This window comes from Chelonia mydas, chromosome 5 (genome assembly GCF_015237465.2).
Source record: "Chelonia mydas isolate rCheMyd1 chromosome 5, rCheMyd1.pri.v2, whole genome shotgun sequence".
Lineage (NCBI taxonomy): Eukaryota > Metazoa > Chordata > Testudines > Cheloniidae > Chelonia > Chelonia mydas.
Genome location: NC_051245.2, coordinates 117,943,657 through 118,015,745, shown reverse-complemented (window position 1 = coordinate 118,015,745; position 72,089 = coordinate 117,943,657). Strand labels below are relative to the sequence as shown.

The 72,089-nt window shown below is 43.8% G+C and overlaps 1 protein-coding gene across 2 annotated transcripts; it reads right to left on the bottom strand.

Annotated features, from left to right (window-relative positions):
* Nucleotides 1-36,482: 36,482 nt before the first annotated feature.
* Nucleotides 36,483-70,999, bottom strand: UGCG (UDP-glucose ceramide glucosyltransferase). 2 transcript variants are annotated; one of them, XM_037902129.2, is made up of 9 exons: nucleotides 70,709-70,999; nucleotides 53,444-53,585; nucleotides 51,854-51,956; nucleotides 50,546-50,647; nucleotides 49,299-49,411; nucleotides 44,885-45,063; nucleotides 43,816-43,902; nucleotides 41,634-41,823; nucleotides 36,483-38,977 (listed from the first exon to the last, which is right to left on the bottom strand). In XM_037902129.2, the coding sequence occupies exons 1-9, from the start codon at nucleotides 70,804-70,806 to the stop codon at nucleotides 38,807-38,809; spliced, it is 1,185 nt and encodes a 394-aa protein (XP_037758057.1). In that variant the 5' UTR covers nucleotides 70,807-70,999; the 3' UTR covers nucleotides 36,483-38,806. The 2 variants fall into 2 exon arrangements, with proteins under 2 accessions (XP_037758057.1, XP_043403059.1); XM_043547124.1 differs by lacking the exons at nucleotides 36,483-38,977; nucleotides 41,634-41,823 and adding an exon at nucleotides 42,735-42,961.
* Between the last annotated feature and the right edge of the window lie 1,090 nt (nucleotides 71,000-72,089).

Below are 72,089 nucleotides of genomic sequence, written 5' to 3'. Positions count from 1 at the left end.
GAGACATGGCATTCTCAGTGATTCACCCAGGTACTGAACAACTCAGAACAACTGCAAGGCAGATTGATGTGTGGTCTGAGCCACTTCTTCTGTGCCCCCCAGGGGCATTTTAACAGGACTGTTCCGCCCCGTCGGCGCGTCAGCCTGATTCCAGCCAACAGCTGCGCTGGCAGCTGGATGAAACGTGTTTTATTGACAAGTCATAATTTATTTCTGGCTCATTTGATGAGGCGTTAGCATGATCCTTGTTTGATACCGGCTTTCTCCAATTGGCTTCTATAATAGCAGGATAGATCCAAAGTCAGAAAGGGAATCCAGATCACCTGAGTCAAGGTCCAGTGCCTTAACCCCAAGACCCTCCTTCTGCTTCCTATCATTAGGGCAACCATGTTGTAAGCAGATGGCTGTAACCACTGGGTTTGTCTACAAGGGGACACTCAGGAAAGTTAATTCAAATTAACTAAAGGATGGGCTTTTAAAATGGATTCATTAAACCACATTGAACCCATATGGATACTTATTCAGAATTAAAGTGGCCTAAATTTGGTTTAGCTTAATTCACAAGGCCAGTTTATGAATTTTGAACAAGAGTGTGCACACATGCATCTGAAGAAGTGGGTTTTTTTACCCACAAAAGCTTATGCCCAAATAAATCTGTTAGTCTTTAAGGTGCCACTGGACTCCTCATTGTTTTTGTGGCTACAGACTAACATGGCTACCCCTCTGATAACGGTCTTAATGCAGTTTAACTAATCCACTTGGAAAGTTAATTCAGTTTAATTTTCCTGACTGTCCCCATGTAGACAAGCCCTGTATTTGTAGCACAGATAGAGGGTTAAGAGAAGCAGGGAGGAGACTGGGGGTGCAATTCTCCATTGCATCAGTGCAAAGAGAATCTAAAATGCTATCCAATCAGAATGACAGAGTTTGACACACACCTTACATTGGAGTAAATGACAACACGAAGTGCAGGGCACCAGAGAATTAGGCTCTGTAGCTGTTTATTTAGATCAGCCAATGGATGCTTCAGTTTAGCCACCAAAACCAACAGCTCTGGATGACACAGTCTGCATTTCCCAGAGATCAGATGTGGTTCACTTCAGGGGAGGCCCCTGTTTGAGTCAAACCAAAATGCTCTTTACTGCTGCTGTAAATCAGTTCTGTGCTTGCAAGTAAGTTTTGCCTCTCCACTTTCAGGTGTCATCTTCTCTGCCACCACTGCTTCTGACAACCAGCCAGCTCATGGTTTCCGGCTTCCTGGATCAAAATCCACCTCACCTTAAGTAGTCATTGTTCACACTTCCCATATTAACACCGTTATGTGCACTGCAGTTACCGTAAGCTAGTGGTACGTAAATACCAGATGGGATTTATACAACCCTATGGGATTTATACAACCCTCGCAGGTGGGCGGGATTCCTGCTGCTTAAGGGCTTGCCTACACCGGGAGTTATTCCTGATTATCTCCATGTGTGGATGCTCTTTTCCGGAACAAGAGTGAGCACGCAGAGTTAATCAGGAATACTTAATCCGCTTTAAATTCATACCCTACTTAATTGTGGATTTACTTTCATTTGTAGACAAACTCTTAATTCATTTCTGAAACTATTTGTGTTATGGTAGCATCTACTGAGCCTGGGAGCCCACTGTGCCAGGCACTGTTCCTACACCTAGGAGAAGGCAGTCTCTACCGGTCTAACCCTCTTGCCAGGGCGTTAACGACAGCCAATGGTGACCCGTGAGGGGGGAGGGTCACATGACCCTCCTCAAAATGCCAAGGGGTGGGGGAGCAAAGCTGGCAACCGGGGAGATGAAGGAGCAGGGCCACAGCTGGAAAGGAAGAGGGGGGCCAGAGTCTCTCCTTTTCCGGCCTCCTCTTCTGGCCACGCTGCCTGCCTGGGACAGTCCACAGAGAGCAGCCGCTGCGTGCTGCACCACGGGCAGTGTCCCCTGTGGCCACGTGGCTGGAGGCTCCCTGGGAGAATGCATTAGTGGCTCCACACATGCCAGGGGGACTGGAGCAGAGCCCCCACCCCCACCCTGCCAGGTAACGTGGGATAGGGAGGGGACAAGTCACGCGGGGGGATCACGTGGGGTGTGGGGGGTGTCACATGATGAGGCCATGTGGGGGGTGGGGACGAGTCACATGGGGAGATCACATGCCCCCCTTTAGCTGGTGCCCCCTTTGTGTCCCTCCCACTAGTCTCCTCAGCCGGGTTCAATATATCTAGGGTCCCACTTGACAAAGAACAAAACCGGCTCAAGCCCTGACCCAGAGACCTGGGAGAGCTAATGCACCCTCCCTGGGTGCCCTTAGCAGTCAGGACTCCCCCACTCACAAGCACTCCAAGTCTGTGAACAAACTAGGGAATCTTTGCTAAGGGAAAGGGAACACGGCCATAAATGTGGGAAAACCCAGAAATGGTACAGATATGCAAATAAAGAATAAAATATCCCAAACACCCCCAGTAACTTTAGCAGCAGTCCCTCTAACTCCCTTCCCACCCACCAGTGACAATGTCCCTTGGCCTCACCCTTCCCCAAACCCCACCCTCAGTTCATAGCAGCAGTCCAAGAGTCCCAAGGGAGCTCCTTGCCTGGTCCAACCTAGAGACACCATCACATAGCCCCAGTTAGCAATTCAGCTTCATTAAGGTGCTGGGCAGGTAGAGCATCACTGGAGCCCACTCAGCTCTGCTTCTGTCCTCTATGGCTGCTGTCTCACCACAAAATTCTTATAGAAAGGGAACCAAGAGTCCTTCAGACCCTTGAACAGAATCCTGACAATGTGGAAATGAGCTCTTTACCAACAGACAGGGTTTCTCCCCTGCTTCAAGCCTCTCTTGGAGCCCACTATCACCCAAAATCCAAGTTCATGTATAGATCCGGTGACCTCCAAGGGTCACAAGTGGAATTGTGGGTAGGTGGCTTATGCAAATGACCATCTCTGTGGCATCACTTTTACGCTTTTCAGCAACGGAAAGAGTAGAGAGTTCTTTCCTCTCAGCTAAAGGGCTTACTACTATGGATCGGATTGGATTATCCCCATTTTATAGGTGGAAAACTGAGGCACAGAGAGGTTCAGGGCCAAATTTTCAAAGCTATTTTCAAAGCTATTTAGACTCCTAAAGATGCAGAGAGCGGCCCACTGAAATCAATGGGAGTTAGGCACTTAACCGGCATAGGTGCTTTTAAAAAACCCACGAGGCACCTGTGAAGCATCTTTAGGCACCTAAATAGTTTTGAAAATCTGGCTCTATATGACAAACACAAGGCAATATAAGAAATCTGGCCCACCCATGAAACAAACCCAGATCTCCTAAATCCCAGTGCCGTGCACTAAACACATAACCATCCTTCTTTTGAATAGGAAATGTGATAGAAGGGGGAAATTGTGTTCTCCCCAGATGCCACGTGGGGAATTAATTACACACAGCTCCCATTAAGAAGAGAGAACCTAATAGCATTTGCCACAGTTCAGTTGCCTAGATAATCATGATGCATTGCCGTTACAGAGCAATCTGAAAGATCGAGGTGGCGGCATGTTGACTTGACACAAGTAATGGAACAGACTGAGCCCGAGTTCCACCTTTCACATCTCCTGTTAATCCCCTGCTGAAATACAGGCATGTGAGCTGCTGCAGTGCAGCTAATCACAGGAAGCGGAGATGAACCTGTAAATAGATCATGGCTGGAGAGTGGCTCCAAAACACAGGAAGCATGAGACGCATGGTTCTGTGAATGCTGAAACCATGGCCAATGGTTTAATGTGCAGGGTGCTGCAGACAGAGACAGAAAGAGACCTTTATCTTCACAAACCGTGGGGAGGTGGGAAGGACAGAGACAAATCCTGCCTGCTTCTCCACCTCCAGAGAGGGCAGCACAACTGGAGTTCAATCCAATTGCCCCTGATGTCACTTAAAGAGTCCCGATAACTTTAAAGACCACAGAATGAGGTACCTAGCCCTAGCCAGAAAGGATATTCAAGTAGTTAGGACACTAATCAAATATGTGGGTTTAATTCCCTACTCTGCCATAGATGTCCAGCGGGAGCCTGGGCAAGTCACCTTGCCACCACGGGTGTGGTGAGGGTAAACATATTAGAAGAGATTGTGAGGTGCTCAGCTACTACAGCATCATAAGCATCTTTGATAGATGGGGGAGTTATTCTCCCCATATTGTCACACATTTTAGGAGGGAGGCAGTGCAGATCTAGCAGCTATGTTGATTCACCCGCCACTGCCCCCTGGAGATAGGGGTAGCAGAATTAACAGGGGCTATAACAGTCTTAAGGGTCAGTAGCAGCCATGCATTGCCCTGCTATTTTTCTAGGGGGTCAGGTTGTTCTGTGGGCAGCATCGAATTATAGAAATGTAGGGCTAGAAGGCACCTTAAGAGGGCACCTAGTCCAACTCTCTGCAATGAGGCAGGACCAAGTGTACCTAGACCATCCCTGACAGGTGTCTGTCCAACCTGTTCTTAAAAACTTCCAGTGATGGGGATTCCACAACCTCCCTTACCCTTAGAAGCCTGTGCCTGCATGTAACTATCCTTATAGTTGGGAAGTTTTTCCTGTTATCTCACCTAAATCTCCCTGGCTGCAGATTAATCCAGTTGCTTCTTTTCCTAAATTCAGCTGCCATGGAGAACAGCTGATCACCATCCTTTTTATAACAGACCTCGACATATTGGAAGACTGTTATCAGGTCCCCCCTCAGTCTTCTCTTCTCAAGACTAAACATGCCCACTTTTTTTAACCTTTCCTCATCGGTCAGGTTTTCTAAACTTAGCATTTTTGTTGCTCTCCTTTGGACTCTCTCCAGTTTGTCTACATCTTTCCTGAAGTGTGGCACCAAAACCTGGACTCACTACTCCAGCTGAGGCCTCACCAGTGCAGTTACTTCCCATGTCTTAGATATGACTCTCGTTTAATATCCTAGAATACACACTTTTTTCCAACTGCATCACTTTGTCACCTCAGATTCAATTTGCTATCCACTGTAACCTCCAGATCATATCAGCAGTATTACCACCTACTCAGTTATTCCCCATTGGTTAGTTATGTACTTGATTTTTCCTTCCTATGTGTAGTACTTTGCACTTGTCTTTACTGAATTTCATCGATTTCAGTGCAATTCTCTAATTTACCATGATTTTTTGAATTCTAATTCTGTCCTCCAAAGTGCTAGCAATCCCTCTGCAGATCTCATAATCATACTCTCCACCTCATTATCCAAGTCATTAATGGAACTGTTGAACTGTACCAGACCCATCACTGACCCCTGCGGGACCCCACTAGATATGTCCTCTCAGTTTGACAGCAAACCATTGATAACTATTCTTTGGGTGTGGTTTTTCAACCAGTTTTGCACTCACTTTACAGTAGTTTCATCCAGACCACATTTCCCAAGTTTGCCCATGTGAATATCCTGTGGGACAGTGTCAAAAGTCTTACTAAAATGAAGGTAAATCACATCTACTGCTTTCCCCATTGATTAGGCCAGTAACCCTGTCAAAGAACCAACTTAGGTTGGTTTGGCATGATTTGTTCTTGATAAATCCATATATTCCTTATATATTCTATATTCCTTATAACCCCATGGTCATCTAGGTGCTTAGAAATTGATTGTTTAATTATATGTTCCAGTTCTTTTCAGATTTTGAAGTTGGGCTGACTGGTCTATACTTCCCTGTGTCCTCTTTGTTTCCCTTTTTACAGATAGGTACCATTTGTCCTTCTCCAGTTCTCTGGAACCTCATCTATCCTCCATGAGTTCTCACAGATAATCAGTAGCAGTTCCAGGATTGCTTCAACTAGTTCCTCAAGTACCCAAGGATGAATTTCATCAGGCCCTGTCAACTTGAATACAGCTGACTTATCTAAATGTTCTTCAACCTGTTCTTTCCCTATTTTGGCTTGTATTCCTTCCCCCTTGTTGTTAATATTTATTGTGCACAGCTCTCACTGAAGTCCATGGGAGTTGCATGGTCACAATTTAAGGGAGTGATTGATCATCTTGGAGAGCATTCATTCATGGATAGGACCCTAGGTCAGGACTCAAGAGACCTGGGGTTTACCCTGACTCTGCCACTACCTGCTGTGTGACGCTGAGCCAGTCACCTCATCTCGCTGTGCTTCTGATTCCTCTCCTTTCGTGTGGCTTCTCTACTTAGAGTGTGACTCTTCTGGGTAGGGGCTGTCTCCTACTATGTGTATGTACAGCCCCTAGCACAATGGGGCCCTGAACTCAGTTAGGGCCTGTGTGCTCTACTGTAATAGAAATCATAATAAAGGCAAGCCCTTGCTCCAAGCTCAGCTATTTGGACTTGATGCAGTGAGAGAAAGATAGAGCTGGGGGGAGGGGAGGCATGCATTCTATCTTAACTGTCCGGGCCTTTATACTCTGGTAGGTAATTTGCCATCTTTCTGTGTAGATGACATCTAGTGGAGGTGGCCGTGAGGGCCTGCGCTAACCAGCAGGATTTCACAAAGAAGCTCCTCTCTGCTTCAGCCTGATCTGGAATCTGAGGGGCAGCGCTTTGAAGCAGGCAAACAGAACGCTTCCTTGAGAGCAGAGGTTGACAAAAATGAACGGGAAAGAGAACAAACAGGGAACAAAGGGACAAGAAAGGCATCAGAAAGAAGTGAGTGTGTGTGAGAGAGAGAGAAAAAAGAGAGTATGTGGGGGTGAGTGGGTGAAAGAGAGCAAGTGAGGATGTGATGGTGAGTGAAAGAGAGAGCAAGTGTGGGCGATGTGAGCGTGAGTGAATGGGGGCATGAACTTGTTTTTCCTAGCTACGTTCAGAGATGGTGGCCCCGATACTGTAGCTCCTCCCCCATGGGCACAACTCTGGGCCTATGCAGAGCTCAGCTGAAGTCCATCAGGAGTTTGGCTCTCAGACCTCACTACCTGATGCCCAAAAGCTGCATCCCCGGCAATTTTAAGGAGCCATCTCTGCCATATGGAAGATTTACATTTAAAACCCCATTTCACAGCCTGTTGGAAAAAAATGCACCGTGCAGTGTGCCCTGAAGGCCACCAAACTGGATCTAAAGCACCAAGAGGGGCAAGTGGCGTAAATGCTCTGCCACCCGGTTTTAGGGCCTAATTTTAGAAGTGCTAAACCCTTGCAACTCTCAGTGACTCTGGTGGGAATTGCACATGCTTAGCATCTCTCAGGACTTGGCCTTTGGGGAAGGGGGGAGAATATAGGGTGACAGGCAATGAATGGGATCAGGACCATTCAGGAATGCCTGGCTTGTAACCCTGGATTGCACCCACAACAACTAAAGGGATAGACAGTGCAGAACACTGGTGTTAAGGAGCTTGCAGTCAGACTCCTCAGCCAGGAAGTGGGTAGCAGAATTCTGCAGCAGCTGAAACAGAGCACATAGCTCCAGGCTGAGCTGACACTAAGGCTCACCTTGAAGGAAGGCCACCTTTTGGCAAACCACGCTTGGAAAAATGCACTAGGAGCCACTGATGCAGCTTAAGCACTTAGTCCTTCGAGGTGCTGAATGTCCTCAACTCTCATTGAAGGAGATGCTCAGCCCCCTCCAGGATTGGGCCCTTAGGAATCTAGGAGTGGGGGTGGCTCTACAAGCCTGGAACGGCAAATGATTTTGGCCAAGGGTGGGTGTGCCGGCTTAGTCAAGAGGGTAAATAAATATAGTCTCCTCTCATTCCGTCAGAGGCTAGGTGGCCCCTGCGTGAGCTGAATCACAGCCTTTCATCCAGCTTCTAGTCTTGATCTACCTTAGGCACTTATCTGTGACTTAGATGACTTGCTGAAAGTCACACAGGAGGTATGTGGCAAAATCAAGAATGGAAACCCTGTTTCCCAATGCCAAAGCTAGTGCCTAAACCACTAGACCCACCTTCCTTCCCACTGTACTATCCTTCCACTGGTCTGTGAAGCAGAGAGAGCCTATGAGAGCACAATGGCAATTACCACTGAATGTTTTCTACCTTCTCTGGCTGAGATTCTTTTATAAAGAGGCTGCCTATAAGTAGGCTTCTGCACCCATACTCCGGCACCTAAATAAGGGGCTTGAAAGTGGGAGGCGGTGGCTGACAGTGGATTATTCATTGTTATTTTATCATTAATAATGTAATATCTTGTTTATTTATTATTTTTGAGTCTGTAACGCATTTTGCAATACATGTTACGTAAGGCAATTTATGGAATTAAATTTAGTGTGACCATTTGTTATTTTATATTTATTATGTTTTTATGGTCTTTGGCATTGTAAAGTTTATGGCCACAGAAGAAGATGATAAACAGACTCTGTATTCTGCCTCAGTATTGTAAGCGGGCAGCACCTATCAAGAGAAATATATAATCTATGCATTCCTGTAGCTTTCATGGGAAAAGAAGCTGTTCCACCAAGTGCAAAGGGGAGAAAAAAGGAAGGCATTTGAAAGCCAAAAGAATTACTCAAAAGACTCCACCAGCCAGGAATGTAACAGTAGTTGTGTGAGCTGCTGTATGTGAGCTAGGCTCAGCTATGGACTTTGATTTTTTCCCCTTCTGTTTATTACAACTAAAACAGTTTGTGCCCAAGAAGTGAAAGGAATCACTGGATTCTGCAATGATTAGTGGGACCTCACATAACCACCCATTTTCAAAAAAAGTCATGCACTATTGCATACATACCTTTGAGCAATTTATATACACAAAACTGCTGTGGACAAGAACAAATCAGAAAGCCAATCGCAGACTCTTCTCTGCTGACGTGAGAGTGTCTAAGGGCTGCAGACTTTGGTCGCAGGTTTTTGTGCAGGGAGAACATGGCCAGCTAGGTGTCCTTGCACTCGTACACCAGATATTTTCATGCCCAGTCATTTAGATTCATGCACACATTACACATGTGCAAAGATATGCTAGCCATTGTTTGAAGGTTACCTACTTTTGTGATAAATTCTATATTCAACTGCTGAGCTGCTACCTAAACCGTTTAAATTGAGTGCTGTTTTGTATGGGGAGTATATATGTGTGTATATATATGTATACCTAAAGAATAATGCTTTATTGCCGTAATATTATATACAGAATTACATAAGGACATAAAATATATCCTTATCCAGCCTTGCAGTTTGCATTTTAAATTGTTAGTAGGTCGGTTCTCTCTTAAAAACTAGAATAAACATTATAACCCAAGAAGGAAAACAAAAGATAAGGAAAGAAAAATAACAGATTGGAAGAGAGTGATAAAAATAAAGGATAGGTGGGAGTGTCCAGCCGGAGACTGGAATTTTCTAAATTTCTCAAGTGATCAGCAGGTCAAATTCTCAGACACAGGAACGATTTATTAGTGTTCTAAACAAATCCCATGGAATTCTAGTTTGACTTGCAATGTACGAATCAATACTTCACAGAAGGTCATATCGGACATGCACATGAACCAGTTTATCAGTGTTATGCCATGCCATCCAGGCAGCAGGTTACTGGCTCACATTATTACAATTGCCAGCTATTTCCCCCCCCCAAGTCTTGCTATTTTGTGTAACACTGTGTGACCGGAGTCCTAGTGGAGAGCCAGCTATGGTCACTCAATTAGGGTGAACTGCAAAGATTGGGGTGGGCAATCCCCACAAAATTGGTGGATATTTCAATACTTAGATTTACCAAGCCAGCATAAAACAGCTTCTTTATTACCTTACTGGTTACTCAGAAGTCCAAACAACACTGTTCCCTTAAAGTGATTCAGCCTCAGGCATCCCTCCAGGTACCCACATCAAATATGATGAAAATTGCTGTAAATATTATTTCATTATATAAAAGAAAAGTTTCTACCAATCCCAAAGGATCGCACACATGACCTCTCAGGTTATTGAATATTCCAGATCTTACCCAAATACATGCTACAGCCAATTCTAATTAACTAAACTAAAATTTATTAAAAAACAACAGAGAGAGAGAATATGGTTAAAAGATCAATATACATCCAGACATGAGTTCAATTCATTGAGGTTCAGATTCATAGCATAGATGGCGAGCTTTGTAGCTGCAAAGAGTTCTTTCAGAAATAGTTCATAGGTCATAGTCCAATGTCCAAGTCTCATATTCAAGGTGTACCAGCATAACTGGGACCTCAGTCTTGCCACTCAAACTTCCCCTGATGAAGCCTAAGCAGATCTGAGATGACAGAATCAGACCCAAGGATCTTTTATACAATTTCAGGTCTTTTGACAAGCTGGGAGTTCAAAAGGTAATTAGCATGACTTTGAAGGAGGTCCATCACCGGTACTTAGCTAAAGAATAAACATAAGGCAATTTGCTTGTTCCTCCACCATTCACAGATTATTTGCTATACATTTCAAAGAGAGATGAATATAGAGATATCCCATGTTTACAATTCATTTAAATGATAGGATGTTCTTCTGACCTCTGAATTATCAGAATACAGCATAGACAGGGACTGTTGATTATATCCTTGACCCTACTCATACATATGTAAATACACTAAAACACAAACATTATCTCCCCACATGTCTTTTGAGAGTTATTTATTTTGCAGGATGTTTAACCCTTTCTAGCCATGCATCACACATGGAAATAACATAAATCTTGAGAGCTCCTTGCACTGCTACATACCCAGTATATCTTCTTCAGTAGCTGTATAATAGGAGTTCTACAAGATCAGTTCAGAATGGCAAATATACATCTAATATCACAATTCCATCCTCTAGCACCTCCAACACACATCACTGTTTGCTAGGCCACTCTGCTTAACACAGTGGCAGGCTGGTCCAAGGTCCTGCAGACGCTGGGAGTATCCAAGCCTCTATAGCATAGAGCTTGTATATTTGGTGGCGGGGTGCAATGCACGTGGGAGCAAATCCATGCCTACACACACACACAACTGGGAGATCAATGCTTTTTCATTAGCAGAGCTCCAGTCGTCTGCTCCATACCCTAACAGCTCATGCTCTACAGTCACTGCCAGCAAGGCAGGGGTTCTCCGGTTACAAGATGATGGCCTTAAAGGGGCGCCTAAATACACAGGGCACAATTAAAAAATGTGCCCAGCCAGTCAAAAGTATAGGTACCATTTACAAGACAGATGAAGAGCATGCATCCCAACAGTCCAGGGTTTCACAGGACGGTCCCGCTTTGCCCCGCCAATCTTCTCCCCCGTCCTGGTTGAAGTACTTATTTTTTGCAATCAGGGCCATCCAGGGTGGGTGTGAGGGGAAAAAGGGCCCCATCTGAGCAGGCCTCCAAACTGAGTGGCTTTGTGACCTGGCACACTGGGTCGCCAGTGCCACTCAGGTTTGGCCTGCCACACCTCCATGTCTGGCTAAAGAGGGGCGGACAGGCCAAATTTGAGCGGCATTGTTGCAATCTGGTGCACAGGGTCTCACACTAATCAAATTTGTCCTGTCCGCCCCTCTGCTTCCACCTATGGAGGGGTGGATGGGCCCAACCTGAATGGCGCTGCATCCTACTTTAGCCACTTGAAATTTTGGGGTGTGTGGAAGCGGTCAGCTGGGTACCAGCAGTAGGGAGGAAGCCGGTTGAGGACTGGAAGGGCAGGATCTGCACTAAGGAGAAGGCATTGTCTATTGGGGCTGTGCTTATAGAATGCAGATCTGGCCTGTGGTCCTGTCAGTCTACGTCTGGCCTCATGCAAACAGGGGAACAACCATTAAAATAAAGTCCCATCATCCCACATCATGAGGTGTCTATCATGCTGATCCCACCATCCTTGGCTTTCCACATCCCACCAGAGCAATCCCAGGCTATCATCAGCATTACTGAAGTGTCTCTAGGGCTTTCCTTGGCAACTGTGCCAGACTTGCCACATAAGCTTTTGAAAAAGCACAAAGGAAAAAAAGAGTCTGTGGAGTGAGATGCTTTTTCTCTTCTACCTTGTGCAGTTTAATTATCAATAGAATAGAATAAGGGTTCCCAGGAATGGAATTTTTAACACAAATGAACATTGGAACCATTTGAAGTCTGGCTATAGACATGTAAGAGCATTTCATTTCTGTATCATAAGCGCTCAGCTCAAAAGTCTGACTCTATAACCTGTCTCCTGTTGAATCCTTAAATTTATTTCCTGTCTTTTATCAGACAATGCTCAAACTCGTTGCTCTTCCCTTGAGACCCTTTTAATCTCTTTCACATACAGCTCTGCTCTCATTTTCACGTTCCTTCCTTTCTCTCTTCCCTCTTCAAATACTTTTGACTTATTTTGCCTTCATCTCCTCCCATTCTAACTTTCTTACTTCCTATGCTGCTCTCAACACTTGGAGCAGTTTGTGCTTATCTGCCAGCTATTATCTTCACCTTCCTATCCCTTTTTATAATCTTCACCTTCCTATCCCTTTTTACATTCTTCCAGCAATGGCTTCTCATTTTCTTCTCCCCATTCCACCCATCCTCAACTAATCTCTTCTCTAATCACCTCATGTTAAGGTGGACCTGGGCGACAGGCACTTGATGTTAATCTGGTCCTGCAAAAGCCATAACTGGAGCCCATGACACTAGAACTCTCACTCTTAAGTCAAAAGAAACCAAAGGTCTCAGAATACAAGAAATCAATTGCATCATCCCAATTCAGTCTGATTCACAAGCGAGTGCCACTGAGGCTTATCTAAGAAATACACACTTAGCTAGGTTTCAGAGTAGCGGCCGTGTTAGTCTGTATTCGCAAAAAGAAAAGGAGTACTTGTGGCATCTTAGAGACTAACAAATGTATTTGAGCATAAGCTTTTGTGAGATACAGCTTACTTCATCGGATGCATTCCGTGGAAAATACAGAGGGGAGATTTATATACATAGAGAACACGAAACAATGGGTGGAAATCCAGATAAACATTCCCCTAATCAAGCTTCAACATACGGATTCCCATAGATACAAAGATAGGTGAGATTTAACGAGCAAGGTAAATGGCAGAGTTCTAACACATCAGACCAAAGCCCAAAGATCCAAATTGCTGTGTGCAAACTGCGTATTGTTCCTCTTGCTGATTATTTATACAGAGCGCTAGGCACTTAATGAAGTGTACTTATCTAGGGCTTTATAATAGCTTCTGCTAATGGATGGACGTTCCCCCCCCCACCCCCCCACCCCGTCAGACAGGAGCAGCTCCAGACAGCTCTTCCCCACTTTTAACCTTCAAAGGGAGTGAAGGTTTGCTCTTTGTTTCAGGCCAAAAGAACAGAATATTAAGGCTGGTCTGTGTTGTGTAATTTTAAAAAATGGGCAGGGGAAGGGCGTGCTGTTTGCCCATTTAATTTGTAACATCGGCTTATATATGTTCTAGACATTTATAGACTTATTAAGCAAATTGCATTTAAAATCAGTAACTAACAGAAAAAGCCTCAAATTGTAGAACTAGTGCAAAGGAGGTTTAATGGGAAAAATCACTTGGCAGCACCCCAAAACAAACTCCCACAGCCAACTGCCAATCATTCTGTTCTAGGTAGGTTCTGACACTGCCCATCACCGTGGTATCTGAGCACCTTTAGTAGCTGGGAGCAAAATCTGTGTTTCCAGGCCAGAATAGGCCCTTAATGCAGCACTTCAGGCTTTCCAGCCACCTCGACCGCCAGCCTTCTGTTTCATGCAGAAGGATGCTGCAAATTAACTCTATTACAGACCCTTGACAGAAGCTTTTGCCTTTCATTCTTCAGATAGCATCTTGGAGAATGGTTGACAACCCTGCAGCAGCTGGTAGAGCAGCAGATGGCCCCTCAAATAGAGAAGTCCTATATTCAGCTTTATCAAATTGAACCTAGCAAATGCACTTGCTGAATTACAGACTAACCAGTGCAATGCATGAAGCACGGGCATCACTAGCTCTCACAGTTGCAAACTTTTGGCAAGTCACTTCTGCTATGGTCTACACTCAGGGTTTCAAAGGTAGTCGTAGATAAAAACTACACTGTTGTAATCTGGTCTAAGTGTTATTCCCTTTGGACTTGAGCAGTTGGCCATTTTTCTGTTGGGAGAAATTGATGAAAGAGTCAGGTATTTCTTTGATGCAATCCTGTGTATTTTCTGAAGTCCTATTTTCTGAACACAGTAGGAATCAAACAGTGGGGGACGGTTTTTGCTCACAGTTCCAAGGCTCTTTCTAACCAATGCTCTGTGTTAGAATATAGATATGCAGGCCTGCCTGTAAAGGCCTATATTTTAAGAACTTAGGTGTATTTTTATCACTTAGCTAGTTATAGAGGTATAAAACAAAGAATCAAAATCACAAGTCTGCCTGTGTATGGGCCTTCTCTCACTAGGATAGTCTGAGGCCTTGTTCTTAGGCTAAGGCCTTTGGCTAAGCAGCAGGGGAAGCCATAAACTGGGAAGCCTACGGTCACATCCTCACATTCCAAATCAGTCACACTGAAATAAGGTGTTATTGGGCTGTTTGGAAGACGATCCTGTCCTGATAGTGCCCATCACCACCAGATAAAGAAACAGATCTTAAGATGGTTAAAGAAAACTTAGTTTGATAGAAACCTGTCTGGGAAGAAATCACCTATCAATAGTTGTGGTTGTGAAACCTTCATTTCTGTATAGTTTTATCTTTATGGCCCCCACTTTTCTATTGTTAATCTGTCGGGTTCTCTAATTGTTTCTGTCTGCTGTATAATTAATTTTGCTAGGTGTAAGTTATTTAGGGTAGTGTGATATAATTGGTTAGAGAATTATGTTACGTTAGGATTGGTTAGATAGATTTCAGTAAAATGATTGATCAAGGGATAGATGAGAATATTACTATATAAAATGGGGTCAAACAGGAAGTAGGTAGGAAAATTGGAATCATGCTTGCTTGAAATTAACCCCAATAAACATTGCATTGTCTGCACTTTGGACTTCTGGTCTTTTTCTGCTTGCTGTCTGCTTGACAAGAACCAGGGATGTGGGAGGGTGGAGGGAAAGCCCTCTAACACTCTGCACAAAAGCTTGCTCAACTTTTCTCAGAGTCACACCATAACTGTGGCTCTGGCTGTGTCTTGGCTTTGTTGCTGTTTTCTCTGTGTGCTTCTGTGGTGTTTCTGTAACTTCTTTTCTCTCCCCCAGCTGAAATCAAATCAGTCTCCCACCCTAGCACTTGCTATCAGAGCACTGGTCTGCTCCAGCGTTTTTGCCACCCTAAGTGGCAAAAAAAAAAAAACTTGCAGGAGGCGGAGTGATGGTGATGGAGTGCAGCCAAAGAACAGTCACGTTCCCACCGCTGAATTGCCACCGAGCGCGAAACACGCTGTGACGGAGCGGCTGCCGAATTCCCACTGCAGAGGGCTAATTGCCGCCCCTTTGCACTTGCCGCCCCCAGGCACCTGCTTGGTTCGCTGGTGCCTGGAGCCAGCCCTTGCACTGGTAAACCCCTTGGACAACATGGCTCAGCCACTGCCCAGCTTTGTGTGTTGTCTCGTCCTTGGGCAGTGGTTTTCCATCGTTTCAACTATCACTAAATAAAGAGGGATTTAATTGTTGCCTCATTTAGCCTGAGTGAAAGGTGGCAATCATGGCCAACAGCTTGAGCAACCCGGTGTGATTAAAGGTCACCTCACTATGGATCACCATAATGAGATCGGCCTACAAAAAGAGAGGTTGCAACTTACAAAAACATTGGTAAAAAGCTACTCCTGGAACATGGGCCAGTTTAGGGTCAAAATACAGCAAGCTGCTTATTAGAGCTATATGGAAGTGGAAAAATTGTAGCAAACAACATCTGACTAACTTACCCTCCAAATGGTAATTTCCTTTATTGTATGCATTCTTTAATTTTATGTCTTTTTATTGTTAATTGTTAATTGTGATTGGTCAGAAGTCGATGTTTCAGTTTACTTGGATGAGCATGTAGCTGCTTCTGGTGAGAACACAAAGCTTGGTTATTCACCTGCCATAACCAATTGTGCCAATAAAGTGGAAGATTTGAATTTTTGTAGAAAACCAACCTAAAAGGGGTGAAAACCTGGAAGCAAAAAATTCAAACATTTGTGGGACTTTTTGGGGGGAGAAGGGGCAAATTTTTAACAGCTAGACTAGTTGTCTGTTGAAACAACTGACCAAGGGTTGTGCTGGATTCTCCATCACTGGTGATTTTAAAATCAAGATTGGCTATTTTTATAAAAGATATGCTCAAAAAGGAATTAATTCAGACAAATCCTATGCCTGTTATACAAGAGTCATACTAAATTTTCACAATTATATCACAATAATTAAATTATTATCACAATTATAATCTATGAATATATATCTATTTCCCTTTCAAAAACCTAATACAGTGGAAAGTTAAAAGGGAAACAAAAATGTCTTGTCAGGATCTGTTCTGGAAAAGTTATCACACCTTTTAAAGATGGCAGAGAAATGTTGAGCTCATACATAGTTTCAATGAGGCATAATTTATTCCTCTATCTTGTCTGGAGGACTCTGACCCGGAGGACACATGCTCTTCACAAAGCCTTCCTTTTCTTTTTCAGTGAACGGCCTCCTGTACTATGAAAGCCCATATTTGGGAGAGCTGCGGTCTTTGAAAGCGCTCACAGAATGTGCCCTTGTAGAGAGACTAGAGGGAGCTGAATCTGTAGCTCCAGTAGAACTTAATCTTATAACTACACCATTTATTGGAGCAGCAGCTAAGTTTAAACATTGCACCGAAGCATCTGGACCCAACAGACAGATGAAGAGAAGGGTCTCTAACCCGGCTGATTCCAGAGTGTCGTGCTGAACTCAAATAACCTTAGGAAAGCAGGCAATGGACTTCAGGAAGCTTCTCTAGAACTGTGCCAGTGGACTGAGAAATATTCTAAACTGGAAACCAAATTCTGAAACATGCCCAGAGAACTAGCAATTGGTTTTTTTTCTGACTCTCCTCCCTTCAGCTGACAGGCCAGAAAAGCCTTAGCTAAACCCATGTGCCAGCTGGAATTAATGGGTTTTTCTGTGGCCATTTTATATCCAGCCAGCTTGTGGGTGAATGACAGAGGACAAGCCTACATTTTTATGGTCCTGCAGGAAACCAGATAAGCTTGTTGTAGGAACTGTGAGAAGAAATGTTTTTCTCCATGAAACGAGATACTGTTCTTGACTTGGGTTTTATGTCCTTTGGACTGAGTTAAACTTAGGATTGCTAATGAGACTTAAGTGACCTTGGAAGAAATATTAAACCTTTGCTGGTTTTCTTCTTTTTACAGAATGACTGGCAAGCAGCCTTGCCCTCTGTTTTATGTCTCTCTGCTGTTTGGAAGCCGTTCTTTCTTTTACATATATTCAGCACTGATTGCTTTCAATGGCAGTGGCTTATCTTTTTCCCTCATGGAGCTAGAATGCTGGCAACTGCCCAAAGAGTAGAAGCCTTTAAAGATTTCATGTCTAGAGTGAAACATAGTATAAATAAATAAATGCATTATGCAGAGCTCCCTTTAACTTAAAAAGAGGGAAGAGCTAAAGATTCAATAGATTTACCTGGGTAAGTCAATGTAACTAATGTGGAGGAGTTTACATTGTAAAGAGGCACCAATATAAAACCGGGAGAAATGTTGTGAAGGAGACAAGAGAGCCCTATACTATACCAGGAACTTAGGAGGTAGGTGGTGCTGGTGTTTATCTAGGAACAAGATTTATTAAAACAACCATTCTGTTGGGTTAGGTGCTTTGTACCTTATAAGTATTACATGCAATTACCTCCACTGTCTTAAGCTATTGAGGTTGGATATTCATATTGCATGTATTAAGAAGTTTATTTTCCCCACTCCCTTCTTCCAGCAGATTAACAGTGGAGAGCTTACCTATAGAGAATCATTGTTAGTGTAACTTTTTCTTGATTTTCGTAAGTAACTTGCCTAGAGAAAGGATGTAAGTTTCATGTGGTTAATAATTATATAACATATTTTGGCCTTGATAACTAGACTGTATTGCTGAGCTAATTGTGTCCCTTTTATTTAGCACAGCGTCCTCTTATAACTATAGATAAAGAGTTAATACACAGTCAACACTTGATCATTTCAGCCTTTTGGCTAAGATCTATTCTGGCAATCTCCCACCATGGAAGAATCTAGAGGCTCCACTTCCTTATCCAGCAGCCCACTGAGATCTGTGGGAGACAATGAGCATCTGTGTGACTGTCACTTGTCTTCCAACCCTATACAGTCTGTGTTCCTCTGGGTTGGCTTGACAGGCTGCCTGGGTGGATTCCCTTCTACGTGGGTTTTCCAAAATGCAAAGGTGAGGGTGGGAGGAGGAAAATCAAAGTCCTTACAGCTTCAGGTCCCCCTGTGTTTTATACCATTGGTGTCTGGCTGGATGAAGAATCTGACAGAGCCCGGCTAATTCCTGTGACTCCACAATCTCCAACTCCATGCAGTTCCAATGGAGGGGCTTTTTTAGGGAAGGCAGAAGCATGCCCCAGAGGCAGAACTTCTGCCTTTTTGCAGCAGTAGGTTCCCCTCCATACATGATGGAAAACACATCCATATAGAGTAGAGTTTGGGTTGTTTCCAGTCTACTGATTCCATCCACGAAGCAGGAGAGGTTCGCTCCAGTGCCCATAGTTGGGGATTTATTGTGCACGTTTGTCATTTTCTAAAACAGACTTGCTAAAATATATTTGTCTAAACAGCAGCTACAAAAGGGAGCTCTGAGAAGTATGTAAGGCTTATTCTTTAGAGTGGGGAGGGGAGACTATTTATATTTTAAAGAAGTCTCTAGAAATGTTTGAAAAGCTCCAGAAATTTGGGTCACACCCCAAACTTTCAGATAGCACCCCCTTTTCCCCAGAATACAGGTCTGAGCTGCAGCTTGGGTCTGGATTCCGTTCTGACTTTTCCCAAAGTTTGGGAGTGTTTGAATTTGTGGGTTTGGTTTGGATAATAACATTACCTCAGAGCAAAATATTAGCAGTTCTAGTCTTGTAGCTTTCTGTGAAGAGTGACGTTAGTAATCCTTTCATTTGTTACTAATACAAGTATTTTTAATAGAGCAGATATTGTTTTCACCAGCCAAAGGACACTAAAGCCAAAACTTTCCTCTAAAATCCTTATTCGCAATTTTTTAACTCTGATAGCCTACTTTCTATGCGCAGAGATTCCATGAACTCGACACCTGTAGAGTGTACATAAAGTTGTGTGGGGAGGGAAGATCCACTGTGTGCATGTGAGTGAGAATTTTGTCCTAAAAGCAGACTCTATCTAATCCTGTTTGTGTGGAGTATAAAGTTTATTACGTCCTGATACTAGAAGGGAAAGTTTCTCGTTATCATCCAGAAATGTTAAGGTTATCCTAGGCACCACCCACACTGCAGTTATGATCATGGCTGAACAAATAGCATGGCAGTGGCCAGACCATAGCTGGAGTGTGTATGTGCCTAGGTAAATAGATATCTCATTGCCTGTGTGGACAGAAGAAAATGTTACAGCTGGTGAGAATGAGGTTTTAACTCTGACAGAAGTGGACAGCCATATGTTACACCCAGCATTTGTTTAGTATCTGGCTCTTATGTGATTACAGTTAGGAGGATTTATTGGCCAAGCAAAGGGAGGGCCTACACGCATCTTCATGGCATTTCTCTGTATGTCATGTGATAGTTTTTTAACACCTCCTCCAATAGCTGAGAGGTTCGTTGATTTCCCTACTTTGAGTAAGTGTCAGAACTGGAATTAGGACTCTGGGTGACATGGCTCCCAGTTCCATGCCCAGACCAGTGGATTTGGCATTAGTGTGACTGCTGCTGGAATGTTGTGCCCATTTCTGGGGCCCACAGTTCAAGACGGATGTTGGTAAATTTGAGAGGGTTCAGAAAAGCGTTACAATAAATGACTGAAGGATTAGAAAACTTTCCTTGTGATGATAGACTCAAGGAACTCGATTTATTTAGCTTATAAAAGAGAAGGTTCAGGGATGTATGATGGGATGTCCCTCCCCCACAGGATTGGAAGGGGTTAAGATGGCCAGGCAGGCCAATTACCTCCCCAGGCTGCACCTAGAGGAGGACCTAGGAGCAGGGGTTGACTAAATGAGGCCCAGCAGGTAGGGTCGGCCTGGAGCCTCCCGGAATCGGCATCGATCTCCCAATCACTATTGAACGCAATCCGGGAGATTTTAATAGGATATTTTAAGAAAATGACATTGTCATGTTGGGAAAAAAGTCTCCTGGAATAGCTTGAGTCAGAGCTGGCAACCCTACCAGGTGGGGCCTGTGTAAAGCTGAGGAGCTGAGAGCAGAAGGGGGCTGCAGGGAGGTAGTCTGCAGTCACTCCCTGTGAGGAGGGCGGTGCGTTAGGGGCTCGAGGGTAGTCCACAGTTACTCCCTGAGAGGAGGGAGTTAGGATGCTGGTGAACCCAGAGAGGGGGGAAGCCAGGAAGGTGGGAAAAGCAGCGAGGTCTGGGCTGCTGTTGAGAGGGCCCTGAGCCAGGACCCAGAGTAGAGGCATGGGCGGCAGGTATAAGGGGCTTGGGGCAAGAAATGCCGGATGCCGTGCACCGCCTTTTGGAGGTGTGCCAGCCTGCCGCCTTTGGAGTGCTGCCGTCAGCAGCTCCCGAGAAGTGGGGGGGCCACCGGCACCTGGACCATGGCCCTGCCCATGCGGCCACTTGGCCTCTTCCCCCGTGTCCCCACCCGCGCTTCGCCCCGAGGCCCCGCTCCCGGTCAGTCTCTCCCCCCAAGGCCCTGCCCTCACTTCGCCTCTTCCCTCCCTAGCTCCGCCTTTTCCCTCAAGGCCCCACCACTTGTTGTTCTCCACCCCCCACCCCCCGTCGCTCGCCCTTAAGGGGGGGGGAAGCGAGCAGCAGCTGGGGGGTTCGGGGGAGGAGCGAGCGGCAGCCGGGGGGCTCAAGGGAGTGGGCAGGCAGAGAGGAGTGAGTGGTGGGTGGGGGGACTCGGGGGAGGGGCGAGCAGCAGCCGGGGGGCTCAAGGGAGTGGGCAGGCAGAAAGGAGCAAGCGGCGGGTGGGGGGACTCGGGGGACGGGGCGACCAGAGAGGAGTGAGCGGCAGGCAGCTAAGGCGCTGCTCCCGGAAGTGGCCGCCAGGTCCCTGTGGCCCCTAGGTGCTGGGGCGGCCAGGCAGGGACTGAGAGGCTCCACGCGCTGCCCCTGCCCCAGTGCCGGTTCCACAGCTCCCATTGGCCAGGAACTGTCATGTGGGGATGAAGGCAGCACGCACCGCGCAGAGCCACCTGGCTGCCTATGCACTTAGAGGCCTCAGGGACCTGACGGCCGCTTCCTCAGAGCCGTAGTAAGCGCCGCCGGGACCCCACACTCCCTCCCACACTCCAACCCCCTGCCCCAGCCCGGAGTCCCCTCCTACGCTCCAAATCTCTCATGCCCAGCCCTACCCCAAAGCCTGCACCCCCATCCCAGAGCCCATACCTCCTCCCGCACTCCAACCCCCTGCCCGGTGAAAGTGAGTGAGGGTGGGGAAGAGTGAATGATGGAGGGAGGTGGGATGGAGCAAGCAGGGGAGGGGCCTCAGAGAAGGAGTGGGGCATGTGTGGGGCCTCTGAGAAGGGGGTGTGGGGAGGGGGTGAGGCAGGGGTGTTCCGTTTTGTGTGATTAGAAAGTTGGAGCTGGAATGGGGGTAACGCCTCGGGGGGAAGAGGCCAAGCTGGGGCGGGGCCTCTGGGTGGAGCCGGGGGAGCCCACTGTCCAGGCACCTGTGGGGGGACCCCCCCTCACTTTGAGGGAGCTTCCGGTGCTCGTGCCCAGCCTCCACAAACACAAGAGTCACAGCCACCTATGATTAGAGGGCAGGCCCAGGTCCCCCTACCAGCCACTGGCGAAGTGACACCAGCAGTGAGCAGGAAAACTGCCTGAGCCCATTTGCCAAAAGGGACTTTGATACCCTGGAAGAGAGGACCACGTACGGTGACTTGGCCAGAGGGGTGAGTCATGGAAAGGAGGCTGTGGTTCCTGGAGTGAGATGGACCACAGGGCAAGACAGAACAGGTGAAAACACCTCCAGAGGAGAGTGCAAAGCCTGGCAGAGCTAATCCCCAGGATGGCAAGGGGGAGACGCCACCAATGGTGAGTGGACCCTGTGACAGGGTGACTTGATCACAGTCTAAGTACCAACATGGCAGGGAACAGATATTTAATAATGAGGTTTTCAGCCGAGCTAACAAAGGTCTAACATATCCAATGGCTGGAAGCTGAAGCTAGACAAATTCAGACTGGAAATGAGGCATACATTTTAAATGGTGAGTGTAATTATTTAATCATTGATACAATTTACCAAGGGTCAAGGTGGATTTTCCATTACTGGCAATTTTTAAATCAAGATTTGGATGTATTTCTAAAAGATCTGCTCTAGGAATTATTTGGGCGAAATTCTATGGCACAATACAGGTCAGACTCGCTGATCACAATGGTCCCTTCTGGCCTCAGAATCTAAAAATCTAAGAATCTGTGCTTTTCTGTCTTGAGGTTGTCTATCAGTGTCGAACAGCATGCTAGTTCTTTGACAGGAAAAGGAATTTGTGTCTTGAAGCACAAGGTGCCTATCACATATGCAAGATCCGTTTGAGGCTGACTTTACTGGAATTTGAAACCAAGCTCTGGCAGGCAATCCCCCAGGCAGCCTTCCAGTGCTGAGTCTTGATAGTGAGTGCTCAGATCAAAAATGCTGCAGCTGCCATGAGGAAACAAATTGTTTTCGACATAACAGGCCCATATGTTTATAGGAGCGCCTGCCGAGCCATACCAAAGCAGCTTGCTTCTCCAGAAAATTAGGCAGTCTTACTCCATGTGAACGCAATTTCCTGGGTATGCTGATGTCCTGCACATACACTGATTAAATCTTAAGACAAAATATTTTATAACCAAAAAAATGTACTGTGGTTTTATATAAGAGGCAGTTCCTGAACTGTTAGTTCAATGCCTCAGGCAGCTGACCTTTCGTTTTCTCCCAGTCATTTAAATATGTGTCATGCCAGGAAGTTGAAGTTCTCACAGGAAATGTGTTGGATTCATTTTTCCTTGGTTTGTCATACTGCTAGGAAATTCAGGCTTCCTGCATCACGGGGTTAAACCTCTATGGGCCAAAGGTTTTGAATTCATTACTGTGCAGTGCCATGGCTTCACTGCCACGTGCTGATCCCTGAGAGCCTTCGCGTGCTTTCGCCTGAGCTGTACGCTGCAGCCACTTGTAACTTCTGTGTAGCACCCATGTCAATAGTTTTTAATACTATAACTTGTGGGTAAATGAATGAGTTTGTCAGTCTCTAATATAAGGGAAGGACATGGGTGGTACAGAGTCCAATCAGCATTTCTAAGGAACACTTATGGACTGGCCCAGATTGAGGTTGGTATATGTTATCCCTCTGTAGCACGTGAAGTAGGTATTGTGTCTTGGACACAGCAAATGTGCGGCATGCTCTTGCTGGCCCCTGGTCTTGCTGAAGAAAATATGCTCCAGATGTTATGAAATGGAGAATCTCAGAAGGCATTTTAAAAAAAAAGTGAGCACGGAGCAGTTTGCAGGAATCTATAGGCTGGGTGGAAACGCTCACCACTGCAGCGAACATGGTATTCCAGTATCCCAAAGTGAAACAGCCTTTCATTCCCTCTAGACGTACGGTCTAGAGAGAGGTGTTTAGATCTTAGGCTCAATTTTGTACTCTCAGCTGGAACCTGTTTATTTTAAATAGAGTAGGGGCTTTTCCCATTTGAATTGGTTGACTAAATGGAAATGGATAATCTTCCTTTAAAATACACAAAGTATATTTATTACAAAAAGTATCATGGGGTGGAATAGCTCACTCTCGATATTACTAGCTACTTTGCCTCCCAGTCCAGTATATGGCCAGTAGCAGGCTTCATAATCCCCATGGTACAGGAAAAGGAAAGTGATATCCTGAGAACAGCAGAGGCCAGCCTCATCAGGGAGCCAGAAGCTGCATGTGTAAGAGCAGCAGCCCAGGATTTGGGCAGAGACCCATCCTGTTATCATCAGGGAGGCAGCGACAGCTGTGATAGGGAGGTGGCTGCCGGCAGGAGGATGGTGCAGAGAAGTTATAAGACTTGGGGGCTGAGAGTTATTGTTTTAATCTCTTGTACCCGTTAATGCCATTGTGCCTATTGCATTTCCACCTGTCACTTCTGCCAACCCTGGTAAAAGAATCCTCGGTTGCTGCCTCTGAATGGGAGTGTTTATGGGAACCCACCAAGGGCTAGAGCCTGAAGAGTCTAGTGCTTGGAGCCCCTCCAGCGTTTGCCTGTGAGTGTGTGTTACTCCCACCATGCTAGCAGCCATCAGAGGAGAGCAGGGTGCTGCACCACTGTGGGGATGGTTACTATGCATAAGGAGCAGGTGCAATGTCCTGAGCAGGAAGGTGTTTTCACCTGCCCTGCTCTCTCTTTGAATGACAGCTTTAATAGCAAGTAGAGGCACAACGGATCTTTTGTGCACTGAATTGTCCCTTTCTGTTTTGTCTTTCTTGTGTACCCAACGGGGATCTTAGGTAATTGCGAACGCCTAGTGCAGCACAGACCTTATCAGAGGAGACTGGTTTGTAATGGAGAATTGCATAAAGATTTCCTTGACTATAGGGACTGGCTTGCACTGAGGAGAGGAGAGTGACCCTGGTTTTCTCTGTCGACTGTGCATTAGTTATAACTGTTAGCTGAAACACGCTGAAGAAAGAGGCGCTAGATAAAGCATGCCTGTTACAGCAGGTACTCCAGACACACTGATCTCCATTGTTTCATCTACTGGCATTTTGTTAGAGCCAAGGCATATCTAGTTTGAACAAAAGGTCCTGACAGTGCAGTTTAGGGCAGGAAAGAAAATATGTTTCTTTGCATAGGAGCCACAGACTCAAACACAACAACCAAGAGAAAATTCAAGGTACCTATAGCTGACAAGCTATTTGCACTCAAATGGTTTGGTTTGGTTAGGCCGCCAAAATCTCAAACACTCTTTAGGAGAGTCCCTCCCTGCAGTCCTCATATTGGGCTGTCATCTTTTGTGACATCTGTCCCATAGTTAAGTTCTGGAACAGGTTACTCAAGGAGGTTATAGAATCCCCCTCATTGGGGGTTTTTAAGAATGAGTTAGACATAAATCTGTCAGGGATGGTCTGAGAGCAAGGTGGGTGAGGCACTTTTATTAGACCAACTTCTACTGGTGAGGGAGACAGACTTTTGAGCCACACACAGCTATTCTCAGCATAGTAGGGGTAAACTAGATGACCTCTTGAGGTCTCTTCCAGCCCTACACTGCTGTGATTAGAAAATGTATTTTAGCTGTAATAACTTAAGCTGTTGAATTTGGGTTATATATTCAACTAAATTTTAGCTTTAAGTTAAGCAAAGTTCACAATGAGAAGCCTATTATGTTCATATGGACAGTAGTTACTATTAATTTTCAAATGCTCCATTTTTTCCTTAATAGCAGAAGTTTATTTTAGGTGCTTTTCATTTTAAATAAAAGTAAAGGAGTGTGTGTGTGTGTGTGTGTACACACATGAAACAGAAAATGTTCACCTTCTATAAACCTGAAACTTGTGTTGGTGTTTGAGTGCCTACATCTTATTCACCCTATTCAGAATAAAGACCTTTTGTTCAAACACAATATTCCTTCAGCAGTGTGCTAGATATTTTAGAACTTCAGGTGAACGGAGATCTTATTCTGGGATGTGTTCAAAGAAACAAAAAGTGGCTTGTCCCACTCCAAGTTGAGTAGGGTCATTATTCTTCTAGAAGTCATAGGGCTGGATTCCCCATTGCCTCAATTTATTCTAGCACAAAGTGGGTGCAAAATGCTAACATTTTGATCTGCTTGCATTTTATATCTACTTTGCACTGGTGTAGATGGCTTCGTGAGATGCAGGGCAATGGATAATTGAGCCCATTATGTCGAGTTTTAAAGATAATACTAAAATTAGTCACGTAATGTTTTAATTGCTGTTTCCTAACTAATGGCTCCATTAAGATCAAAATTCAATTTCCTCGGGGCTTTATGTTTTTCCAGAGTCTTCTCTGGATTTAGCTCTGCTTATGTGTACCTCGCACTCACCAATTTTGCCATAGTGTCAGCCCAGTAGAGAGAGCAAAATTTCATGCCTCTTCCTCTGTATAGTCTCAGGCTCTGGGCACAGAGGTGGTTCATGCTTAAGAGCTTGGATGGAACCTTCTGGATATTGTCACAGGAAAGAATGAATACCTGGCTTAAGGAAGGCCCTTGGAAGCACATGTGGCGGTATATATTCAGAGATGAACTAAGTTGCGCCCCGGTGGTAGGGTGGCCAACTTTCTACTCACACAAAACCGAACAGTCATGCCCCACCCCCTGCCCCGCTCCTTCTCCGAGGCCTTGCCCCCCGCTCACTCGGTCCCCCCTCCCTCTGTTGTGTTCTCTCCCCACCCTCACTCACTCTGGGGTTGGGCTGGGGATGAAGGGTTTGGGGTGCAGGAAGGTGCTCGAGGCTGGGACTGAGGGGTTCGGAGGGTGGGAGAGGGATCAGGGTTGGGGCAGGGGGTTGGGGCCTAGGAGGAGGTCAAGGGTGTAGGCTCCGCGCAGTACTTACCTGAAGCAGCTCCTGGGAGCAGCCAGCATGTCCCCCCTCTGTCTCCTACACAAATATGTGGCCAGGTAGCTTGGCACGCTGCCCTGTCCACAGGTTCCCGGCCAATGGGAGCTGCGCGGTTGGCACTGGGGCAGGGGCAGCATGCGGAGCCCCCTGGCTGCCCCTCTGCATAGGAACCCGAGGGGGGGACATGCCAGCTGTTTCCCTGGAGCCGCGCCACACGGAGGCTAGAAGGGAACCTGCCAGTTCTGCTGCGCGGCACTGCCAGCTGGATAGTCAACGGCGCTGTCAGCGGTGCTGACTGGACCAGGATCCCTTTTTGACCGGGTGTTCCGGTCGAAAACCAGACACCTGGTCACTGTACCAAGTGGCGTGGGGGGATAGAACTCAGGACATGTTGCTGGTAATGACTGAGTACCTGACTGGACTTCATGATTTGGCAAAGGAAAGAAAACTCAGGCCCTTTTGTTCCACAAACACACAAGGACCTGTAGGGGCTGTGACACATTACTTCAGAGTCACTGCTGCATAATACTGTGGTTCACACTCCATAACTATGATCTAATGTGCCTCATAGGACTCAAGGCCTTGACTGTAGCAGAGACAGACTGAAACTGGGAAGCTCATATCTGGATTGAAACTCTGAGTATTGTTCCTACCCAAGATACTGGTTTGGTTCCGTCTTTAGAGTATAGTTTGGGTCCCTTTCTGATTATCCCATACAAAAACTTACCCACTCATTTTAATTAAATGTATGAATAACTTTGTTGTTCTTCTTTTTACCCTCACTTGGTGTTGTCTATTTAGAAATCTAAGAAACATTAAGGGAAGGGGTCCTACCTGACTACCTGAAAAAATGTTACTAAAACATATTTGAGGGACCAGGAAGACAACCCCCTAATTAAGGGTTATTTTGGTAGAAGTGTATTTTATGCCTTCTAATCCTTAATCATCAAATTCCCTTGTTATAGTCAGCTCTTTGTTTGGCAAATATCAGGTCGGGTAGCTCCATCCAACGAGTGGGTTTTGCCATGAGAATTCTTGACTTCTTCTGCCCCACGTGGAAGGACTTGGTTGCCATTAAAAAGCATTTACCAGAAAAATACCACCACAGAATGGTCTAGATGATCCCCTCCCACACAAACCGCCTATTTGCATTGAGGTGGTGCCTGAGGCCCCATTGTGCTAGGCGCTATAGAATGAAAAGATGATTTCCTGCCCCAAGAAGCCTACAATCTACACATATGATGAGAGAGACAAGAGGAGGGTACAACAGAGATAGGAGAAGCAGAAAGGAACATGGAGAGATGAGTTTAGATTTCTAAGGGGATAAATAATTTGGCCAGAATTTGCACCAGATGAGGCTATTTTAGCTCCATTGTCTTCAATGAAGCTATCACAAATTTATGCCAGCTGAGGATCTGCTGCAGGCAAATGTGTGTGTTAGTGAGTTAGTCCTCTGCCATTCCCCAGCCTTGGCACCAGAAACAAGCCGACAACAACAAAAATGCTGTTTCTGTGTATGTAATATAAATTTAAATCATAATTGGAATTCAGCTATAAGATATTGGTGTCACCGCCCTTTACCGTTCAGCTGCCGTACCAGAGAATGTAGCCGCACTGTTGATCATTTCGTTTGTATTACTAAATAGGGAATTTAATTCAATTTGGCAAAGGCCAAATCAGATTAGCACTGCCCATCTGAAGCGTGCTGATGCCCTCCAAGCTGATAGCGATCCAGAGTTCTGCTGAACAAATGGCACAATGGACCGTTTTAGCGAATTCTCAGTGGAAGGTTGAAGTGAAATGTTCTGAGCAATTTTTGTGCAAGACTGTTTCAACCATGGTGTAAGATTAGAATTGCACATGGGATTACAAATCATAGAAGCCAGTTGGCAAAGTCGCCTGGCAATGTGCATAGAGTGGACGTGTGACACAGGTTGTTTTAATAAGTTATTAATCTTCTGTCACTTGAGAAAGAGAGAATCTTAGGGCCTGATCCATCTCCCATTGATGTCAATGGAAAGACTTGACCTGGAGTTGGGATCAAACCTCCCTGTTTAGGAAAATAAATTCTTCACTTGCTGGCATTGCAAATATTCAGACCCTTTTTGTGTGTGTGCCACCCAGGCCACCAATTCTCTATATGCCTCAAACTATAAGTGCCCTATTAACTCAGGGAAGTACCATCCACAGCCATCAGTGTTGTGCTAGTGAGGTGGCTGCGGCAGGGTTTTATGGAGAAGTCAGACAGGGGCACTGGGGAGAGAGAGGGAGCATTCCTGATTATCTTTATGTCCATAAATGAACTGGTGCCATTTCCCAGCCCACGATAAAAATGAAAGTGAAAATAGTTGGGCTGTTGATTAATCGCAGTTAACTCACACCCTTAACTCAGCAAAATTAATCACAATAAAAAGAATTACGATTAATCGCACTATTAAACAGTAGAATACCGATTGAAATGTATTAAATATTTGTTGATGTTTTTCTACAATTTCAAATGAATTGATTTTGATTACAGCACAGAATACAAAGTGATTACAAATATTTGCACTTTAAAAATGATAAACAAAAGAAATAGTATTTTTCAATTCACCTCATACAAGTACTATAGTACAATCTCTTTATCATGAAAGTGCAACTTACAAGTTTAGATTTTTTTGTATCATAACTGCACTCAAAAACAAAACAATGTAAAACTTTAGAGCCTACAAGTCACTCAGTCCTACTTCTTGTTCAGCCAATCGCTAAGAGAAACAAGTTTGTTTACATTTACGGGCTGCTTCTTATTTACAATGTCACCTGAAAGTTAGAACAGACATTTTCATGGCACTGTTGTAGCCAGTGTTGCAAGATATTTACGTGCCGGATCCGCTGAAGATTCATATGTCCCTTGATGCTTCAACCACCATTCCAGAGAACATGCGTCCATGCTGATGACAGGTTCTGCTCAATAATGATCCAAAGCAGAGCCGACCGATGCATGTTCATTTTCATCATCTGAGTCAGAAGGTTGATTTTCTTTTTTGGTGATTCGGGTTCTGTAGTTTCTGCATCAGAGTGTTGCTCTTTTAAGACTTCTGAAAGCGTGCTCCACACCTCGTCCCTCTCGGATTTTGGACGGCACTTCAGATTTTTAAACTTTAGGTCGAATGATATAGCTATTTTTAGAAATCTCACATTGGTACCTTCTTTGTGTGTTGTCAAATCTGCTGTGAAAGTGTTCTTAAAACGAACATGTGCTGGGTCATCATCTGAGGCTGCTATAACATGAAATATATGGCAGAATGCAGGTAAAACAGAACAGGAGACATACAATTCTCCCCCAAATTGTTCAGTTGCAAATTTAATTAACGTGTTATTTTTTAATGCGTATCATCAGCATGGAAGCATGTCCTCTGGAATGGTGGCCGAAGCATGAAGGGACATACGAATGTTTAGCGTATCTGACACGTAAATACCTTGCAATGCCTGCTACAAAAGTGCCATGAGAACGCCTGTTCTCGCTTTCAGGTGACATTGTAAACAAGAAGCGGGCAGCATTATCTCCTGCAAATTGTAACCAGACTTGTTAGTCTGAGCAACTGGCTGAAGTAGGACTGAGTTTTTTGTAGGTTTTACATTGTTTTATTTTGAATGCAGTTATTTTCTGTACACAATTCTACATTTGTAAGTTCAACTTCCATGATAGAGATTTCACTACAATACTTGTATTAGGTGAACTGAAAAATACTATTTCATTGTTATTTACAGTGCAAATATTTGTAATAAAAAATAAATATAAAGTGAGCCCTGTACACTTTGTATTCTGTGTTGTAATTGAAATCAATATGTTTGAAAATGTAGAAAACATAAAAAATATTTAAATAAATGGTATTCTATTAACAGCACGATTAATCACGATTAATTTTTTTGATTGCTTGACAGCTCTAGAAAATGGCCCTGCTAAGCTGAGCTCTTCTGAGGCAGAAGGACACAGTTATACAGAAGTGAAGAGCACCTGCTGGAGTTGTTCTATGTGGAAGTTTGTTCTTCTTTCCCATCCATTATTATGTTTCTTCCCAGTGTGGGGTTTTAAGGGGAAGAGATTTATATCTAAGGTCTTTATGTTGTAACTATTTAATCCTCACCACATCCTTGTGAGGTAGGCAAGGGTTATCCCACATGGAGAAAGGGAGAAGTTAAGCCACATGGTGGCTACATCTACCCTTGGAGCTGGAGTGTGATTCCAAGCTTGTCATCATACTTGTGCTCACTCTCATTGAGCTAACACACAACAAATAGTAGTGATGAGTGGCAGCATGGACTAGCTACCCTGATTACCTACCTATGGGGTCCAGTGGGAAAGGGGGAAAGTTGGACTCGGGGCAGCTAGCCCGCATAAGCTAGTGGATGTGCTAGATCATTTTTTGTTTATGTATAACAGAGTAATGAGGACCATTCACTGCAGGTTGCAAATATTCCACTGCTTGAGGTCATATCTGTGTTCACTGATGCAACTTGAGCAGAGGAAACAACCTCAAAAAGATACAGGTACTGGAATGAATCCAATCTGGGTCAAATTCTTCCATTTTTTGCTGTGCCCAGGATGAGTTGCGACCCAGATTTATGGAAACTGAAAATTGAGTAGGTGGCTAAATTCCACTGTGCAGAGCAGAATAGATTCCTAAACACCTCTAGTCACTGATGCAACTTGTAATGGTGTGTGTGGGAATCCATGTGTACAGTTATCATCTACTGTTATGGGATGTCAGTGTTACTATAAGTCTTAATACTGGCATACCTAAAAGTGAGCGTCTTAACTCAAGTGGTTGGATCCTGTGTTTTTTGGAGCCAAAGAACCTGAGTTCTATCCCTTCTTTGCAGACTGCTAACAAATCTAAGGGCCAAATCTTCAAATCATTATAGCACTATTGACTTCAAAGGAACTATGCTGATCACACCACCTGAGAATCTTTAAGCTGTTAAGTGGATGGTAGTTTACTACAAACATAAGAACAGCTATATTGGGTCAGCCCAATGGTCCACCTAGCCCAGTATCCTGTCTTCCGACAGTGGCCAATGCCAGGTGCTTCAGCGAAAATGAACAGAACAGGTTATCATCAAGTGATCCATCCCTGTCGCCCATTCCCAGCTTCTGGCAAACAGAGACTAGGGACACTTCAGAGACAGATGGGCAGTCTTCTTACAGAGAAAGATAAATACACAGAAAAAGAATCAGAGCTATACATAGCAGGCAAAGATAGGGAGTATTTGCAAAATTTTGACCTGGGTTCAGATTTTCACCTGGGACAGGATATTCCAGATTTGAGGCAATCTCACAAGGAAGTTGCTTAAAGATATATCTACTAGAAGGGCATTTGAATGTGCAGAATTTTGAAACTTCGGTATCACATCAGACCTGACCGCATTTTTCATTGCATCACAATGGGAAACACTCTTGCATTCTGAAGTCTAAATATGACCTCCTCAACTGTTCTCATGGAGCAACTCTATAATATGATGGTCAATGCTCTCATCTGGCAGCTGGTGGTTTTGTTTTTGTTTTTTAAAGAAAATGTGGTATTCCTGACTAAAATTCTGGCTTGGCTCAGGATTATCATTGAATGTGGATGATGCTGTCCTTGGTGGTTTTTCAGTACTGCTTACTTCCAGGAAAATTTGGAAGCAACCACCTCCAGCAGTTTTCTGCTAGGATCACGGCCAGACTGAGAGATTCAGGCAGATTCGTTTGCTCCACTGTCCCAGTGATTCAGTTTTCCTCCAACACCACCTAATAAAGCTGTTGAACACAGGAAGTGCTAGTAAAAAAACTGGCCTTCATTTCCTTCTGGCCCCAGTCACATGACACAAGTCAACACTACGAACTACCAATAGTCAATGGCTCTGGTGGCTGCTGTTATGTCTACCCATAATCCTTGTGGAACACGGGCAAGGCTCCCATTGTTGCTTCTCTGCAGACATAAGGACACTAGTGGAAAGTAGCCAAGCTCAAAGGCAGGTTACAGTGGCCACAGAGGGTGCTGTAGCCCATGGATTGCCGCAGTGACACTGGAACAGTTTTTATAGTGGGGGTGCAGAAAGCCATTGAACAAAACTATAAACCCTGCATTTGATGGAAACCACTGCAAGCTGGGGGTTCTGCCGCATCCCTAGTTTCAGCACCCCTGGGTTGCAGTAATGGCCATGGAGAAGCTCCAACGCTGTTCATGAGCCTGGGGACAGAGTGTCTGTCTGTCTGTCTCTCTCTCCCCCCTTCTCATGTGCAACGCCTGTTTACTGGACCTTTGAGCAGCTGGAAGGATTTGTGTCACAGTGAGCACACAACAATATAGGAGGTGGTTGTAATTTCCTCCCCCTTCACCCGCCCATATTGTGACACTTTACCCTGTGGTCATGAGGCTGACAACCTGTATCATCTTCTCAGAAGACACAATTTCCCACAAACACAAAACCAACCCTTAAATTGTGGTAATGTATTTTGCAGGCAAATTGCAGTATTCATGCCACTGCTAAAACTGGCCATCTCCTGGTTGTGAGGGGCTGGCTGAATCCTTTAAAAGCTCCTAACAGTATTAAACTGTCAGAGATAGGTGTTTTAAAACACCTAACTGGCTTAAAAGTGTAACATCGCTGCTTTTATCCATGTGCTGCAATACAGTAGCAGATGGGTGGGCATTCCTTCCGCGTCTGAAATGAAGGAAACACTTTACCTCCTTACTTCCAGGGTCTGATCCTGTGAGGCGATGAATGTGCCTGAAGGGACTAAATAGGTTTAGTTGAAAATGAAAAAGAAAATATATATTTAAAAATAAGGGACACTTTTTTTTTTTTGGCAGGAAGTTTAATGCGAAATGTTCCCATTATTCGATCAGTGGATAATTCCCTCCACTCCTGCCGAAGAGCCATTGAAGTCCGGGTGCACGAAGCTCTCAGCAGCCTGAAGGGACCATCAGGCCTAAGCAGAGTATACAATATATATCCAGAATGATCTATTTGCTCACAGCCAAAATTAAATGAAACCAGACTAAACAGAGTGAATCACAAACTCTCTGGATATAGGGTGGAACACAAAACATCTGGGCCCCGTACAATGTAACTAACTCCTAGGATGTATTTCTCTATCACTAATACTTTGCAGCCTTTGTGCAGTTGTTTAACAGACTTGATTTAGAAGTGTACTAACTGCATAAAAAGCATATTTCTCTACATATGCATGAACTTTATGTATTAACACCTCTTTATTTCATTGTAATTCAAAACAAAAAAATTTCTAAATGAAGTTATTAAGGGTATGTCTATACTGCCCGCTGGATTGGCAGGCAGCAATCGATTCAGCGTGGGGGGGGGGGGGGGGTCGATTTATTGCGTCTAGACTAGATGTGATAAATCAACCCCCAAGCACTCTCCCATCGACTCCTGTACTCCAGCACCACGAGAGGCAAAGGTGGAGTCGACAGGGGCGCGGCAGCAGTCGACTCACCACAGTGGAGATACCGTGGTGAGTCGATCTAAGTACATCAACTTCCGCTACATTATTCACATAGCTGAAGTTGCGTAACTTAGATCGATCCCCCCCCCTTAGTGTAGACCAGGCCTAAATAACTGTACAAATTGCACAAATCCCTCTAAAATTAGGAAGAGGTGTGACATTTATAGTCATTTATTTGTATTGTATCCACTTAAATAGTTTAAATACCCTAAAAACAATGTTTTTTCAAAATGGCAGACTGCACCAAAAATGCACACGTCCAAACATCATAATTAGGGCTCCCAGAAAGGATAGGAGGGACTTCCAACTATAAAGCCAACTCCATGGACAAAAAGGAGGGTTGAGGGGAAAAAGAAAACAAAAGTTGGCAGGGGGCCTGGGGAAGCCTGCCTCAAAATACGTGACGACAAAAGAGCTATTTATACTTACAGTAGTGGGCAATAGCTAGCTCCACTCTATTTACACATAGGCCCTTGACCACATTTGCACAATATTATAGAGTTATGTCTACACTGCAGCAGAGAGTGAGCCTCCCAGCCCTGGCAGACAGAGTTCTGCTAACAGGTCTTGCGCTCACTAAAATAGCCGTGTGCACCAGCAGATGCTTGGGATAGTGTCTAGCTCAAGCCTACCCTACCCCCAAGACTGAGCTTGGGTGGTTAGCCTGAGCCTCTGCCAGTGCCACAATCTTCACAGCTATTTTTAGCGCGCTAGCACCCGCCCCACCAACACAACTCTGCCTCCCTGGGATAGAAGGCTCACTCCCAACTGCAGAGTAGACATACTTGTGTGTTAAAATACTAATGGGGGGGGGGAGGGAGAAGCATTTTTCTGCTTGGATTTCCACGTGTTCTATTGGGATGATACCCACCTTGGTACAATACAGTAACTCCTCACTTAACATCCTCCCACTTAACGTTGTTTCAAAGTTACGTCACTGCTCAATTAGGGAACATGCTCGTTTAAAGTTGTGCAGTGCTCCCTTATAACGTCTTTTGGCTGCCTGCTCTGTACACTGCATGTAAGAGTTTGTGGAAGAGCAGCGACTTTACAAGGGAGCATTGCACAAGTTCCTCTTCTCCGCCTCCTCCCCCTCCCTCCCAGCACTTCCCCCACTGCCAAACAGCTGTTTGGCAGCGCTTAGGACTTTCTGGGAGGGAGGAGGAGGAGTAGGGAAGCGCTGCATCTCCACTCCTCCCTGAAAGTCCTAAGCACCACCAAACAGCTGTTTGGCGGCGCTTAGGGCTTTCTCAGGGCGGGGAAGGAGCGGGGATGCGGCGTGCTCCGGAGAGGAGCGGGAGTGGGGGTGGAAAGAGGTGTGCCTGGAGTGGAGTGGGGACAGGAAGAGGTGGGCCTGGAGCATCGCCCAGCAAAGTTGGTGCCTGTTCTTCTCCGGGTAAGCTGCCACGGCTACTGCAAAGGAGCTTCCTAGCATCCTTGCCTGCAGAGGGCTGTGCCTGTGTGAGGTAAGCCTGGGGCACTTCCCAGCTCCCAGTACTGTACAGTATATAATGCCTTTTGTCTGCCCCCCCCAAAAAATTTCCTTGGAACCTAACCCCCCGCAATTTTCTTATGGGAAAATTGGATTCGTTTAACATCGTTTCACTTAAAGTTGCATTTTTCAGGAACATAACTACAACGTTAAGTGAGGAGTTACTGTACAGTAATCAGACTACAGCAAGTTCAATTACATGTATGAAAATGGCAGGACTAATCACAAAACTACTCCAGGAACCAACACAGACGTTCACATGGAGTTATGGGACAAATAATGGGTATTATTCAGTCCCATAACTTGTGACCTTTGTCCTAAACCCCCTAGAGGAAGACAATGATGTTTTAAGAAGTGTATTAAAACGATCACGTTCAAATAAACAAGCACTTTAATTAAATGTGTCATCATAAACAGACCCCACAGGTATGTAAGCTTCAAAATGTCCAACAGCACAAAATCACAGGTCCGTATCTCTGAAGTCAACATCTAATTTTAGCAATTGAAGGCGTGCTTATTTTAATGAATGATCATATTAAATCTCTGTTTACCTTCTGGCTGGGAAGTAAACACTTTGCAACCCTGTACCTTTTTCACACCATGTTGAAGAACTGAGTTGCTTGTAAGAAACCTACCACGTTTCTGCAGCAGACCCTCCACAAATGAACTGTTAGGTTGAAATGTGTTCAGAAGAAACACACTTTTTCTAAATTTTGTCTTTTGTTAATTAGAAGCCATGTGGAGTTCCTTAAAGTAGTTCAAAGTAGTAGTTTGGACAGATTTCTACAAATGATCTGCCATGCACATTTACCAAAAGTAACTGGATCATATTTGTTGTAGGAATCTGGATTCAGTTATTACAGAGAATAGCACCATAGAAATGCTATGAATTAAAGTTACATTTTTATTTTACTGCAAGACAACTACTGGTACGTAACGCAAGTTGTGTGTGTGTATGTGTGTGTGTGTGTGTGTGTGTGAGGCAACATTAGTTCAGTTGAATAAAGTAAAAACAGATTTATATTCCAAACATTTGATTTATTCAAAATTTATTTTTTTAAACAAAAACAACAAGACAATGATTTTAAATAATAAACATGGTATATTCTAGACATCTGTTGATCAAGACTTTTAAAACTAACCATATTTAACCATAACTTTTATGCAGTTTTGTTGCAGTGCCCTCTGCAGTAGTCAAAAGTATTGGTTTCCATTTCGTCAACTCAACTTTCTAACAATACAAGAAATCAAGCTGTTTGCTTAAGTGAAGTACCGTCTTTTTTTAGTGACGAAGGCTCCACCGATGCAAAAAAGCACATCAGAACAGTTATTCTTCATACCTACAAACGTTTAAAAAATGAAGTCTGTTCAGCCTTTTTGGTTTTTCTTTTACGCTGCCCACATGGAGAACAGCATAAAGCTAAGTAACAAGCTTGGCTTCACTTTAGCAGTGCAACGAATGGCATCAACCAAACTTCATGAAACAAATAAAATATACACATTGTCAGCAAAATTCAGCTGTATAGTAGTGATTAAAAAAAGCAACCTTTTCGTGGGTCACAACTAGACTGGTTTTCAGTGTGCACCTTTCCTCAGGAAGAGTTTCTCCCTGATTCACATGTAAAGAATGGAACATGCATCAAAAAGCCTTTGTTTTCATGTAGAAAAAATGCCCTTCAAAAACAAATTCAGTGATGTCATAAGGCAAAAGAATATGAAGCTGGGTGAAGCATTTTGCCCCAGAATATGTACACACACGTGTGTATATCAGATAGACAAGTAATGGATTGGCTCAGTAAGGTGAAAAAATGTCCATTTTTTATAAATACATATAATTATTGCTAATATGCTACACATTATGCTTTGACGTAGGAGTGGCGTGGCGTATAAATTAGGATTTAAAGCTGCCATAGTGACAATGCTAGCCCTGCATTTAGCAGCATTCATCCCATTCTCAAGAAGAAGCAGTATACAGTTATAAAAAACCATAAGGCTTATGCAATCTCCCTCTCCAATTTTGCTTTGTACGGTTTTAATTTTTTTTTTTTAATATTTAAACAAAAAACCAAACAAGTCCAGTTCACCACAAGTTAAGAACAGTCTCACAATGGGGGTGGAAAACAAGCTCATAAGAGCAGAGAGGGAAAGAGTACAGCATGCATTTACAGCTTGGTTATAATCTAGTCCTTAATCATACCATTGGAATACAAAAAAATCCAATTTAAAAGACTAGACTAAAAGTAGAAGGCAAAAAGCCAAGAGTGTAGACTCAGTTAAATTAAGGTTATAATGTAATCAGTAACAGCAAATTCATCCTGCCCGTTGATATACTCACAATATCTACTGCAATTTAATATTTATTCATGACTAGTATAGGTATATTATATGCTCACTTAAAAAAAGATATTAAATACCTGCATCATGAAATTACATTCTTATTAACAATAAGACATTGTGTAAGAAAATAGCTCGTGTGTGAAATGTTTTTGAAATGCATACCCCCCCCCCCCACATACAATTATCAAAACGTTCACTCACAGAAACAAAAAAACTCCTTAAAGAGGACGGGAATGATGAAGGGGATTAGCTAGGCTAATTACAGCACAGTGATAACAATGGTTCAAGACAGAACCAATCAGAGCTGGCCAAAAGATGCCCTCAACACATGGCTAACTAATAATTCCACCCACGCACCCCAACAAACTCAGTCCACTTTTGGTTCATTGCAATGAGACAAAAAAAAAATAGTTTTAATATATACATATAAATACAAGACTCCAGCTTTTGTTTTTTGCAAGGCCTAGTTATCTATTAGTTTATATTTGCTCTGCAGCAACTACAAGAGGTAGGCATAAAGCATCTAAGGACTTCTCTCCTAGTGTTCCGCTACTAGCTCCATCTTTCAAATGCCGCAGAAGCCTGTTGTACTTCTGTAGTGATGTTACTCTCCAATCTGCTGCAATCCAATGGACAAAGGCCATTTTACCTCTCAATTTATTAAGATAGCGTACCACAGAGCAAGAAGCTTTTCCTGTACTGAAGGATACTGTCTTTAGAGTTTACTGCAGAACGTTCATAAAGAAAATGGATCCTGGGACCAATTCTCTTGATTTCCTTTTATACATAAAAAAAGAAGGTACCATTTGGCCAAAACTACAGATGTATTTTTTCACAGATGCAAGTGCCATGCAAAATAAATTAAAGAACAAATACCAAAACATACAAGTAATAAAACTATTGAAGGTAGATTTTTTTTTAAAAGCATTTATATAAACATAATTTATAATACTTTTTTTTCCCTCCTTTTTTTTCTTTTTTGAAATACAGTCACAAAGCTGGGGCTATACATCAAGGATTTCCTCTGCAGTGCCTCCACAGCGTAATCTGTAGCGTCCTGTCCTCCAGCTAATAGTGGGGTCCCATAAGGCAGATAGGAAAATGTATATCGTCATGGATTCTCTGATGAACCAAGCTACTGCATAATCAAGTTTTGAAAAACACAGAGCACCACCCTGGGAATGAAGCAGACATTAATATTTAATGCAACTACTAAATTCAATATTTATTTGATGGGCACATCTTGGCTAAAGAGAAGTAAGTGTATTATCACATGTGTACAGTCTTATCAATTAAATTGTGTTTGGTTAAGCAATTATCCTCTAAATATACAACAGCATCCATGTTGCGAACATTCTGTAGCCTGCCCAATTTCAAAGCAACCCATTTAGTAAGTATTTTCAATACTGTACTGTGTTTCAGCCACAGTGGAATGATTTGGGGCTTGATTCAACACTCAGTGAAGTTCATTAACTTTACAAGGAGATGGCTCTGACACTTAGAAACACACTAACAGTGATGAAGTGAGCTGTAGCTTATGCTCAAATAAACTGGTTAGTCTCTAAGGTGCCACAAGTACTCCTTTTCTTTTTGTGAATACAGACTAACACAGCTGCTACTCTGAAACAAGAAGATACAATTTCAAAAGTACTGTTGATCAAAAGAAAGCTTATATTATTTTCACATGCAGAGTCTGAAAATTGTTGTACTTGTTGAACAAAGTTAACTATTCACCTGCCGGGATGAATGCTACACATTAAATGATAGGATCACAGCATGATTAGCAGGATTTGAGAAATCACTTGTGTACAGAAGGGGGAGATGGGGGGGGGGGGCGCGGGGGAAGGAGATTAATGAGAAACTTGAGCCAGTTAGCAGTCTCTTTATAGTCTTCATTTGAAGATGCCTTCAAATAAGACATTCCAATTTAGGCAACGGATGAGTTGGAAAAACATCTCTCACACAGTAAGACAGTAGTTAGTGGGCCAGATAATTGGGTACTCCCAAAGAGTGAAATCCACCCTATACAGAGAGCATGGCACAAGATCTATGCACCATTTAAGCCTGCAGAACAGGGTCTAAGGAGGATGTAAATGATGCACAGATCCTGTGTGGTCCCTCTGCATAGGGGTGTATTTCATTCCAAACGAAAAGCACATAAGATGAGGAGGGTGGAGAGGGAGAGGGGAGTGCAAAACTGGCACAAAGCTCCCAATGCTAGCCTTGCTCATGGTGCATGCATTCCACCAGATGCCGTGTGAGAGCAGCCAGAGAGATGTTTCTAAGTCCCATCAGCCTATAAGGGCCACATGGAACCAAGGCACCTACACCAGGGTCTATGAAGCGCAGTGGGGCATGTGGTTCTGCCTCTCCCTTCCCCACCAGAGCAACAGCAAAGAAGGTGCGCGGAGAATGAGCCCCTAAGGTCAGCCATATGCCACTGCAGGATCATCCTTATACCAGATGTTCCTCCCTGGGCCATAGTACACCGACAGTGTGGTCCAAGGAGGGTGAAATGCTCCTGAGGATTTGGATTGGCATCACCAAAACAAAAGGTCAGATGGCAAGCTGAAGAAAGGTAAAGATGTCCAGAATCTCCAATTCTGCTTGTGCTCTGAAGCAGTGTTGTTTTTTTGCCTCCAGCAGTAAAATGAAACTGATTTTGAATCAATTTCACACCACTAAGTGTGCTGCAAGAAGGACAAGGCACAAGACCAAAAGCAAGATTTCAGTGCTATTCCATTCTAAGATTTTTTTTATTTTTTTTTATTTTTTAAGAAAAAAAGAGGGAGGGAGAGTGGTGGTGGTGCAGAAAGAAAGGAGCAATTTGAAAGATTCCTGCAGTGCCATCTTGAGAATAGAACACTATGATCCATGCAGTGGTTTCCCACATTTGAAATTCTGTTGAAGTCCTCTTGCCACCCCCTTCCCCCAATATTAAGTCCCCTCATTGCAATTCTACTGCTGATTTTATATTTTTCTGTTCCATTTTCAGGTCAGGGTGAATGTATAAACAGCTCAGCTTTCTTAAGTCACAGGATATGCCTACACTTAGAGCTAAGGGTGTAATTCCCAGCTCAAGGAGACATAACCACACTAGCTCTGATCAAACTAGCATGTTAAAATAGAGTGCAGCCGTGGCCATGCAAGAGGTGGCAGCGGCTGGCCATCCTAATTTCATGCCTATGGTCTTAGCCAGGATTGTACTCTGGGTAGCTAGTCCCTCCCCCAGCTCATGCCGCAGCTGCTACACTCTATTTTTAGAGTGCTGGCTCAATCAGAGCTCGTGTCTCCTCAAGCTAGGAATCACCACCACAGCTCACTCCAGAGACATACCCACAGGCTCTGCAGCTAAAGCAGGTTAAAAAACCCCCCAAAAACCAAAAAACACAACACCACTAATCTCCTCTTTTATCACCATGAATAAGCTAGGTTTTAGGTCACAAGTATTTCATACCTTTTCCCTCCCTGGGCATTTGAGTGCATAACAACATGAAGGGAAAAGGGCAGGCAAACGTAAGCAAATGTCTCAAGAAGATGCTTGTCTTTCAAATATCATATTTCAAAATTCCCTAAGTTTACAGAGAGGCAGTGTTTACAAAGAACAAAGCTAGAGCAGAGAGCCAAATTCTGTCCTGCCTTACACTCCGATTTAAACTGGGGTTGCATGAATGTAAGATAGCAGCAAATGCAGGAGGCCAAATTCTATCCTATCTCCCAGGATGGTGTTTTATACAAGATTCTCAAGTGAAGTCAGTTTTAACAGAAATAATGGCATTAGCAATATCTTTCAGTATAAGACACAGAACAATATGGACTCCAACTACATACCTGGACACCCCTTAGCTGAATGTAGTCAAATATAAACCATGCCAAACAATGACACATGAAAAATACCATTATATCCCATCTGAAAACGTGATGAGCTGCCCATCCAATAATTAAACTGGCAACGAAACATTCAGAGATTGGCTCACAAATTATCGTAGCAGGCAGCATGTTAATTCGCAGCTTGGCCCACCTAAAATTAAAAACATAAAGTCTATTTTTAATACCAGACAAACTTTGCTGCATAATACATAGTAAAAATTCTGTTTCCATTTCCTCCCCTTTCCCCCGAATAAGTTGTGCTTTAAGTTGCTTTTCAATAAAACACCCCTCTAATCTTTTGCTCAATACCCACTCGAGCAAATATTGACATAAACAATACCTGTTATATGGTTATTGCACATAAAGTCCAAAACTTCTCTACTGGAGTGTACTGAAGTATTTAAAAAAATGCTTGCTTACATTTTTATATATTTGTTCTATCTGCTCTTCAGTGTTTATTTCTCTCTCAAGAATACATTAGAAAGATCTCCCACATGAAAGCTGCATAAAAATGTAAACTGATACAGTAACTCCTCACTTAACGTTGTAGTTATTTATGTTCCTGAAAAATGCGACTTTATGCGAAACGATGTTAAGCGAATCCAATTTCCCCATAAGAATTAATGTAAATGGTGAGGAGAGAGGTTCCAGGGAAATTTTTTTCGCCAGACAAAAGACATTATACACAAATACAGTATAAGTTTTAAACAATTTTAAACAGTTTAATACTGTACACAGCAATGAATGATTGTGAAGCTTGGTTGAGATGGTGGAGTAAGAAAGAGAGTGGAATATTTCCCAGGGAATGCGTTGCTGCTAAATGATGAACTAGCACTGGGCTGAGCCCTCAAGGGTTAATACGCTGTTGTTAATGTAGCCTCACACTCTACAAGGCAGCATGAATCATAGAATATCAGGGTTGGAAGGGACCTTAGGAGGTCATCTAGTCCAAACCCCTGCTGAAAGGAGGACCAATCCCCAATTTTTGCCCCAGACACCTAAACGGCCCCCTCAAGGATTGAATTCACAACCCTGGGTTTAGCAGGCCAGTGCTCAAACCACCGACCTATCCCTCCCCCATGGACAGAGGCAGGAGGGAGGCAACACAATAGATGCCGGGCAGTAGCTGAAAACACTACCCTGCAAAAACTGAACATGATGATGAGCCCACGCTATGCAACTGGAGTGCGCCATTCCCTCCTCCTAACAGCATGTGCACGGCTGCACAGGTGCTGACTTTCCAAAGTGCTGGGGGGTGCATGCATGAGTGAGGGCAGGTCTTGGCCCACCTAAAATTAAAAATATGAAGTCTATTTTTAAATACCAGACAAGCTTTCCTGCATAATACATAGTTAAAATTCTGATCCGGCGGGTAGTGATCGATCCCCAAACGCGCTCCCCATCGACTCCGGAACTCCAGCTCGCAAGAGGCGGAAGCGGAGTCGACAGGGGAGCGGCAGCAGACGACTCACCGCCATCCTCACCAGGGCTGAGAGAGAGAGAGATGTGCATTGTCCCTTTAAGTATGTTGCCCTTTTAAGCAGATCAGCCAGTTCAGACTGGAAGCAACAGCTTCCAGCAAGCTCCCTCCTTTCTGTCCCTGAGCCCTGTCCCCTTCCTCTGCTTTGTGGAGAGAGGGTCGGGGGGAAAGGAGCAGGGGGACATCCTGACATCAGCACCTCTGTTCCCCAGCAAGCAGGAAGCTCCCAGGAGCAGCTTTAAGGCAGAGGGGAAGGCCATCTGAACGGCTGCTGGGCAGCTACCAAGCCACATACCTTACAGGGAATTTAGGGGAGCTGATGGGGGGGCTTTTGGCCCCCCCCGGTTCTAATCCCCACAAGGAAGGGCTGCTCTTCCCAAGAATCCCACAAGCAGTGGACAAAGCAGGCAGCTGCCAAACAACATTATAAAGGAGCGTTGCACAACTTTAAACTAACTTGTTCCCTGATAGATCAGCAACATAACAACGAAACATTAACCGGGACAACGTTAAGAGAGGAGTTACTGTACTTTAGTAGTTCTATTTGGGCTACTAGGTCAAATGACTGGTTCAGAAAAGTGCATTATACCTTATAATTGAGAACTGATTGGAGGCAATGACACAGAAAGACAGGAGAAAAATCTATATAGTTAGAATTTTTACCTGATCATTCTGGATTGAAACTGTGAAATGGAATATGAACCAGAGTTTTGCATTGCAACTTGTGTGGCCATTGCAAATTTCCAACCTCTGAAAATGAATGCACGTCATAAGTAACTTCCAAACAACATACGTAAAGAACAACTCAAGTATAACTGTTGAAGGACATGTTATCACGGTCATATATGCTGTAATAAAAACGGTTAAACTACCATGTTGAATATAAGCAATAATTTCTCTCCACACACAAAAGAGAGACTGATAATTGAAAAAGGAGTCACATATTACTACTTCAGAAAACTTGAGCCAACAGCAACACCACAGATTATGTTTGTGCTGTGTTCACAGAAAAACTGATCCCTTGTAGACTTCTGAAATTGAGATGCAAGTTTAATTACATCTCAAAGGATCTATTCATATAGGATAGATGGACATACATTTCCACCATTATGCTTACTTATTTGCACTGTGGCAGTGCCTAGAAACCCCAGTCAGTCACAATCTCTTTGGGGCCGACACGGCACTAACACACAGGTAGGCATGTACCTTGCCACAAAAGACCTTGCACTCTTATTTGAAACAAGATGCAAAGAATGTGACTAACAGTAGGAGAAAAGGGACGAGCACGGTAATGAAAATAAGTTTCCACAGGAGAGTATGTGCATAGCTTGGGGGTTCCAAATCAACTGAAAGGGTTTTTTAAAACAATAAAATCATATATCCTCAATGCTGCACAACCTGGCCATCACCTGTTTGCTAACTCCTTGCAGAGGTCCCAGAAGAAGTGGCTCTTCAGGAGGTACTTGCAGGAGTAGAGGGTAGTAGCCCTACAGATTAATTCAGAGAGGACATTTCATGCACAGGGGACAGAAGAGTAGGGGGCTTATGCTGCTACTTATACACCACATGGGAACCCCTACCATACAGTTTTAAACATACACAGTGAATGTGCCTCAAATCAAATACTTAACCAAGAAGCATTAATTTTATCTTACAAAAACAAAGAATGTAAGTATAGAACACACTGTAAACTTAATACCGTCTAAAGGAGACTCACTGGAAGTTATCTTACCGGTCAGCTATTGCTTTGGCCATAAAGTAATCTTCAGCAATGTACTGTGCAAAAGCTATCAGTCCTCCAGCTTGGTCTAATACATCCTTTCTCATCAGGCAAGACATTCCTGTTACACATTTGAAGCCAGTTACATTGGCAGAAATATATGACCTGGGATGTGAAGTGCCAAAATATACCTACAAAAAGATAAAAGTAGTAATAAATTGGGCGTTAAAACTATGCAGACAATTTGTGCAAGTTATTTTTCTACTCAAATGACTTTCTACTTCACTTATGGCATTTTTATGATCAGATTTATTTCTCTAAAAGATTTTGACAAGACAATGGCTAGCTAGAGGTGGCTGACTTCACTAAAAGAAACTTTGCAGAAACCTTCCAAGCAGCTATCGTTTTTGTATTGTGCTATCTATTTCCTTTGAAACTCCTCTGCCTGCACAGTACAGAACAGCATAGAAAGAATCAAAAACTACACTTTCACTTGTCCTAAACTGAAGAAAGCAGCTTTGTTTCAAAAGTTATTCACTTTAAAAATGCAAATGTCAATCTCCCATCTTGTATTAGGCACAAAGCAGTTTACTTGTTAATGTATTAATATTTGATATGAATTCTTACTGCTTTACATTGTCTCATTCCCACTTAAAGTATTTATTGTGTTTCACTGCCCTATTATGAGTACACAGTCCAAGAACTCAGACTTAGATAAAACAAGGTTTTACGACACAGGAGACCAGAACATATACAACATATTACCCCTTCTAGAATTCTGCAACTATCCATTTGAATCTATAACACTAGTGCAGAACACAAAACAAGCAATTTTGATGAACTGTCTCAAAAACAACTTGATCTAGAATAAAATTAATCTGTGGTCCCATGAGTCCTCAAAATCAGAATGGTGTACAGTATTGATATTAATAAGGGTAGATGGAAAATTTTGGAGTTATTTATTATAAAAATATTAATCTGAGGTTTCACTTATAAACATCATAATCATCTTAGAAGAACTTCCAAGGGCCTATGAGGAATCCAGCAGAGCTCGTGTCACCAGCCCTATCCACCATTTGTGCTCATCTGCAGACAGACAGGCACACACGCAGTAGTCAACAGTTAGGCTTGGAAGGATTAGGTTTTTAGGTCGTAAATGTCAATTTCACTGTACACTCACAAATATCAATTTCACTGTACACACACTGTACACAACCAACAAAAATATTTGTCAACAACACTTGCCTATCTGTAAATTTCAATTAAGAAAAATGTTGCTTGAGAACTTAGTTTGATTTAAGGATATTTATGCTGTATACTTTGACATATGATGTTGACCATTTGTGCTTAAACGGTTATAAAGCTTTAATTTTTAGCATCTCAATGTCTGTAATGAAATAATTATTGTCTGATCCCCACAAAAATTTTCCGTAACTGTGAAAATCAAAATCAATAAAAATAGAAAATGCTTAAAAACAAACAAAATCTATACTATCTTTTGAAATTATTAAAAAAACCCAACAAAAACCAGTTCTGCTAAGCTTATCAATAGCGTGTCAGAGACTAAGCAATTAAGTATCAGTTTGTAAACTGAACTTTGCTCTTCCAACTGCCAGCATCAATTAAAATGTAAAAAAACAGCATCATTAAAGTTACTTGACAAAATATTAACATTGCGATTATAGTTCTTCAAAACCAAAACACTAAGTTGTGGAAGTTACGAAATTAAAGCATGTTATCAGATAGCACTAAAGCTGAAATCTACCCTAAAAACCTGTTCCCTGGATTCTGTAATAGCAAGCAAAAACGTTTGAGAATCAGGATATTCGGAGTTTGGTACCCATACCCTAGCAATAATGCACCTATAGGGTCATGTAAATTTAAAAATACGCAAAGTTGTTGAGTACAAATTCAGATTTTAGAAGAGTGAGCATACACGAGTTAAGCTAGACCTTTGTTTATCTCCAGTGCACAGTATCACTAGTAATATTGTATTAGGAGGGTAAGGAAAAGAGGGACAGGTAGATATCCAAGTCAATATATATAGTGTGAAAGGTGGACTGAGTCATAGGACTACACATTTCACTATGTGATGGAGAATTCAGGGCAGCGTTTCTGGACTACATAGAGGCATCTCTCAGTTATGTGGTGCTTTGGAAGCCCCCACAGTAGATTTGCCCACTCCAAATTGTTTCCTGACTGACCGGTAGTTGTCTGGCGTTGCAAGCTTCCAGAGAGCTATTGCCACTCTCTTGTGAACTGTGAGGGCTGCTCTCATCTTGGTATTCTTGCACTTCAGGGCAGGGGAAAGCAAGTCACAAAGTTCCATGAAAGCGCCCTTATGCATGCGAAAGTTTTGCAGCCACTGGGAATCATCTCAGACCTGCAACACTATGTGGTTCCACCAGTCTGTGCTTGTTTCCCGGGCCCAGAATCGGCATTCCATGGCATGAGCCTGCCCCATTGCCACCAGGATGGCCAAATTGCCAGGGCCCGTGCTTTGAGAGAAGTCTGTCCTCATCACTCTCGTCACCGCGCTGCCATCGCCTCCTCGTCTGCTTTTGCAGGTTCTGGTTCTGCATATACTGCATGATAATGCACGAGGTGTTTACAATGCTCATAACTGCTGCGGTGATCTGAGCGGGCTCCATGTTTGCAGTGGTATGGCGTCTGCAGGAGAGCAGCGTTGCAGGGGAAGCGGTGGTTGGATGACCAGTTTTGCAAACCTACTGCACCGTCTGCTGCCAGGACACAACAGCTGAGCGGGCTGCACGCTTGCCGTGGTATGGTGAGACAAGAGCAGAGTTGCAGCGGAAGCGGCGGATGACAACGGTCATATAGAGCAGTGGTCTCCAAAGTGGGGTGCGCGCAAGATGATTGATTGGGGGTGGGGGGCGCAGCAGGAGGAGCACCGCCGGAGGAGAAAAAAAGTTGGAGGGGGGGAGGGTGCCCCTGAGTCCTCCGGCCCGTGGAGGAGCAGGGGCAGGCGCACAGCCAGCAGCCAGAAAGAAGCAGCACTTTCCCCTTCAAAGCCGGCCGGAGAGAAGCAGCTCTTTGAAGGGGAAAGCACCGCTTCTCTCTGGCCGCTGGCTGCGTGGCTGCCCCTGCTCCTCCGGCCCATGCTTGCAGGGCCGCATTCCAAAAGGAGCTTTAGAGCTGCAGGCCAGGACCCCGGGGCCCCCTTAGCCCAGGGCACTGAAGCCCCAAAAGCCCCTGTGTTCCGGGTGGTCCTGCCTGCTTGGGAGGGAGAGGGGGGCGGGGCGGCAGCTCCCAGAATCGCAGCTCCCAGAATCGTGGGCATGGGGGTGGTACTGCGCTGCGCAGAGCCATCTGCACACCCCCTGCACCAAACAGGAGCTGCCCCAGGTAAGTGCGCTGCACCTCCTGCCTGCTCCAGCCCTGAGCCTCCTCCCGCACCCCCACCCTGAGCTCCCTCCCACACCCTAACTCCCTCCCAGACACTGCACTCCCACCCTGAGCGCCTGCTGTATCACAAAGTGTTAAACTAAGATTTTCAAAAATAATAAAGCATATTTACTCACATTGCTCTCACTAAAAATATTAATACATTTTTTTTAGTGAGAGCAAAAAGATTTTATGTACCGTAATAAATAAAATAAAAAAAAATTAAAAATATCATTTCATCTTTATCTTATTGTTTTTTCATTTCTAATTTTTGTGAATGTTTTATAATTTACACAATATATTAGCACAGTAGTACATGTATATAATTTATACATAAATAAATATACATATATTGGGGGTGCGTGCTCAAAACATTTTTACTGATAGGAGTGCGCGATCAAAAAAGTCTGGAAACCACTGATATAGAGGACCTGCGAGGTGGATTCATAGCACTCGATGACGACAGTTTGCAGCCCTACTGCACCATCTGCTGAAAGCAGTATGGCGCCCGCGTGGAAAAAAGTCGCGAAACGATTGTTTGCCGTTGCTGTCACAGAGGGAGGGGCAACTGAAGACATGTACCCAAAACCACCCACGACAATCTTTTTGCCCCATCAGGCATTGGGAGCTCAACCCAGAAATTCCAATGGGCAGCGGAGACCGCGGGAACTGTGGGATAGCTACCCACAGTGCAACGCTCCAAAAGTCGACGCTAGCCATGGTACCATGGACGCACTCCACCGACTTAATGCTCTTAGTGGGGATACATACAATCGACTGTATAAAATCGCTTCCTAAAAATCGACTTCTATAAATTTGACCTCATTTCGTAGTGTAGACATACCCTTAGACACTGAACCACAGGCTGTCAACACTGTTACATTTTCCTGTAAACTAGGCTTAATACGGATGCGAATAATTTTTAAAAAATTATAAATAAATAAATTTTTAAAAAGCTCATTAAAGGTAAAACATATTGTTGGAAAGAAACCACAACAAAAGAAAGCAATATTGCACTCACCTGTTCTAGAGTGGCAGCAAAGCCTTGTCTGTCTGCTACATAGGGCAAGCCATGGACCAAACCAACTTTCTCTGTCATTTGATTGGCCATATCAGTTAGGGTGTCTGGTGTTACTAAATAAATGATAAATAGTTTATTAGTATGCAAACATTGCACTCTGTGAAACCATTTGTTCATTACTGGTCGTGAAGTTCACTCTATAAAGATATATTCAAACTCATATTCTACTACTAAAAGTGCAGAAAAGGTTAGCCACAAATTTGGTGAACTATATTTTTGTGTAACAAAAAATTCCACTAAGACTGGAGCTGTCAACATTTACAGTCTAGCATAAGTTTCTAACAATTTGCAGACTGGCAGCAGTGGGATAATAAAAACTGACACCAATTTTTTAAAATTAGATTTTCTGCAAAGGCAGAAATAGTTATGATTGAGACGTGACATTAGAGTACTAGTAACTCAATCACTAGAAGTATCAAAATATTTGTTTCATTTTTAGAAGTGCAAACGTCCTCTAAATCTAAAAACTGGACTTGCTACTTTAACTGAAAGACATTACTTAGGATTGAAGTCTCTTATTTTTTAACTTATTCATCTTAGAGCGTGTGTGTATAAAACCACCAATCAATTATTCAATTGGCAAGACCAATGCTATGACATTTACTACCTGTGTCTGTGCAGAGCTACACACTGAGCATTAATCACACAGGTGCAGCTTAATTTAGGTTTGGCGTGATCAAACAAAAATCCACTAAATTGGAGTACAGACTACATTTCATATATTTGAATTCAGAAGCCATATCATTTAAGATCCCAAATTAAAACAGACAGTGTCCTTTACAAGTTGTAAGTCAACTGGAAGTCAATCTTAATGTATAGTCTTATAAGAATCTAATTGTCTGCCTAGACGTACAGCCAAGAAGCAAGTAGTCAGTAAGTAGTACTGTATTTTTAAAGTAACTGATTTCAAGAGAACATTTCAAACACCACAATTACACCAGACACCAGGGGTTCTCAAACTGGGGGTCAGGACCCCTCAGGGGCTCGTCAGGTTATTACCTGGGGGGGGGGGGGGTCACAAGCTGTCAGCCTCCACCCCAAACCCCACTTTGCCTCCAGCATTTATAATGGTGTTAAATATATAAAAAACTGTTCTTAATTTATTGGGGGGGGGGTCACACTCAAAGGCTTGCTATGTGAAAGGGGTCAGCAGTACAGAAGTTTGAGAACCACCGCCATACACCTACCTCTGATTCCACTGTCACAGATCCATATGAGATCATACTTGGCAACTTCATACCCTGGCATTAAATTGTTAATTTTTGGGTTGATGCCAACCTTTTTTCCACCTTAAAATTAAAAATAAAAAACAGTTATATACATCATGCATGTTTCCAAAATCCAGAAGCTATTTTACAAATACGTAATAGAATACAGACTCCATACCCCTTCTCCCCACCCCCAAATCAGGGTGATAACGGTAAATGCTAACCTACACCTCTGAAAATCTATTCAGGTCTTCTTAGCCAAACAAAGAAGACAGCTGAAGCCTACATGTAACATATTCCTCCCATTAACAGAAATTGTAGTTTTTCTAAAAAACAGTTTTATTAAATTTTGTATTGAAGAGAATATTATAAGCTCACTAAATTACTGTTTATCACACTAAGGGCTCTGTACGTACAAAAGGAGCTCAGCTATCTGCTGGGGTTTAGAGACTGCATTCTAGGGGGTTAGTGTCCCCTTCTCCTGAGTTTGCCAACTCCATTTATATTATATATGGCAATGACTGTCTTGGGTAGGATTTTTTTGACTGGGTGGGAGAACAGAATTAAAAGATCCTTGGTGCAGGGACCAATTTGTTGTTCTGTGTTTGTACAGCAGATAGCACAGAGGGGCCCTGGGCCATGACTGGGGCTCCTAGGCACTATGGTAATACAAATAAAAACCAACAACAAACTCGGCATTTTTGTCCCTAGCCAAGTACCAGACATCATTCAGCTTTGTTCAAAGTTAGGCAGGGAGAGCACTAAAGATTTTGAGCACCAAAGATCCTTTCCCCTCCTTTAAACACAAGACACACAGAGGAGAGGAGGTGGCCCTGTCCTACAAGGGTGTGGAGCAGGAAAATTTCTTAACAGCAGACCTACTATCATGAAGGTACGTGGTAAGACACTAAAATCATTTCTGGGTATTCAGGTCTAGCCAACTGGTATCGAGGCCCAACACACAACTGTTTTTTTGCCCCCTTAAGGCTGAAGTAATTGGTAAGCTGCACAGCCCTAGCGCTGTGAGGAGTGATTCTGGGGTAGAAGAGAGTGGCAAATATTAATTTGCACGAATTATCCTCCCTGGAGTTTGTTTTGTTTAATTGGTTTCAGGATGTCGATGAGAAACTTATATTCCCTTTGAGTAGGCTGTCCTACTACAGAACCATCATCCACAGACAAACACACATTTCCCAGTTTAGAAGACTCCACACATTTTTTTGCTGTTAGCTTCTTTACGATCCATTTATAAAGGCATGAATTGTGCCATGCAGTTGCATTACTTACCGATAAACAACCTAGCATCAACATTTGGGTATTTGCCAAGGAGCTTTTTACACACGTCAATAGCTGGATCATCGTGATCTTGTACACACAGGAGCACTTCATACTAGTAAAAAAAGATTTCATGCAAATTGGTGTACAACTTATTAAAATGGAGGAAATAGTTACAGTCCACAAAACTCTACCAAAACTTGACAGAGGAAGCAGTGTTACAGAACTAAAGGATTTGCTTTTACAGATAGATAGCTACAAGTACTGTATTATCAGTGAAGAACGCTGTAGTTAGAGTATACTATCAGCACTTCTGAAAAGACATCTAGCCTTCAGCCCCAAAGAACATTTTTGTACTTGTAAAACATTAAATAATTTTCTTTTGTGTTACTGGAAAGGTATTTTTATGCAGGAAACAAACATTATTGTACAGGAAAAGTTAAATGGTGGAATCTCTCTCTCTCTCTCCCCCTCACACACACAAAAAACAAATTTATTTTGCAATTACATTTTAAGAACCCCAAAATATTAACGATATTTTTTAAACCTGCAAGTTATCAAATATTTTTTCAATTACTACAATAGGACTGAAACCAGCTATTGTGCTTAAGTGTTTACATTGCCTTTCACCAAAAACTTGAGTTCCCGACAATGCAGCTTGCAGGAGAAATGTTGTATTTGATCCCTTTCCTGAAGAACTTAGAACACTTTGCCAATTACTTGTGTAGTGAAGTGTTTGAAGGCCTGCCTGATCCTGGAAAGGAATCCTCAGACAGCCTCTTATGCCCACTGGGAATCCCGGCAAGGCCTCATTTGTAATGTCACTACAAAATCTGTGTTTTACTTCTTATATACATAGCATTGTAAAACACACGGTAATAATGCCTATCCCAGTATTTCAGAACAACTCTAAGACTACACCTCTCAATTCAAGGCCCAAACCTAACATTCCCAGGCCCACTATATAAAACTAAAAACAATTAAAAACTAAGATACAGTATGTAAAAATGTGCAAACCAAAGTACAAATGGGACAAAAATGGTAACATGGTCACGAAAGAGTGTTTAGCCCGCTGGATCATTTTCAGTTCATGCATTATGCTTTACCAAAATGATGGGTAAACATCCTCTGCATTTAAAAAAAAAAAAAAAGGATGGGGGGGCAGGGAATGTAGTAGAGAGAGAGAGCCTGAAGCACTGGGCATGGTGCAAGATTTGAGCCCTGAAACAGAGTCTGTAAATCAAAGTCAAGCCATGTATTAAAGTAAATGCTTACAAGTACACTGTTCGGAACATAAACTTAGCAAAGTTGTTGCTAGTTTAGTGTGCACTAAATAGTTACATAAATATATTGCAGAAGGCTAGTACAAATACACCCCAATCTAGTACAAGATAAAATGGTTTGACAGAATAATGAGTAGGGATGTTGTGTCCGAGATATCAGGAACAAGAGGAGGTAACAAACAGAGGTCATGAAATACATAAGGTGTACGTAAGTTGTTTGCCTCCATCTATAGTGTAAAAATAAAAATTCACAGTATACTCTGATAGCTCTAGCAAAGACCACCAATTCAACTTGTGAAAAAAGTAAACTCACACATACCTTTGGATAATCCAGTTCAAAGAAGGTCTCTAAATTGTTGATGAGATTAGGATCTACACCTTTTAATGGCTTTAGAAGTGAGACACCAGGAAGCTTACTATAGGGTTGTTTGTCTGTTGCTTTCTTGTTGAGGTGGAGACGTCTGCAAAAAAAAAAAAATAATATATTATATACATGTATAGCCACCTTTGAAAGTATTTCTGGTCTTACAGGTAAACTACACACCAAACCTCATACCTTTGATCTAGTTTGATTCAAGGAAGCATTGAAACTATCAGTCTGAACACCAAGTAGTTCACAATATCAGCTTATAAAAGTCACATTAGTGTCAATATTTTTCTGTTTATTTTGTGCATTTGATTTTATCTAATCAGTTTCTCTGTTTTTTTGTGTCGTCAGTTTCCCCTGTTTGTATGGGTCTTTCACACAGCAAGAGGGGTGAGAGAAAAAGAGCTATTTATGTAAATGTAAGAATTAAAAAAAGGCAGGAGACGCTACAGCAGATGTGCTCTTGAAACGACTTCTTTTTTAAAAAAATTGTCATCACAATCTAGTCAGTGTCCCTTTAAAGCAACAGAGTGAAATGAGAATCAAAGCATGTGAGACTGAGCTATTAATGAGAGTTAAAATGTTATAATTTGAACCGTATTTCTATGAAGTTTTACAACACATGGCTACCAAGCTAACACACCTTCATAAGAGTAGGCATATTCTAGGGGAAATAATTTTATCAAAACACACTGTCTAAATTTCACAGCCTGAAAGCTGTAATAGTATATCTTACCAGTTAATGTTTTAAATAAAAAGGCAGCAAACACCATGAAAAATTACCACAGAAATTTTACAGGAGAGCTAAACCTAATTTTCCACAAGTTACACTTCTTACTAGAAGACAGTTAGAATAGTAACACAGCCTTTTAATTGTAAGAAAAATGGCTTTTGAGATCTACCAGTATATTTTCCCTTAAAGCGTTGAGACCACCAGTATTTCAGCAGAAGAATCAGAAAGGGAAACTGACTACAAACAAGTGTGAAAATGACTTGTTTACTTCACTGTCCAAGCTGAGCAAAAAATACAGAAAGTAAACTGCACAGTGGGGTAGGGGCAAAGCTTTTAAGTAGAGTTTTATTTCATCAGATAACAATACTGTAATTTTACTGTATACATTTAGCTCGACCCAAATCCTCTGAAAAGCTGTGTAAATGAGACCTTCCAGAAACCTACTAGCACATTATGTTAAGAATAGTAATAATCCAAAACACAGAATTGTTTCAGAAAACGGCACAGGATTGCACTATAGGGTTTGGTGCCCTTGGGGCCACCTACCTTTCAGAAACTAGGGCTATGGCTACATTACAGAGCTTTTTAACGACACAGCTGTGCCGCTAAAAGACGCTGTTCACACCGGCACTTTTAATCGGTAAAGCTTTTGTCGTTCGGGGCGTGTGTGTGTTTTTAACACCCCTGAATGACAAAAGTTTTGACAATGAAGTGCCAGCATAGACAAAGCCGAGGTGTATGACCCACTCCCAAACCTGCTTCCCCTGCCTTTTTTAATAGCTACAGCATAAGCAAGAAAGTGTTGACAAAAATAGTCAGCTGCTGTGTAGATGTCAAAAGTGGTAAAGTAATCCACTTCAAGTGGGTATTCAAAAACCAAAGTCCCATCTTCAGACAGTTTTAAAAGGAAGTGGCTGACTTCATAGTGATACTGTGCCGCTTTGTGTGCATGCATGATGACACACTCTTTGGATACTCGATCACATACTATTCCCCAACCCTGTGCCCCAGTGCCCGTGCCTCCTTATTCAGTGCACAAAATGGATGGTGCTCAGGGGACAAATCAGATTTGTGTAATAAGCAAGGCTGTCATCACTTGCTTCATTTACTGCAGAAACTGCAGATGTCAATCTCTAGTATGATCAGGAGGCTCATCTCTTAAAGACATTATGGGTAATGTCAACACTGCAAGAAAACACCCACAGTTGGCCCATGCCAGCTGATTCATGCTCAGGCTATAGGGCTATAAAATTGCAGTGTATATGTTCAGGCTCAGGCTGCAGCCCAGGCTCTGAGACCCCACAAGGGGGGGGGCAGGGAAGGTCACAGAGCCCAGGATCCAGCCTGAGCATCTATACTGAAATTTTATAGGCCCACAGCCCAAGCCCCATGAGCCAGCTGCATGCATTTTATTGTACTGTAGACATTCCATAGGCAGTTCAGAACCCAATTGGTCCTGGTGAGGGGTCAAAGGCTCCTGGGCTAAGGGCCAGCTATATATATACAAAGCTACCTTATGCCATTCTACACCAACTATGCAAGGATGAGACAGAAGGACTAGGAGTAGGCTCACACAACTTGGGAGAGAAGGGGAGTGAGGGGACAAGGATTCCATAAGGAGTTTCAGGGAAACAGCACTCAGGATTTGGCGAGTCTGAAGGACAGGACTTGGGGCCCAAGTAGGAGTAGGAAGGGACAATTTGACTGGGAAAAAAGAGAACCGTGGGAGAACTGGAGAAAGTATTGAGGGAAAGTAAGGAGCGAGAGAACAATGAGCATCCAGGACAGAACAGAGTGGAAGATGCTTAGCAACAGAAGAATAAGGGCACCTGGGCAAACTCAAAGAAATTAGAAGGTGGAGAACAAGGTAGATGAGGAAAGAAAATGGTGCAGGGACAGCACATTTGGAGGAAGGAGGCAAGGACAGGACAGGAGACCCAGGGAAGGAGAAGGGGGCAGAGAAGATCGAGTGGGAAATAGTTTTAACAAAAGAAGGAAAGGTCATGAAAAGGAAGAGAGATTTTGTGAAGTGGGAGAAAGATGGAAGAGAAGGAAAGAAGAAATCTCAAATAACGAAGGGGGGGAAAACACTGCTATGGAGTACATTGGACTACATACTGTGTAATAGGATGGCTTGCCCCATGGGCTGGAGAGCCTGGGGCTAAGCCAACACAGATTACAGGATGAGCCCCACCTGAGAGGAATTATGTAATTCCCTTACAAAAGGAGTAGGAAATTGCAGTGAAGTAGGGAAACCCAGGAAATTAGAGTTATGTCTGTAGACATTTCAGGGAGCAAGAAGGCTTCAGCAGGGCCCTCAGTCATTAGGGGGAAAAGCTTAAGAAGCAGGAGAGAGTGATGACAGTTCTCCAGGCAGGGAGGCCTGAGAGCCACCCTGTACAAGCAGGGGTGAAACTGGAAAGGCCTGGGGAGAAGGACAAACTAAAGGCAGAAGATGCTGGGAAGCAGAAAGACAGTCCCTCAAGGAGGTGGGGCTGTGCCCATCTGAAATTGGGATGAAGACTCTGAGGCCTGGTCTACACCCGGGGGTGCGGGAAATCGATCTAAGTTACACCTTTTTGTACATAAAGCTGTTATGAGTTTGAATTCCTATGTCTCATGTTCTTCCACAGCTACAAGAAAGTGCTGCATTTCCTTTTTAAAACTACAAATTACTCTTTTTTTTCCCACTGAGATAAATTTCAAATTTCTAGCCCTACAGGACCACGATACACCCAGCTTTGAGGTAGTTATTTTTATGGACTAAAAAGTCAACAGTGACCCAGGACTCAATCTTCTGTGACCTGGCTTGTGGGGGCAAAGGGGAGAGTACTTTCAGAGAAAATTACACATTTTGGGGAGAAGGAGGAAATATTTCTAGGACAGGTTAATTTAAAACAAAGTGGTGGTTCTTCGGACTATTAGACTTAGTAGAGGGATGGATTAGAGCAGAGTGGAAACGAGATGGTCCAAAGTACATGATAAACTGCAGACCCTTGTGATGATTATGAAAATAAGTTCCTGATATAATAGTAGATGGAGGAGGTACTGTGGATACCATATCTATGAGGGGCATGAGGCTTGCAGTATTGACAGGCTCCTCACGACAGCAACAGAGACAGAAGGCACCTGAAGAGGCAGCTTCTTCTTTTGTTGAAGCTAAAATTACTCGATTGCTAATACTACTGTAAAAAGCAAGCACATGCAGGCTGGATGATAAAGAGTCTGGAGCACACTGTTCTAGTATAAGCCTCATGGCTTACTGTCAGTGCCATGTTAATGTCATGAACGTACAAACAGCACTACTATTACAATACTTAGTGATTTTAAAATGCCATGTTGACTTCCATGCCAATAACCACATAGACAGGTTTTCCCAGTTATGTAGCACAAGAAATATTTTATACAATAGATTTGAACTGCTCATGCTGGGGAAAGCTTGTCATTTTCAGAATGTAGTAATTTTTTTGAATTTTTTATTGAAAATATGGCATAAAAACACTCTGGCCATATGAAAAAATATAAGAACAGGCTTGTTAAAGACTAGCTATTGAAAGAGAAGAGTGTAGACAATTGGGGTGATTAGGCAATATTTACATTTTTAAAGTATTTTGGATCAGGTTTTGTGTATTTTAGAATGTTAAAAAGATTTAAACTTAGTCACATTTATAGAAAAGAGTGCCAGCAGAAACTTAATTGGATTTGAACATGCTTTCTCTAAAATATGAAGCAGACACTTTTACCCACTAGGCGACAACTATGAGAACTGACATCTATTAAGTTAGCCATAGTAGGGCTACCCATTGCCTTTGACTGCAATGAATGAAAGAAAGACTGAAAGAAAGACTCTGAGATTTACGGGGGGGGAGGGGGGGGCTGCTAACTGTAAAAAGCTATGAAGTTCTATGTATAAAACTTTAAGCTCTTTGAGACCAGCATGGTGTTTTTCTTAACAGTTTGAGGACATGGCTGCTGCATTTTGGGCACTACCACAAGAATATCTAGCTATATATCAGGTCTATTTCTAATCAAATTTAGGTGCTAACTTTTCCTTGTGATATACAGTGGTGAACTGCTGTTGTAAGGGTAAAAGTTGACAAACTTCTTTAAGCTTGCTTGCTATTTTTTTTTTTTAAATTAGTACTCTCACAAAGCTATCATTCTTCTCTCTTTAGATAGGATACCTAAAGTAAGTATTTACCTCCTTCTACCTTCCTCAACTCTCAGTGCCTGTACCAAGGGCTGTACCAAGTTTGCTCTCCTTCCGTAATGCAGTATTTCCTAGGTGCCTATTGTGGAATATTATCTGGGAATAAAAAATGACTTAATTCCAAGGACACTGTGTGCACATATTACTGTAATTCTCTGCGAATTTTGGATTTAAGCTTCTACTTCAGTGGTTACTAGTTTTCTTTTTATGGATTAGATACTTTCCTCAGTGTGAAGTGAGTGCTTTGGAAGAACAGCTTGGCTTTTCATCATTTTTCCATGTCAACAAATAGTCTTCCCCTCCGCCAAAGGTAATTCTGTCATTTTTCTTTTCTCCCAAACCAATATACAGTATTTTACTAATACCTGTACAATCAATCTCTAAAGCATTACGTTGAAATAGATGCCACAGGTCTTTGACAAGTCTATACCACATCTACAAATTCTCCTGGACATCTTATTCACAAAGCCAAATACTCGGCATGATTCTCCATATTAAAAAAAGCCAAAGTCCAAAATTTAATACACTGTTTGCTCTGTGTACCAGGCAGCACACATGGTGAACTTCATTTCCTTTTGCTGACTGCTCAACAACAAAAACCCAAGCCCTCAAATCTCAGTTTCACCGTGTTTGAAAGACAGATCTTTTCTAGTTTTTAAGTGTCTCATTTTTTGTGTAAAATCACACTGTCAATTCCATGAAGTGGCAATTTACTGCAGCAGCATTGGCTGCCAACAGGTGTCCAGTAAACCCATCCTCCCAATACTATTCATTGCTTTGGGGGCGGGGTGGGGGGGTGAAAGAGGGTGTCAAGTAACTCCTACCAAGCTGCAGCAATGGCCTGACCTGTTTGAGGTTATCTGAATTTCAGTCACAGAAGGAGTACAAATGTCCAAGTCAATCAGCTGACCACAGAATTGAATCTGAGGACATCTGCTGTTTCCCATAGCATCTTTGCACATAAAGCAACTATTTCTTAATTTGTTGCTTTCTAATTACTTTCACATGAGCAGACAGTGTTTCAAACAAGCAGGTTATCCCTTTATCAATGGGTAACTTAGTTCAGAAAGAAAAACCAAGGGATGGGAAAGACTTTTTTCCATCCAAGAAAACAAGAACAGATCTTCTGTAATTGTTTTTTTCTCCAACTTAAAAATATTCATTCTTTATCACTTTAGCAGCAGTTCTCATGACAACAAGTTTTTGACAAGTACAGTTCAAAAACAGTTGGAATAATGGAAACCAATCCTCTCATGAAGCTTGCATAGTGTACCTATCACTTTATATTCATTTGCACTGAGTACTGAAATTCCTCTTGGTTTATGTGATTTTCTGATTAAGAGCCAGAAGATTTGAAACATTTAGATGCCTGAAACACTACTATTGGGCATGTTATTGTAACGACATCTGCAACATTTATCCTAACCCCTATCTTAGCCCATGGAAGGAACCACTACTCATCTTGCTGACTCTAAAGTAGCTTTCCTTTTCTGAGAGTGAAAAAGGAAAATGCTTTTGAGGGCAGATGCCTGGGTAATAAGATACCACTGTCCAGTCTAAGACACAATGAATTCTCTCTTTCTAAATGTTACTCAAGCCATCCCAACAAAAAAAGTCTAGAATTAACATCCCCATTTTAAGTCTAACAGAACATGCCTGTCCATAAAAATGGAAAAAATTGTAGGGGCAAATGTTAGAAACTTGCCATAGCACAATAGCTGCTAGATCTTTCAGCTGAAGTAGTAACCCACATGCCCTTAATAATGATACTTTTAAAATGTTTGAGAATTTTCATTACAGAATTATACTGTTCCTTCAGAAATTACCCAAATACAGATGGTTTTATCATGCTTGGCAAATAATCTTTAAAGAACAGTTACAAGCATCTGTCGACTAATGTCAAGATATCAATAACACTACTAGCATAAGGTCTGGAAGTTTTAGGGTTAGGATTAGGGCAGGTCCACACAGAAGATAACAGCTTTACCAGTTACTCTGTAGCTCACATGCTTGAGGACTCTGCCATGCAGTTAAAGATTCCAGCCCCACTAATGAAACATGTGGGGAGTCAATATGGTTCCATGTGATGGAATTTATTTTCAGTCGCTAAGGTACCCAACAACAAAGTGAAGTATTTCCAGAGTTACATGTGTAATACTTCTAACATGCCTCACTCATAAAATGCACTATGTTACCGGGCCAGGGAATAAAGAGCACTGAATTGGGAATGCACATTCAATACCATACATGGTGGACAAAAATAAATGACTTAAAAAAAATTTTTTTTATTTAAATTGGATTTATAATAAAATGCTTTTTGAGGGGAAAAAAAGACAGTTTTAATTAAGATACATTATAGCTCAAAGATATCGCATGATGGAATAGGGATTATAAATTCTAATTCTATAGTATGAGAGAATGTAGTCATGTAATGTTTAAGAAAAGTTTTGTAATTGAGTTCCAGTAGTTCATTGATTAGGACCCAATCTTACGGGGTTCCAGGGGCTTCTGTAGAGATTATTTAGGTTAATCTTTCTATCTACCCAATGGGACTCAGTGCTCAGTCTAGAAGATACCATCAGAGATGTTTAGTTTTGCAGTTCTCAAACTATGGATTTGTGTCTTCAGAGATAACATGCTTGTTAACAGCAAAAATGTTTTAAAATAAATAAATATATAGAGAGAGGTGAGAAATAACAGACCTCAACCCTACTGTCCCTCTGCAAATTTGTGTACACAGGGTCAATCCCTTACCTCTTTCTAAAAGTGGAAAGTTTCAAAAAGTTCAGTGAATAGAAGATTTTGGGGGCAGAACAGATCTCGACAAGGAGATGTCTGGAGATAAATGTGAGAAGGGAGGGACAGGCAGTAGAAACAAAAGTGAAACTGTTTGAGCAGCATATTCCAGAAGTCTTGAGGTCTTTCTGAGTCTAGCGTTCATTGATTTGAGATTTACCATTCCATTCTCTCACTAGAAGGGAAAATCTATAATGGCAGCAGGCCTTAAAAGAGACCCAGTTTGGGAATAAGAACCATTCAAGAAATATATGTTTGCTGATGATGTTTTAAAGAAAGTCACAACAGTGAACTGGTGGAAATCACTTAAGCACTTAGATTCAGAGACTATTGAAGTGATAATCTCACTTTTAACAGCAGTAGCTTCTTCTGCTAGTGTAGAAAGACTATTTCATTCCAAACTGAGAAATCGTTTGGGACCTGAAAAAGCAGGAAAGCTTGTTTTTCTTTTCAAGATTATGAACAAGCAGGAAAATGAAGGTGAAAACAACTGAGTTAGCTGCAGAAGCCAGTATTTTAAGTTTCTCATGTTGACCTGGCTGACATAGTCGATTTGATTTTTGTTTTGTTTTTTTAAATATTTCATTTAACTATTTTAGTTAAACAATTTGAACAAAAACAAACCTGATTTTAAAAAACTTGAATGTTTAACTAAATTCAAACATTCATACGCTTGTTTTGTTAAAATATTATGTTTGCTTTGAAGAAAAAAATCCAGAATACATAACGTTGTTGTTTTCGTTAGAACAAATTTAAATGTCTGTCTGGTGATGTTCTCCTCCTAACACAGCATGGCAAGAAAATCTTCCAAATATTAATGATGATTAACCTGTTGAATCGGAGATAACTCACCTCCCAATGACTTCATAAATATCTGCTTCAATTACCTTTGATAAATGAAATAACGAAACAATCATTCATTTTCTGATATAGCTAAAAAACTAATCTGAAAAGTTTTCCAAATAAATCACAATAAAAATTTATAGTGTGTACCTTCTAAAAAATGAAACCTACATCTATCTCTGAGTTGTAACGAATACGTATTAAGGTTATAACAACCAACAAGAATGCACTTATGTAGAAATCCATGATTAAATTGAGTCTTCCTGACTAGTGATTTAAACTAAGATTTAAATCAAATCCACCCTGATGCCATAACTTGAAATTAACTTCGGATTTTGCTTAAGGATGGCTTTTCTGTAGAATCCCTTGCAGTAATAATTGCAACAGCTGCTTTTCACAGCAAAAGTGGGGAAATTATAAGACTTCTTTGTAAAGAATTCAGAATTTCACCAATGAACTGATTATGCAAAATAGTTCTGCACTTGGGAATGTAGATGGCTACTAATTCTAAGTTTCAATATCCCACATTAACTCTGCTTTAATAATCTATACATGCGACTGTTTTATAGTAAATTGATCAATGGTCTTTATATCTACTTGTATTTGAAGTCCATTGGATTCAACCAGGATTCAAAATACAGTAATCAATCGCTCAGTACATTTAGTAGCTGCACTACAAAGGGTTTGTTTAGTTGGCTGGTTTTCATTGAGAGGGGGAAGGGAAGAAAAGGTTGGCAATATTTGCATCAATGCCTTATGTAGCGGCACTAGTGCTAATAATGATAATCTAGCTTTGCTTTCCAAGCAGAGAAAGACTATTTGCAATGATATACTAACACGACCAGCTATTTCCTTTTAAACTTCACTAATTTTCATTTTGCTATAACGTGCTTTCCAACAAATTCTGTTGGCATAGCAATGCTGCGTCATGCCACTTTGAAAGTCTACCATGCTCTTTTTCTTATAGCAATTTCTAGATTCCAGGAAGCTCCACTGTAAATTGCAGACTGTACGTGTTTAGAACATATCACTTTTACTCCAGCACCCATGAGTAGTAGCAGCTATGTCAGCGGGAGAAGCCCTTTCGCTGACATAGCGCTGTCCACACCAACACTTAGGCCCATGTAACTTACGTTAGGGGAGTGGCTTATTCACATCCTTGAGCGACATAAACTTACACCGACTTAAGCTCTAGTGCGTACACAGAGTTAGATACAGTGGGACAAATCCTGTTTCCATTGAAATCAGGGGCAAAAAACTCCTACAGAAGTCAATGGGAGCAGGATTTGGCCTTAAATGTATTTCTATTATATTTTAATATTGCATGGAGCCTGGTGAACTAATAAACCAGGTTTCATACCTATACTAACTAGTCTAAGAGTAGAATAACTACTTCAATCAAATTTCAGTGGTAGGGAAATCTTCCCCCTTAAGTTATTTTAGGTATACACACCAACAGTAGTCACAGTTTCTACGGCCACAATACTGTTATCTGAGCACCTTATAAACATTATTGAATTTATCTTTGCAATACCTCTATTTAGTATCAGCCTCATTTTATAGATGGGAAATTGAGACGCAGATATTAAACGACTTGCCCAAGATCACACTGTAGAAAGGCTGTCTGTAGAAAGGCTGGGAACTGAATGCAAGTCTTTAAAGTCCTGGTCCAGTGCCTTAACCATAAGTCTATCCTTCCTACCTTGCTTTCACCTCTCTCAAAATTTCTGCAGCAAAGCACTGAAGAATGCAAGAAAATACTACAGGTGACAACATCTATAGTACAGGCTGCCTGACACTTTATAAAACCCTGCTTTGAGTTACATATAACTGCCGAAAAACTCAGTCTGAGGCAAACAAGCATGGAAAATTTGAGCCTAAATTTGGAAAAAATTCAGCTGTATCCAAGAATGAGGTTAGAGAAGGATACACTGTTTCAGTCCTTAAAAAGACAAACCCCAAAATTCAACCATTTCCCTGAAACGCTCAATTGCCTTTCTACTTTGATGCAAGGGCCTGAAATTTGGCAGGGGATCACCTGGGTGACAGAGATAAGCCTTTTTCCTTCCCCAAGAAAATCTGTCCAGATTTCAACAAATTATAAAACCTTGGGGGGCAGGGGGGAATCTCATCTTATGCATGTTTCAGAGTAACAGCCGTGTTAGTCTGTATTTGCAAAAAGAAAAGGAGTACTTGTGGCACCTTAGAGACTAACCAATTTATTTGAGGTTAGTCTCTAAGGTGCCACAAATACTCCTTATCTTATGCATGCTTCATAGAGACTTTGGATCTGGCAGTGAACTTATCCAAAGATTCCATCTCCTTTGAGAATGTTCCACCCCCTCACAGCTCCTATCTGCAACCAACTTGCACATGCACCATCCATACAGAGCAAAAAAGAGTGTGCTCCATCCCAGAGTATGAGAGGATGAGCTGGATTTTCCCTGCCAGCTGCTGTGGCACCAGAACTGAGCTGAAAGACTGTCTCTCCTGTGCTGCCAATGCTTTCCTTGCTGGTGCCCAGGCAACATGGAGAAGGAATAAGTGGCCTGACTCAGATTCAGAAGGGTGAGGGGGAAGAGATGCAAGGCAGGGAGGGGAGAGGGTCAAGAACAGATCAAGATGAGAAGGGGCAGGAGCTCGGGCAGTCAGGAACAGGGGCATGAATCAGGCAGGAATGGGGGAAGCTAGGAACTGAAGGGTTGTGACCACTAGAGATCACTCCCCTACATAATCTGGAACCAAAACCATTATTCTTGAATTTCAACATTCCTTTGGTGTCTACCAAACTGCTGTGAAAGCCAAAGGCAAAGTGTGCATCTCCATCTCCCTCTAGAGGCAGGTCCACACAGAAGATAACAGCTTTACCAGTTACTCTGTAGCTCACATGCTTGAGGACTGTGCCATGCAGTTAAAGATTCCAGCCTCACTAATGAAACATGTGGAGTCAATATGGTTCCATGTGATGGAATTTATTTTCAATTTTTAAGCTTTTACATTAAATAAAACACTACTTTAAAAATAACATTAAGGTTGTAAAGTCAAGCACTCAGAAGTTTGGAAGAACCCATGCAACCTTAAATTTGGCCCCTTATGTATATGCATGATGCAGTCTTTAATTACATGATCACATACTATTTTTTCCAAAGGACCCCTAACTTATTCAATGCACAGGCTGGACAGTGCTCACTGACTGGATAGCTACTCAATTACATACACAGACACGCAGTTGCAGGAGCTCATGGATTATTTACTGCACTACATTGAAACCCTGCACTGAATATAGAATTATTATTCATTTCCTCATGGTGCTCTTATTGTAGGACCTCAGTTCTTTACAAAGATTAATACATTTATCTTCACATCGCTGTGAGGTGAGGAGGTATTGTTATTCCTATTTCCCACATGGGGAACTGAGACACAGTTTAAAACTGAACGTGCCAATTTATTTTGGGTGCCCAATTTTAGAAGACTAGGACCCAATTTTTTCAGAATATGTAGCATATTATGGCACAATGTACGTTCAGATCAGAGGTCCTACTGCACTCAGTTGCAGGAGCACTTAGAACTCAAAACTGCAAATGCAGGTCCCTCAAGTTGGGCATACAGAAAAGGAGCAGCTATTGTGAACATTTTCATTTAAGTGATTTTGCCCAGCACTACACAGGTACTGTATGGCTCAGGCAAGGATAAGATCCAATTCTCCAGGGTGGCATTCAATTTCCTAACCCACAAGACCATCCAATCTCTTCCTGCAATCCCCTGCCTCATTCACCACACATCTTCCAACTTCTGCAGCAAATGAGGCAGGCGTCTTACCGACAACAGTGATAGAAGGAATGAATTTTAAAAAACAGTATGTCATCATGTAATTAAAGACTATCATCATGCAAATACACAGGGACAAAGGGGGGCAAATTAAGGATACACAGGCAATCTTAATTCAAGCATTTCTTAACTATATGTTTATAAATAAATAAATCTATGTTAAAAGAACATTATTTATGCATACACAATTTCAATCACGATCAATGTAAGTAATTAGCATTAAAATAGTACAACTATAAATCCAGTGTTACTCAGACTCACATTTTTCATCGTTACATCATACACACTGCAGAATCTAACTTCTCCTTTGCTATGCATTCATTTTCTGTTAAATATGTCCATCTTATCTACACATAGCATCACATAGCTTCATAATTTAAAAAGTTATTTCAAAAGCAACATGTTTTAGTCTCTCAAATTAACATATTTAGGCAGTCTACAATGGTAGACCACAATCCTGCTACTGGATCAGTAGCTGGACCCCTGCCTGTATGTGCAGTCTTTACCGACTTCAAATAGTCTCCAGGTAGGCACAAGGGATTCATGGCAGATAACCCTGCATGGGGCTTGACTGAAATGGCTCACATCTTTAAACCCACCTAAAAATAATACATGCAGACTATATTCAACCCTTGGGGGCCAAACCTTGGGAGTCTTCCTGAGGACTGGGCTTACCTCAATGCTCCTAACAAACCATTATTATTTTATAATCACATGTATTAAGTAGTTTTATAAAAATGGCCATTTGCCATGACAACAGCAGTGGCTACTTAAGATTTTTATCTTTCATGGTTTATTTAATTTCAAGAGCTATAAGGCCACAGTGTGACCCAACTGATTTAAAAAAAAAAAAAAGTAAGAAAGCCACTCAAATTTGAGAAAATTGTGCTAGTTTCAGTTCACCAAATATTGTGTATTAGAACTGTTCCCTGACTCAAATCCTGTATGCCAAAATTCATCCCTGTGGATATCTCACACACACACGTACATGTTTATAAAGAAGCCACATCAAAAACTCCTGTAATGGAAACCTGCTGACAGGACTTTTACACAGGCAATTCCTGAAGGCACTAGGAGAAGAGGCCGCAATTCAGCAAGGTACTTAAGCATGTATGCAACTTTAAGCATGGGAATGGGAGTATTCACATGCTGTAAATTAGGCATGTACTTAAGTATCTTGTTGAATCAGAGTGAAAGACTGTCCAATTGACTACAACTACAGAATTACAGGATGAAAGGCTGTTGTGGGTTGGTTGGGTTTTGTTGTTGTTTTTTGGAAGGGGGAAAGAGGAGAGAAACACAGTAGAGTGCTTCAATCAAAGATACATTTAACAGAAATTTAACTCTGTCCAAACAAGACTATGAGCATTCCCCAACCTCCCAGGTTCAATTTAAGTAACTTTCAGTTCGACAGATTGAAACCATTTGGTGTTTGATGTTTGAGGCTGCAATCCTGCAATCCCTTGCTTTCAGAACTCTCACTGACTTTGATGGGAGTCTTGCAGGAAAGTATCTGGCTCCTGCAGGAACTTCAGAGAACAGCCACACCATTTCTGTACAGTTAACTTTCAAGGAAGAAAGGTATGGTTTCTTGAGTGAATATGGAAGCTAAAGGCAATTGAATTACCATAAAATTATTAATGCTCATAGGGGGGAGGGATAGCTCAGTGGTTTGAGCATTGGCCTGCTAAACCCAGAGTTGTGAGTTCAATTCTTGAGGGGGCCATTTAGGGATCTGGGGCAAAAATTGGGGATTGGTCCTGCTTTGAGCAGGGGGTTGGACTAGATGACCTCCTGAGGTCCCTTCCAACCCTGATATTCTATGATTCTATGAGGGTTTTCATAATTCAGTCAGCCAGAAATGAAATCCTGGCCACACTGCAGTCAATGGGAATTTTGCCACTGATTTCACCGAGGCCAGGATTTTACCCCAGACAACTAACTGTGGTGTGGCTGAGTGAACAGCAAGATAGGAGTCCTTGATGGCACAAACATCACAAAACATGAAACAAAAACAAGAAAAGAACACTTGCATCATTTACTACCATCAGAACCTTTGATACTCTTACAGTATATTTTACAACAGCTATAGGAAAACCTAACTGCAGTAACCAATACATTGCTGCAGTCATTATAAGGTAAATTTGGACTTTTATTTGAACAATACTGATTGCATTCAAAAGGAACCGATCTCTTAATTTTCTCTCCCCTGTGTTACATACACACATCAATTTCTGCACATAGCCCCAGCAAAAATGCTTAGTCAATCATAATAATAAATAATAATAATAATAATAAAAAGGAAATAAACAGTAGCATGGAGCTCTTTTTAAGCACCTCTTCTCTTCAGAGCTAGTTATCTAGGCAGATCCAGACCAGTATTCATTCCACCTGCCATTATAAGTTATCTTGAGAAACCTTGTCAGTGTACATACCACTAAAATTAAGACTGTTCAGTGCTGTGTGCTATTTAAGACTGAGCTGTTGTTTGCATCCTTCTAAAGAATACTCAACATAACATTTTATGACTGCTGTCCCCAAGAGACCCACACAAGAAACCAAAGGTCCCTGCCACAAGGCTATGCCACCAAACAAAAATTTTAAATGTAACAACAACAAAAAAAGAGAATGAAAAATCACATACCTATCACTGTAAGGTCAGTACATAAGAAAGGAAAGTACGGTGGCGAAGGCCAGGAGTTGCAGGGAATAGAGCCCCAAACAAAGGGAAAACTCACATATTTAACAATTGAGATGTGTTAGGGCAAGAAGAGGCAGGCTCATGGGTGTGTGTGGGTGGGTGAGTGTGTATTTTGCAGGTGTAGGCTAAAGTGTGTGTAAACAATGAGAGGAGACTCACTGGTGTGTGTGTATATGTTATGAAAGGGCAGGTGTAGCAGCAGGGTTACGGTGCACGGATCATGGGTGTGTATGTGTTAGGTGTCAAAAGGCAGACAGCTCGGGGAGGGCACGTAAAGGGGGCTGTCAGGTTCAAGGGGGTCCAGGTGTCAGGAGCGGGCAGGCTGGGGGTGGTGCAGCTTGGGAGATCCAAGTCACATGTGTGCAGGGAGGGGGATCCGGCTTATGGGGATCCATGGGTTGGAGTGGGAAGCTAGGTGGGAAGGCGGGTCTGACTTGTGAGAATCCAAGCATCGGGAGGCCAGCTCGGGGGTTCATGTCGGGGAGGCTAAGTGGGGTGGCCGGGGCCAGCTCAGGGGGCTCCATGTGTCGGGGGGGGGGTAAGTGGGAGGCGGGTCCAGCTCAGGGGATCCAGGTGTCGAGGGGGATCGATGTGTCGGAGGGCTGGGTGGGGGTTGGGTCCGACTTAGGGGAGCCAGGTGTCGAGGGGGGGGTCGATGTGCGGGGGGGGCTAGGTGGGGGGCGGATCCGGCTCAGGGGATCCAGGTGTCGGCGGGGGGGCTAAGTGGGGGGCAGGTCCGGCTCAGGGTATCCAGGTGTCGGGGGGGGCCCTAGGTGGAAGGCAGGTCCGGCTCAGGGTATCCAGGTGTCGGGGGGGGGGGGGGGGGGCTAGGTGGGGGGCGGGTCCGGCTCAGGGTATCCAGGTGTCGGGGGAGGGTGCTAGGTGGGGGGCGGGTCCGGCTCAGAAGAGCCAGGTGTCGGGGGGGGGCTAGGTGAGGGGCGGGTCCGGCTCAGGGGATCCAGGTGTCAGGGGGGCTAGGTGGGGGGCGGGTCCGGCTCAGGAGAGCCAGGTGTCGGGGGGGGGGGGGCTAGGTGGGGGGCGGGTCCGGCTCAGGAGAGCCAGGTGTCGGGGGGGGGGGGGGCTAGGTGAGGGGCGGGTCCGGCTCAGGGGATCCAGGTGTCAGGGGGGCTAGGTGAGGGGCGGGTCCGGCTCAGGGGATCCAGGTGTCAGGGGGGCTAGGTGAGGGGCGGGTCCGGCTCAGGAGAGCCAGGTGTCGGGGGGGGGGCTAGGTGGGGGGCGGGTCCGGCTCAGGAGAGCCAGGTGTCGGGGGGGGGGGCTAGGTGGGGGGCGGGTCCGGCTCAGGAGAGCCAGGTGTCGGGGGGGGGGGCTAGGTGGGGGGCGGGTCCGGCTCAGGAGAGCCAGGTGTCGGGGGGGGGGGGCTAGGTGGGGGGCGGGTCCGGCTCAGGGGATCCAGGTGTCAGGGGGGCTAGGTGAGGGGCGGGTCCGGCTCAGGGGATCCAGGTGTCAGGGGGGCTAGGTGAGGGGCGGGTCCGGCTCAGGGGATCCAGGTGTCAGGGGGGCTAGGTGGGGGGCGGGTCCGGCTCAGGAGAGCCAGGTGTGGGGGGAGAGGGGCTAGGTGGGGGGCGGGTCCGGCTCAGGAGATCCAGGTGTCAGGGGAGCTAGGTGGGGGGCGGGTCCGGCTCAGGGGATCCAGGTGTCGGGGGGGCTGGGTGAGGGGCGGGTCCGGCTCAGGGGATCCAGGTGTCAGGGGGGCTAGGTGGGGGGCGGGTCCGGCTCAGGGGATCCAGGTGTCGGGGGGGGCTAGGTGGGGGGCGGGTCCGGCTCAGTGGAGCCAAGTGTCGGGGGGGGTCGATGTGTCAGTGGGGGGGGGCTAGGTGGGGAGCGGGGGGGAGGGCAGGGCAGAACGGTTCCCCGCGAACCACGAAAGGGAGGCCGCCCAGGCGATAGGCAAACGACGCTCCCCAGAGGGAAGTGAATCATCCAGCAATGCCCCCGCCCTTTCGCTACCGGGCCGGGGAGCGAGCTGCAGCGAGTCCACCTCAGCTCCCAGGGGCAGGCGGTCGGGCCAAGCCCCCCTCGCTGCTGGGCGGCACCGCCCCGGGGGAAGCGGCGAGGACCCCGGCCCAGCCCCGCGGCCGCACTTACGTGTAGATGATGGACATGAAATGCATGAGCCACAGCACGACGAAGAGGATGAGCCCGAAGATGGCGAGTCCGTCCAAGGCCAGGGCCAGCAGCGCCATCCCCTCCCCGGGGCCGCGCACGCCGCGAGAGGCGCTGGCCGGGCCGCTGCGACCTCCTCCGGCGGCTCTCCCCGCAGTCCCCTCCTCGGTCCGCGCCTGCCTGACAGGCCGCGCCGCGCTCCAGCCGGCCGCTGCTCGCGCACTAAGCGAAACGGCTCGCCTCGCGCGGCCACCCCTGTGGCGCCCCGCCCCTCTGTCACCCGCCAAGGCCACGCCCCCGCTCCCCGCCCCTCCTTCTCTCCCCCGCAGTGACGCCATCCGCTTGGCCGCCCCGCACCGCCCTGACCCTCTCTCTGTCTCCAGGCTGCCGCGGGGTGTCTGCTCTGAGGAGGGCGGGGCGGGAATGAGGGGCGAGGATCCCCGCGGGGGAGGCGGGCGTCACGGCGGGGGCGGCGGTGATGTCACGGCCCCGCGAGGAGCACTCGCTCGCAGAAGCTCCTCCCTGCTGGGAGCCCTGAAGGGGGGCAGGGGAGCTGGGAGGGGAGGCGAGAGAGGAGGGGGAACTGGGGCTGGAGGGTTGGGAGAGGGGGAGCTGGGAAGGGAGAGGGGACAGAGGAAGGAGGGGAGCTGGGGGAGGGTTGGGAGAGGGGGATCTGAGAGAGGAGGGGCCTGAGGAAGGAAGGGGAGCTGGGGGAGGGGGAGCTGAGAGAGGAGGGGACAGAGGAAGGAGGGAGAACTGGGGTGGGAGGGTTGGCAGAGGGGGAGCTGGGAAGGGAGAGGGGACAGAGGAAGGAGGGGAGCTGGGGGAGGGTTGGGGGAGGGGGAGCTGAGAGAGGAGGGGACAGAGGAAGGAGGGAGAACTGGGGTGGGAGGGTTGGGAGAGGGGGAGCTGGGAAGGGAGAGGGGACAGAGGAAGGAGGGGAGCTGGGGGAGGGTTGGGAGAGGGGGATCTGAGAGAGGAGGGGCCTGAGGAAGGAAGGGGAGCTGAGAGAGGAGGGGACAGAGGAAGGAGGGGGAACTGGGGAGGGAGGGTTGGGAGAGCGGGAGCTGGGAGGGGATGGGATAGAGGAAGGGGGGTTGGGAAAGGGGAGCCGGGAGAGGGGGGAACAGAGGAAGGAGGGGGAACTGGGGCTGGAGGGTTGGGAGAGGGGGAGCTGGGAAGGGAGAGGGGACAGAGGAAGGAGGGGAGCTGGGGGAGGGTTGGGAGAGGGGGATCTGAGAGAGGAGGGGCCTGAGGAAGGAAGGGGAGCTGGGGTTAGGGGGAGCTGAGAGAGGAGGGGACAGAGGAAGGAGGAGGATCTGGGGAGGGAGGATTGGGAGAGCAGGAGCTGGGAAGGGACGGG

Bases quoted from the DNA above. Each gene is read 5' to 3' on its own strand.
- UGCG (XM_037902129.2), bottom strand. From the start codon at position 70,806: ATGGCGCTGCTGGCCCTGGCCTTGGACGGACTCGCCATCTTCGGGCTC. The intron at 41,824-43,815 runs GTAAAAATTCTA...TTTTAATTTTAG, and splicing joins TTTCAATCCAGAATGATCAG to GTGGGCCAAGCTGCGAATTA. The intron at 38,978-41,633 runs GTATGTAGTTGG...CTTCATTCCCAG, and splicing joins TTCAGCTAAGGGGTGTCCAG to GGTGGTGCTCTGTGTTTTTC.